The following is a 72089-nucleotide window of genomic DNA, read 5'->3' on the forward strand; positions in this document are numbered from 1 at the left end:
TTTTTTTTGTGTTTTCATCTGTGTCTATTTGCGTGTGCATTTTGGCTGCTACTTAGGACCCGAGCCTTTAACCTCTTTTTACATTTCCTTCTCACGCTTTTTTTCTCTTTCCCTCAATGGTCAATATCTAACGTGTTGTAAAATTGTTGTGAAGCACCTTGGGACATTTTACTACGTTAAAAGTGCTATATAAATAAAAGTTATTATTATTTATTATTATTTGTGGGGAAAAGCAAAACTAGAGGCCATCAATATAAAATAGTCACTAAGAAATCAACTAGGGAATTTTTGAGAACATTTGCAGTACATTTAAAGGAATGGGGCCTAAAATATCATTGCCAATATTGCTGACTACTTATATGATGCAGATTAGAGCTGGAAGAAGGTTTATTCAAGACCATTATGTATCTAATCGGAGAGCTCGCAGACTTATAAGGAGGAGGCCTTACTCCCAATGAGTTTTCAGGGAGAGACACTCAATTCTACACCTGTCTGAGGCACAGTGCATTAGAAGGTTGCGCTTTCGAAAAGAGGTGGTCACAGAGATATGCCAGCTCATAAAGGCAGACCTGCAGCCCACCAGCACCAACAGGACTGCACTGACCATCAAGGACAAGGTGACTGCGGCACTTGCCTTCTATGCCTCCGGCTCCTTTCAGGCATCAGCTGGGGACAGAAGCTGTATCTCGCAGCATGCTACACATTGCTGCATTCGCCAGGTGACTGCTGCACTGTACGCATGCTGCATGGACTTTATAAACTTCCCAATGACAAGCGAGGCACAGAGTGAGAGGGCTGTGGGTTTTGCATGAATTGCTGGATTCCCCAAGGTTCTGGGTGTCATAGACTCTACGCACATTGCCCTGCAAGCATCTTTAGAGGAGCCAGAGGTTTACCAAAAGCGAAATGGATTCCATTCCCTGATCGTGCAGCTCATTGTCAACCACAAGCAAGTAATCATGTCAGTAAATGCCAGCTTTCCAGGGAGTATTCATGATGCGTTGCATGAGAGCACTGTCTCCGACCTGTTTAACCGCCAGCCACAAGGTCACAGCTGGATGCTGGACAAAGGTTACAGCATCGCTACCTGGCTCATGACCGCACTTCAGGAACCCTCAGACAGAGCTAAGCAGCGCTACAATGACAGCCATATAGCCACACGCAATATCATTGAAAAGACAATTGGAGTGCTCAAGCAGTGCTTCCGATGCCTGGACCACTCTGGAGGCAGCCTGCAATACTCCCCTCAGCAGGTCTCTGAGTTCATTGTGGTGTGCTGCATGTTACACAGCTTAGCCATCATGAGGGGACAGGAATTGCCACAGGAGACTGCAGAACCACCTGAGGAAAGAGGGGGGCAGGAGGAGTGGGGGGGGTGAATGAGGACGGGGAGCCTGGCAATGAACCCATGCCACTACCACCTCCAACACCACAGGGGAAGCCTTGTGGAGCTTTTGCCACTGCAAAAGTGTTATGTCAGCAACTCATAAATCAATGCTTTGCTTGAACAGTGAAAGTTATGTTTCACCTTTACCGCCCACTCTATCGTTGAGTTTTACCCTTCATATTCTGAAAGTTAGATGCAGTACAAGAATGGTTATATTTAACAAAATGTTATAAAATGTTGTAAACTTTAAAAAATTTAATAAATAATTTTTTAACTTCAAAGATTTAACATTTTTTGCAACAACAACAATGTAACAACAATAACAAGACAACAACAAGAACTACAACATCAACAGCAAGAACAAAAACAGCAATAAAATATCAGTCCCCACCCTGCACTTCATTTACCTGCCGCCAAGACTCTCCCCGCCTTTCCCACCTTTCGCCTTCCTACTTTTCACCCCCGAACACTTCCCCCCGGTACCTCTACCCTTGCCCCTACCCCTACCCGTGTTGGGACCAGGACGTTGTGCAGCAAGGCATCCAGAGCACCGCTGTTGTCGGGGGATAGATGTTGGCGGTGCCATGTGTGGATCCACTTGAGAAGCTCAGGGTGTAGAAGGCCCGGCTTCTGAGTAGGGAGGCAGTTCCACCTCCCCACCCTCGGGTGCTATCACTCTGGGTGGTGTGACATTTGGGGGTGCAGTGCCAAAATGCGAGACCATTAATTGCCGCAGGGCATCAACAGACTCGCTTACTTCCCTCAAAGCCGCAGCCTGCTCCGACATCTCCGCCGATCGTCGCGCATATAGCGCGGCGATGTTGTCGGGAATTCCTCCCAGGGTCCGGAGGAGCTCTCGACCTCCATCGACGTTCTCCCGAGACAGTCCCACCATGTCAAGGTTTGCGGCAGCCTGTCTGACAGCATGGCCGCTTTGCCGACTCAACCTCCGTGGAGGCGGCGTACGGTATTGTGTGCTCGAGGTGCATTGCGGCACATCACTTAGTCCCGCTGCTTCTGTGGTGGGGAACCCGTGGAAGGTGGATCCTTCCGAGGGAGTGTTGGCCAGAGGTAACATATCCCCTGCTTGTCCCACTAAAAACACAAGGTCCTCCACCTACTTCTCCTACTCCCCCTCCAGTCCCACTGACAACACCCCTCCCGGAACAGCTTCTTCATCATCTATATCTTCAAGATGAAGAACAAACCCCTGATCTTCCTCTCTCTCCTCTTGGTTTCCCCCTCGCACCATGTACCATTGAGGTGTATGTGCCTCTTCAACTGCAAAATAGAAAACAACATATGAGTGGTTCGCAGCAGGGGAGGGGGAAGGTTGATATAAGCTCGGTCACATAGCGCAGGCTTATTGAAGGACCACCAGTACTGCATTATATGTCGTCGACAGACACTACATGAAATTACCCTAACCCTAACCCGATATTACCCTAAGCCAAATTCACATCCACTACATGACATTCTATTGCATGATACAAATATTAAATTACATGACACCTATTGTGTATGTAGGCACCTTTGGTAATGACTCCACGAGGCAGGGTATGGTACTTAAACTGTGTAGACTGTCGTCCTTTATTTGCAGCTCCTCGAGTGAGGTCACCATGCTGTGAGCTCCCTTTTATACTGGGTTACCTGCAGTGTGCAGGTAACCCTTAGGTCTCCAGCAGCAGCACCCTCTGGTGTACAGGTAGGGTGTGTACAGTGTAAAGGTACATTCAGTGTTACAGACATCATATAACAATACAAGCATGCATACATAAATACACTCCCCACTAAGCATTTTTCAAGTCCTTATTGTAATGACCAGGGGAGGTGATCAGTAGTGGGTGTCAGGTGTAATCTCTGTACTTGAGGATGGCCTCATACATTTCCCCCCTTCACATTCAGATCATGTGGGTGCCACTGTTGTGGGATTCCTCAGTGGGGTAGCCATTGCAGCAGTGGGTAGCGTGCATACTCTGTGATGTGGGTAATTGTGTGGTGGTGGGCAGGGCCACAGGACTGTGTGTGCTCCTTGTCCTCCAATTGGGATGAGAGTCTGGTCATTCCAGGGTTTGCCAGGAAAGCTGGAGGGTATTGGCCTCTCGCTCCTGGTGCTGGCCCTCGTGGCCAGGGGGTGTAGGGCTGGTCAGGGGCAGATTGCCAGTGGTGGTGGCTGTGCTGCCCATTGATCACTGTCCCTGTAGTGGGTCTGCTCCCACTGGGTGTGTGTGTGTCCTTACTGGGGCATCACACTAGTTCCAAAGGTCCAAGCTACATGGTCTGGTAGCCAGCTGGACCTGGGGGTCTCCCACGGGAGGATTCCTCCAGCATTTGCATGGTCCCTGTAGAACCCAGTGTCCTTTAACAGTGTTCTACCTGTATACATGACACCATGGCTCTGGTCATACATAGTCGCGTCTACATTCTTGACTGCCTTTACATTGTTAATAACAGCATTTGCATCACTTTTTGGTATCATGGTCTCACCAGACATGGTTACATTAGGCATTTCAAACTCTCTGTCATAATCATCACACATAACAAGCTGGTTCTTAAACTTACTTACACAAGCATTCATTTCATTTTTCACATTAGTTATGCCAGCTAATTCATGGTTACATTATCATACTTGCACCCTTTTAGTGCATTTTTACCTTTAAAGTCCCTGTCATCTTTAAGTTGAAACTGTCCCTTTAAATTTTTTTGGTTACCGGTCTCCTTTAAGGGAGCCTTCCAATCCGATTGGCCGCTTGGTGTCACGTGTCGCTCCTCCAAAGCTGCCCCTCGTGGTCTGGTCGCGGCCATTTTGATTGCAGGTTCTCCTCGTGGTGCAGCCGCCAGTTTCTGGCTCTCCTCCATGTAGGCTGTGGTGGTCTTTTCTTCCTCAGGTCTGGCCATGGATGTCGGGAGCCCACCTTCCTTGATGGTTTTCGCCTCTCGGAGTTCTGCCCCGGCCCGGAAGGAGAAGTTTGGGTTTTCGGTCCTGAAGATTTCGCCGCAGTGTGGTCCTGGAGATTTCACCGCGCAGTCGAGCTGGACAGTGGGATCTCTAGATGTAGCGATGGATCCATGTTCGATGTCGATTGCTGGAGCCCGGAGGCCATTGCGACTACGACTGATTTAGACCGGGTTCATCCAATTCCTTCCCAGCAGCGTGGGACCATCGCTGGCAACAATCCACAGGGGGAGTCTGTTCAACACACCGCCCTGGGAGACCTGGATGTCCACGCTGCCAACGATTTGGATTTTACCTTTGGCATAGGTAAGCTTCTTCGCTTGGACAGCAAACAGTTTTGGTCGAGTGGCAGGATTCATCCAAATTTTTTCAAAGGTTGTTTGGCTCATCACCGACTGGCTCGCCCCTGTGTCGATCTCCATGGAAACTGGGACCCTGTCGATGTCTACTTCCATCGTCCACGGAGAACATTCGGTGGAGCAGGTATCAATTCCATATTCTTCTTCCAGTGATTGAGCAGCTTCATCTTCATCTGTGTCGGAGCCCCTGTGATCAGCCAACTCTTCGGTGACGCGGTGAGTAAAGCTTTTTCTGCACATTCTCTGAAAGTGCCCTTTTTCTTTGCAGCCTTTGCATGTATAATTTCCTCCACAGCGGACTCAGGGTTGCGGGACACAGGGCAGCATTTCTGCCTTTAGAAGTAGCCATGCTGTGCACTGCACTCGTCGGTTTAGAGTCCTGGGTCAGTATTCGCCGGGAGACGTCGGCCGAAACCATGTAAGCCTGGCTCACTTGAATTGCTTTCTGCAGGGTGAATGTGATGTCCACAGAGAGCAATTTGTGTAGGAGGCTCTTGTGGCCGATTCCGATGACAAATATGTCCCTTAGTGCTTCATTAAGGTGGTCTCCAAAATCACACAGTGCAGCTAGTCTTCTTAAATATGCAGCATACTTAGTAATTTCTTGGCCCTCAGGTCGCCGGTAAGCGTAGAACTAGTGTCTGGCTGTGAGGCTGCTTTCTTTGTGTTGTGTATGGAGAAAGAGTCAGACTGAACACTGTGAGCTCAAAGTAAAGTGTGACCTTAGTCTTTTATTGCAGGTCTCCAGAGTGCCTCTCCAACCTGTGAAGCCTCCTTAATACCTGTGCTTCCAAGGGATTATGGGATCCCTTAAGACTCCAGGGGATGAGCCCGCTGGTGGCTGTACGGAGTAAATACAAGTTTACATATATAACAACACTTTCCCCCAAAAGTCAATAGTGCAACTATTTACAATGTGAGCCGATCTGGGGCCCTTCTTGCCCTGTTTGATCATCTCGGTGTGAGAAAGCTGGTGTTATTGAATCATTTGTTGGGCCCTCGATGGGCTGCTGTGCAGCTGGCCTTGCTGGGCTGCCTGGTGTGTTGTGCCCTGCTGAGCTGCTGTGGATGATGGGTTCTGCTTCGTGGTCAACCATGGTGCCGGTTGCCATGTGTATGTTGGGGGATCAAAAAAGGTAGGGTCCAAGGTGGGTTGCTCAGGGTAGTCCGTGAATCTGAGTTTGATTTGGTCCAAGTGTTTCCAGTGAATGAGTCCATTTGAAAGTTTGACCTGAAACACCCTGCTCCCCTCTTTGGCCACAACAGTGCCGGGAAGCCACTTGGCACCTTGTCCATAATTTAATACAAATACAGGATCATTGATTTCAATCTCGCATGCCACATTTACGCTATCATGGTATGCACTTTGTTGTAGCCGTCTGTTCTCTACCTGTTCATGCAGATCAGGGTGAACTAACGAGAGCCTTGTCTTAAGTGCTCTTTTCATGAGTAGCTCAGCAGCTGGGATCCCAATGAGGGAGTGGGGTCTCGTGCGGTAGTTAAGCAGGACTCGGGATAGGCGAGTCTGCAGTGAGCCTTCAGTTACCCTCTTCAAGCCTTGCTTGATAGTTTGCACTGCTCTCTCTTTCTGACGATTGGACGCTGGTTTAAACGGGGCAGATGTGACATGTTTGATCCCGTTACGGGTCATGAATTCTTTGAACTCAGCACTGGTAAAATATGGCCCGTTATCGCTCACCAGGACATCGGGTAGGCCGTGTGTGGCAAACATGGCCCGCGGACTTTCAGTAGTGGCAGCGGATGTGCTAGCCAACATTATCTCACATTCAATCCACTTGGAGTACGCGTCTACAACCACAAGCAACATTTTACCCAAGAACGGGCCTGCATAGTCGACGTGTACACGAGACCATGGTTTGGAGGGTTAAGATCATAAACTTAGCGGCACCTCCCTGGGTACATTGCTTAACTGCGATCATGCATTACATCTGTGAACGCAGTACTCTAAGTCCGCAGCGATACCGGGCCACCACACGTGGGATCTGGCTATCGCTTTCATCATTACGATGCCTGGGTGGGTACTGTGGAGGTCATTGATGAAGGTGTCTCCACCCTTCTTGGGGACCACTACTCGATTGCCCCACAGAAGGCAGTCTGCCTGTATAGACATTTCATCTTTGCGCAACTGGAACGGCTTTATCTCTTCCTGCATTTCCACTGGGACACTGGACCAGCTCCCGTGAAGCACACAGTTTTTGACTAGAGATAATAAGGGGTCCTGGCTTGTCCAGGTTTTGATCTGCCGGGCAGTGATGGGTGATTGCTCACTCCCAAATGCTTCCATAACAGTGGCTAGATCTACGGGCTGCACCATTTCCACCACCGTGGTGGGCAATGGTAGCCTACTGAGAGCATCGGCGCAGTTTTCTGTGCCTGGCCTGTGGCGGATGGCGTAGTTGTATGCGGACAATGTGAGCGCCCATCTCTGGATGTGGGCCGGTGTGTTGATATTTATCCCTTTGCTCTTGGAGAACAGGGATATAAGTTTCCAATTCGAATTTTAGCCCAAACAGGTATTGATGAATTTTCTTTACCCCATAGACACACGCTAGTGCTTCTTTCTCAATTATGCTGTAGGCTATCTCAGCCTTAGACAGACTCGGTGCGTTCTCGATTGCCTCCGTCTTCGCATTGGTGGGCCTGATGCCGTCCGCTGCAATCCTCCTTCCCAGCAACTCCACTTCAGGTGCCAGGAAAACGCACTTCGGGTGTTTTAACCTGAGCCCCACGCGGTTGAGTCGACTAAGAACCTCCTCCAGGTTCTGCAGATGCTCGACTGTATTCCGACCTGTGAACAAGATGTTCTCCTGGAAGACCACGGTGTGCAGGACCGAATTCAGTAAGCTTTCCATGTTTCTCTGAAATATCGCCGCCACCGATCGGATTCCAAACGGGCACCTGTTATAAACGAAAAGACCTTTGTGCGTATTGATGCAGTGAGGGCCTTCGATGATTCCTCCAGTTCCTGCCTCGTGTAGGCTGAAGTCAGATCCAGCTTCGTGAATGTCTTTCCTCCCGCCAGTGTTGCAAAGTGGTTGTCTGCCTTTGGTTGTGGGTATTGGTCCTGCAGGGAGAAACGATTGATAGTTACTTTGTAATCGCCACAGATTCTGACGGTGCAATCTCCCATGAGGACTGGGACGATAGGACTGGCCCACTCGTTGAACTCAATCGGGGAAATGATGCCCTCTCTTTGCAGCCGGTCTAGCTCAATCTCTACCCTTTCTCTCATCATGTACGGTCTTGCCTTGTGATGGATGGGTCGCGCCCCCGGAATTAGGTGGATCTGCACTTTTGCTCCTTGGAATTTCCCGATGCCTGGTTCGAACAGCGAAGGAAATTTGTTTAAGACCTGGGCACACTAAGTGTTGTCAGCGGGCGATCGTGCTCGAACGTCGTCCCAGTTCCAGCGTATCTTTCCCAGCCAGCTCCTGCTGAGCAGTGTGGGACCATCGCCCGGTACCACCCAGAGTGAGGAAGACATCGAAGTGCACAAAATATCTTTTAATATCTCAGAAAACCATCTTAAAAAAATAATTCAAGCCAAATACGATACAACATTTATCCTACCTCCATGAACATGTGCAAGAAGTACATGAATATAAATAATAATTACTCTTGCGGACGCAACAAGGTCATTCCACCGTTTCCGGCACAGCTGGCCTCCCCGGTGGATCTGATCAGCCGTGGACATAACCTCAGCAATTGCCGACCAAATTCTGTGCAATGCAGGTGGTTGGGGCTTTCCACTGCCACCCCTGGACAATTGTCCCCACCGCGCCTCGATCTCCACTACCAGTGCCTCCAGGACATCAATACTAAATTTCTGAGCCCTTTGATGGCCCACCATTCGAAGTTGAAGCTCTAGCCGAGGTTGCTGTGAGGGGTATTGGGGTTGTTGTGAATGTTGGGGTTGCTCCGAATGTTGGGGTTGCTGTGAATGTTGGGGTTGTTCCGAATGTTGGGGTTTCTGTGAATGTTGGGGTTGCTCCGAATGTTGGGGTTCTTCCGAATGTTGGGGTTACTGTGAATGTTGGGATTGTTCCAAATGTTGGGGTTGCTGTGAATGTTGGGGTTACTGTGAATGTTGGGGTTACTCCGAATGTTGGGGTTGCTCCGAATGTTGGGGTTACTGTGAATGTTGGGGTTACCGTGAATGTTGGGGTTGCTCCGAATGTTGGGGTTGCTGTGAATGTTGGGGCTACTCTGAATGTTGGGGTTGCTGTGAATGTTGGGGTTACTGTGAATGTTGGGGTTACTCCGAATGTTGGGGTTAGTCCAATGTTGGGGTTACTGTGAATGTTGTGGTTGCTCCGAATGTTGGGGTTGCTGTGAATGTTGGGGCTACTCTGAATGTTGGGGTTGCTGTGAATGTTGGGGTTGCTCCGAATGTTGGGGTTACTCCGAATGTTAGGTTACTCCGAATTTTGGGGTTACTCCGAATGTTGGGGTTGCTGTGAGTGTTGGGGTTACTCTGAATGTTGGAGTTGCTCCGAATGTTGGGGTTGCTGTGAATGTTGGGGTTACTCTGAATGTTGGAGTTGCTCTGAATGTTGGGGTTGCTGTGAATGTTGGGGTTGCTCCAAATGTTGGGGTTGCTGTGAATGTTGGGGTTACTCCGAATGTTGGGGTTGGTCCGAATGTTGGGGTTGCTGTGAATGTTGGGGTTGCTGTGAGTGTTGGGGTTACTCCAAATGTTGGGTTTACTCCGAATGTTGGGGTTGCTCCGAATGTTGGGGTTGCTGTGAATGTTGGGGTTGCTCCGAATGTTGGGGTTGCTCCGAATGTTGGGGTTACTGTGAATGTTGGGGTTGCTGTGAATGTTGGGGTTGCTCCGAATGTTGGGGTTGCTCCGAATGTTGGGGTTGCTGTGAATGTTGGGGTTGCTGTGAATGTTGGGGTTGCTCCGAATGTTGGTGTTACTCCGAATGTTGGGGTTACTGTGAATGTTGGAGTTGCTCCTAATGTTAGGGTTGCTGTGAATGTTGGGCTTACTGTGAATGTTGGGGTTGCTCCGAATGTTGGGGTTACTGTGAATGTTGGGGTTGCTCCAAATATTGGGGTTGCTGTGAATGTTGGGGTTACTGTGAATGTTGGGGTTACGCCGAATGTTGGGGTTACTGTGAATGTTGGGGTTGCTCCGAATGTTGGGGTTGCTGTGAATGTTGGGGTTACTGTGAATGTTGGGGTTACTCCGAATGTTGGGGTTACTCTAAATGTTGAAGTTACTGTGAATGTTGTGGTTGCTCCGAATGTTGGGGTTGCTGTGAACGTTGGGTTTGCTCCGAATGTTGGGGTTGCTGTGAATGTTGGGGTTACTCTGAATGTTGGGTTTGCTCCGAATGTTGGCATTGCTCCGAATGTTGGGGTTACTCCGAATGTTGTCGTTACTCCGAATGTTGGGGTTGCTGTGAGTGTTGGGGTTGCTCCGAATATTGGGGTTGCTGTGAATGTTGGGGTTACTGTGAATGTTGGGGTTACTCCGAATGTTGGGGTTGCTGTAAGTGTTGGGGTTACTCCGAATGTTGGGTTTGCTCCGAATGTTGGGGTTGCTCCGAATGTTGGGGTTGCTGTGAATGTTGGGGTTACTCCAAATGTTGGGGTTGCTGTGAATGTTGGGGTTGCTCCGAATGTTGGGGTCGCTGTGAGTGTTGGGGTTGCTCCGAATGTTGGGGTTGCTCCGAATGTTGGGGTTGCTGTGAATATTGGGGTTGCTCCGAATGTTGGGGTTACTCCGAATGTTGGGGTTGCTCCGAATGTTGGGGTTGCTGTGAATGTTGCGGTTACTCCGAATGTTGGGGTTGCTCCGAATGTTGGGGTTGCTGTGAATGTTGGGGTCACTTCGAATGTTGGGGTTGCTGTGAATGTTGGGGTCACAGTGAATGTTGGGGTTACTCCGAATGTTGGGGTTGCTCCGAATGTTGGGGTTGCTGTGAATGTTGGGGTTGCTCCGAATGTTGGGGTTACTGTGAATGTTGGGGTTGCTCCAAATATTGGGGTTGCTGTGAATGTTGGGGTTACTGTGAATGTTGGGGTTACGCCGAATGTTGGGGTTACTGTGAATGTTGGGGTTGCTCCAAATGTTGGAGTTACTGTGAATGTTGTGGTTGCTCCGAATGTTGGGGTTGCTGTGAACATTGGGTTTGCTCCGAATGTTGGGGTTGCTGTGAATGTTGGGGTTACTCTGAATGTTGGCATTGCTCCGAATGTTGGCATTGCTCCGAATGTTGGGGTTACTCCGAATGTTGTGGTTACTCCGAATGTTGGGGTTACTCTAAATGTTGGAGTTACATTGAATGTTGTGGTTGCTCCGAATGTTGGGGTTGCTGTGAATGTTGGGGTTACTCTGAATGTTGGGTTTGCTCCAAATGTTGGCATTGCTCCGAATGTTGGGGTTACTCCGAATGTTGTGGTTACTCCGAATGTTGGGGTTGCTGTGAATGTTGGGGTTGCTCCGAATGTTGGGGTTGCTGTGAATGTTGGGGTTACTGTGAATGTTGGGGTTACTCCGAATGTTGGGGTTACTCTAAATGTTGAAGTTACTGTGAATGTTGTGGTTGCTCCGAATGTTGGGGTTGCTGTGAACGTTGGGTTTGCTCCGAATGTTGGGGTTGCTGTGAATGTTGGGGTTACTCTGAATGTTCGGTTTGCTCCGAATGTTGGCATTGCTCCGAATGTTGGGGTTACTCCGAATGTTGTGGTTACTCCGAATGTTGGGGTTGCTGTGAGTGTTGGGGTTGCTCCGAATATTGGGGTTGCTGTGAATGTTGGGGTTACTGTGAATGTTGGGATTACTCCGAATGTTGGGGTTGCTGTGAGTGTTGGGGTTACTCCGAATGTTGGGTTTGCTCCGAATGTTGGGGTTGCTCCGAATGTTGGGGTTGCTGTGAATGTTGGGGTTACTCCAAATGTTGGGGTTGCTGTGAATGTTGGGGTTGCTCCGAATGTTGGGGTCGCTGTGTGTGTTGGGGTTGCTCCGAATGTTGGGGTTGCTCCGAATGTTGGGGTTGCTGTGAATATTGGGGTTGCTCCGAATGTTGGGGTTACTCCGAATGTTGGGGTTGCTCCAAATGTTGGGGTTGCTGTGAATGTTGCGGTTACTCCGAATGTTGGGGTTGCTCCGAATGTTGGGGTTGCTGTGAATGTTGGGGTCACTTCGAATGTTGGGGTTGCTGTGAATGTTGGGGTCACAGTGAATGTTGGGGTTACTCCGAATGTTGGGGTTGCTCCGAATGTTGGGGTTGCTGTGAATGTTGGGGTTGCTCCGAATGTTGGGGTTACTGTGAATGTTGGGGTTGCTCCAAATATTGGGGTTGCTGTGAATGTTGGGGTTACTGTGAATGTTGGGGTTACGCCGAATGTTGGGGTTACTGTGAATGTTGGGGTTGCTCCAAATGTTGGAGTTACTGTGAATGTTGTGGTTGCTCCGAATGTTGGGGTTGCTGTGAACGTTGGGTTTGCTCCGAATGTTGGGGTTGCTGTGAATGTTGGGGTTACTCTGAACGTTGGCATTGCTCCGAATGTTGGCATTGCTCCGAATGTTGGGGTTACTCCGAATGTTGTGGTTACTCCGAATGTTGGGGTTACTCTAAATGTTGGAGTTACATTGAATGTTGTGGTTGCTCCGAATGTTGGGGTTGCTGTGAACGTTGGGTTTGCTCCGAATGTTGTGGTTACTCCGAATGTTGGGGTTGCTGTGAGTGTTGGGGTTGCTCCGAATATTGGGGTTGCTGTGAATGTTGGGGTTACTGTGAATGTTGGGGTTGCTCCGAATGTTGGGGTTGCTGTGAGTGTTGGGGTTACTCCGAATGTTGGGTTTGCTCCGAATGTTGGGGTTGCTCCGAATGTTGGGGTTGCTGTGAATGTTGGGGTTACTCCAAATGTTGGGGTTGCTGTGAATGTTGGGGTTACTCCGAATGTTGGGGTCGCTGTGAGTGTTGGGGTTGCTCCGAATGTTGGGGTTGCTGTGAATGTTGGGGTTGCTCCGAATGTTGGGGTTGCTGTGAATATTGGGGTTGCTCCGAATGTTGGGGTTACTCCGAATGTTGGGGTTGCTCCGAATGTTGGGGTTGCTGTGAATGTTGCGGTTACTCCGAATGTTGGGGTTGCTCCGAATGTTGGGGTTGCTGTGAATGTTGGGGTCACTCCGAATGTTGGGGTTGCTGTGAATGTTGGGGTCACAGTGAATGTTGGGGTTACTCCGAATGTTGGGGTTGCTCCTAATGTTGGGGTTGCTGTGAATGTTGGGGTTGCTCCGAATGTTGGGGTTACTGTGAATGTTGGGGTTGCTCCAAATATTGGGGTTGCTGTGAATGCTGGGGTTACTATGAATGTTGGGGTTACGCCGAATGTTGGGGTTACTGTGAATGTTGGGGTTACTCCAAATGTTGGAGTTACTGTGAATGTTGTGGTTGCTCCGAATGTTGGGGTTGCTGTGAACGTTGGGTTTGCTCCGAATGTTGGGGTTGCTGTGAATGTTGGGGTTACTCTGAATGTTGGCATTGCTCCGAATGTTGGCATTGCTCCGAATGTTGGGGTTACTCCGAATCTTGTGGTTACTCCGAATGTTGGGGTTGCTGTAAGTGTTGGGATTGCTCCGAATATTGGGGTTGCTGTGAATGTTGGGGTTACTGTGAATGTTGGGGTTACTCTGAATGTTGGGGTTGCTGTGAGTGTTGGGGTTATTCCGAATGTTGGGTTTGCTCCGAATGTTGGGGTTGCTCCGAATGTTGGGGTTGCTGTGAATGTTGGGGTTACTCCAAATGTTGGGGTTGCTGTGAATGTTGGGGTTGCTCCGAATGTTGGGGTCGCTGTGAGTGTTGGGGTTGCTCTGAATGTTGGGGTTGCTCCGAATGTTGGGGTTGCTGTGAATGTTGGGGTTGCTCCGAATGTTGGGGTCGCTGTGAATATTGGGGTTGCTCCGAATGTTGGGGTTACTCCGAATGTTGGGGTTGCTCCGAATGTTGGGGTTGCTGTGAATGTTGCGGTTACTCCGAATGTTGGGGTCACTCCGAATGTTGGGGTTGCTGTGAATGTTGGGGTCACTGTGAATGTTGGGGTTACTCCGAATGTTGGGGTTGCTCCGAATGTTGGGGTTGCTGTGAATGTTGGGCTTTCTCCGAATGTTGGGATTACTGTGAATGTTGGGGTTACTCCGAATGTTGGGGTTGCTCCTAATGTTGGAGTTGCTATGAATGTTGGGGTTGCTCTGAATGTTGGGGTTGCTGTGAATGTTGGGGTTGCTCCGAATGTTGGGGTTACTGTGAATGTTGGGGTTACTCCGGGTGTTGGGATTGCTGTGAATGTTGGGGTTGCTGTGAATGTTGGGGTTGCTGTGAGTGTTGGGGCTACTCCAAATGTTGGGTTTACTCCGAATGTTGGGGTTGCTCCGAATGTTGGGGTTGCTGTGAATGTTGGGGTTGCTCCGAATGTTGGGGTTGCTCCGAATGTTGGGGTTACTGTGAATGTTGGGGTTGCTGTGAATGTTGGGGTTGCTCCGAATGTTGGGGTTGCTCCGAATGTTGGGGTTGCTGCGATTGTTGGGGTTTCTGTGAATGTTGGGGTTACTCCGAATGTTGGGGTTGCTGCGATTGTTGGGGTTTCTGTGAATGTTGGGGTTGCTGTGAATGTTGGGCTGCTCCGAATGTTGGGGTTGCTCCGAATGTTGGGGTTGCTGTTAATGTTGGGGTTGTTCCGAATGTTGGGGTTGCTGTGAATGTTGCGGTTGCTCTGAATGTTGGGGTTACTGTGAATGTTGGGGTTGCTCCGAATGTTGGGGTTGCTGTGAATGTTGGGGTTGCTCCGAATGTTGGGGTTGCTGTGAATGTTGGGGTTGCTGTGAATGTTGGGGTTGCTCCGAATGTTGGGGTTGCTGTGAATATTGGGGTTGCTCTGAATGTTGGGGTTGCTGCAATTGTTGGGGGTGCTGTGAATGTTGGGGTTGCTCTGAATGTTGGGGTTGCTGTGAATATTGGGGTTGCTCCGAATGTTGGGGTTGCTGCGATTGTTGGGGTTGCTGTGAATGCTGGGGTTGCTCTGAATGTTGGGGTTGCTGCCATTGTTGGGGTTGCTGTGAATGTTGGGGTTGCTGTGAATGTTGGGGTTGTTCCGAATGTTGGGGTTGCTGTGAATGTTGGGGTTGCTCCGAATGTTGGGGTTGCTCTGAATGTTGGGGTTACTCCGAATGTTGGGGTTGCTCCGAATGTTGGGGTTGCTGTGAATGTTGGGGTTGCTGTGAATGTTGGGGTTGCTCCGAATGTTGGGGTTGCTGTGAATATAGGTTTGCTCCGAATGTTGGGGTTACTCCGAATATTGGGGTTGCTCCGAATATTGGGGTTGCTCTGAATGTTGGGGTTGCTGTGAATGTTGCGGTTACTCCGAATGTTGGGGTTGCTCCGAATGTTGGGGTTGCTGTGAATGTTGCGGTTACTCCGAATGTTGGGGTTGCTGTGAATTTTGGGGTCACTGTGAATGTTGGGGTTACTCTGAATGTTGGGGTTGCTGTGAGTGTTGCGGTTGCTCTGAATGTTGGGGTTACTCCGAATGTTGGAGTTGCTCCGAATGTTGGGGCTGCTGTGAATGTTGGGGTTGCTCCGAATGTTGGGGTTGCTGTGAATATAGGTTTGCTCCGAATGTTGGGGTTACTCCGAATATTGGGGTTGCTCCGAATATTGGGGTTGCTCTGAATGTTGGGGTTGCTGTGAATGTTGCGGTTACTCCGAATGTTGGGGTTGCTCCGAATGTTGGGGTTGCTGTGAATGTTGCGGTTACTCCGAATGTTGGGGTTGCTGTGAATTTTGGGGTCACTGTGAATGTTGGGGTTACTCTGAATGTTGGGGTTGCTGTGAGTGTTGCGGTTGCTCTGAATGTTGGGGTTACTCCGAATGTTGGAGTTGCTCCGAATGTTGGGGCTGCTGTGAATGTTGGGGTTGCTCCGAATGTTGGGGTTGCTGTGAATGTTGGGGTTGCTCCGAATGTTGGGGTTGCTCCGAATGTTGGGGTTGCTGTGAATGTTGGGGTTGCTCCGAATGTTGGTCCAATTGCTGCATATTGAATTTGATATTTGATTTTAATATTCCTTTGTCTCACTCAAGAAAATGGCCTTATCTCTCTCTCTCTCTCAATCCCCCACTCTCTCTGCGCCCCCTGACCCTGTCACCTGATCAGAATCAGCAAGACAGAACTTATCTGAGAAAAGGACTGTAAGACTGAGGGAAGAGAAATAAAAAATGGGATACTCTTGTTAAATAAAAGTTAGTGAGACAAGAGAGAAATAGAGGCATGACAGAGATGTCGCGGGCAAGTATAAAGACAGTGAGAGTGAAAAATTATTTAAACAGAAAACAGAAAACAGAAAGCATCCCTCAAGCAATCAAGGAAACCCAAACAGAGAAACAGTGAAAAAAAACCTGACAGGTTGGCAGCACAGAGACACACAGAGAGCACGCGGGAATTTTGCGCAATGGTGTGGTCTACTGCTCAACGGCTGGAGCTCGCAGTGACTCTCTCTCTCTCTGTGTGAGTCAGACACGGATTCTCCGTCTCAGGAGCCATCGAACACTCCATGCTGCATTTTATTTTTTTGCAGGCTGGCCGAAGGGATGCTACTCGGAAGGGACCGAGTCAGCAAGGGTGCAGTGGAGCAACGCACCTGGCGGCTGGGCTTTGTAAGCACCTGGTGTAGGCGGTGGGGAGGAGATTGGGGGAACTTGGGGGAGTGCACATCAAGCAACGGCCTTGGAGGGAGCACCGGAGGTGGCGGAGAGTGGAGGAGCGGCTGGCCCAAGGTAACACCATGTCGGAGAGAGGAGGAGCGGGCGGGTACTGATGACGCATGTGCAAAAATACCACCCATGTTACTTTCAGTGTTTCACGTTGGAAAATAAGAATGAAATACAGTTAGCCCTACCACCGGTTTTATTTGATGAAAATGGCGTCTTTTGAGTGAGAGTGGTATTTCGGTGGTAAAAAAAACCCTCGATTTTTAAATAGCACCGAAATACCACCGGAAAACCAGAGGTAGGGTTAAATGATAAAATTCCAGCCCATGGGGCTTTATGAAACATTTACAGTTCTGTAAAACAGATTTTTTTCAGCAGTATCCTCAGAGGATCCCTACCAACACTGAACACAAAACACTTTTATTCCATGAACATTCAAGTCATCTATAATGCAAGTATTCAATCAACTAATTTCCAAGGATCTTCCATTGAAACATTCTGGTTAAATTGGCATTGGCCTTGCAGGATGATTGGGTTGGTGTTGGGCTAGCTTTTATAATACTTTACAGAATATTAAATGGGGGAGGTGGTAGGAAGGAATATAGCTGGCTTTTTAATCAATGTATATCTCTCTCTTTTCTATTGAACTGGAAATAAAAGTCAGGCGGGTTCGATCCGATCAAGTGGGCAACCCGCTCCACCAATTTACTGCTCAAGTGGTGAATGTAAAAATTACCCACATCTTCCTGTCTCGGACAATTCACTTTGCTGTACTATTTTTCTCCCTGCCTTCAAAAACGTCTTAAAATCCTTCTCTTGACTCTGTCTTGAACTTCTCTTATCCCCTTCTTTGTTCCAGCTTAGAGTTCACCTTTTCCACCTTGTTAAGCACTTCAAGAGGTTTTGTTTTAAGGTGAGGAGTGTTACATAATGGTAAGTTGTTGACAGTAACTGTTGGCATACTATTCAACCATGGATAGTACGAGGGAGCGGTTCATGATCTACTGTTATGGATTATCCTGGGCAATGGCCCATCGTTATTCGGCAGGAGTTGGCTCGAGAAAATAAAATGGAATTGGTATGATATCAAAGCTTTGTCATCAGCGGATGATGATTTGTGTGCTCAAGTGCTGAGCAAATTTCCCTCACTGTTTGAACCGGGAATTAGCAGCTTCAAGCGAGCCAAGGTGCAGATTCACCTCGGCCCAGAAGCAAGGCCCATCCATCACAAGGGTGGTCCAGCACATGATGAGAGAAAAGGTCGAGCTCGAATTGGTCAGGCTACAACGCAAGGGGGTCATCTCACCGGTCAAATTTAATGAATGGGCCAGTCCCATTGTTCCAGTGTTAAAGAGCGACGGCACAGTCAGGATTTGTGGAGACTACAAGGTCACGATCAACCGAGTTTCGAAACAAGATCAGTACCCGCTACCGAAAGATGATGACCTGTTTGCAATGCTAGCTGGGGGAAAATCGTTCACCAAATTGGATCTAACGTCAGCCTACATGACACAGGAACTGGTTGAATCATCAAAGAAATTACGTGCATCAAAACGCACAAAAGACTGTTTATTTGCATTCGTTCGGCGGCAGCCATATTTCAGAGAAACATGGAGAGCATATTGAAATCCGTCCCCAGGACCGTGGTATTCCAAGACAACATCCTAGTCACAGGTCGTGACACCGCCGAGCAACTGCACAATCTGGAAGAGGTTCTGCGTCGTCTGGACAAAGTGGAACTCAGGCTGGAAGTGCATTTTCATGGCACCAGAGGTCGAATTCCTTGGTAAAAAGATTACTGCAGATGGAATCAGGACTACAGACGTGAAAACAGAGGCCATCAAAAATGTGCCCAGGCCCCAGAATATGACGGAGCTGCGTTCGTTCCTGGGTCTTCTCAACTACTTTGTAACTTCTTACCCAAATTGAGCACAGAATTAGAGCCTTTGCACAAGCTGCTCAGGAAAGGAGACGACTGGGTGTGGGGTGAACTTCAAGACAGAGCCTTTGAGAAGACTAGAACTCTGCTATGTTCCCACAAGCTATGGTACTGTATGACCCATGCAAGCATCTAGTTTTGACCTGTGATGCATCGTCCTATGGGGTCGGCTGCGTACTCCAGCAAGCCAATGAATCAGGCAAACTACAACCAGTTGCATACGCGTCTTGATGCCTGTCCAAGGCGGAAAGAGTCTAAGGCATGGTAGAGAAAGAGGCTTTAGCATGTGTTTATGGGGTAAAAAAAATGCACCAGTACCTGTTTGGGCTTCGCTTCGAGCTGAAAACCGATCACAAAGGTATCAATACCAATGCGTCGTCCCACATCCAGAGGTGGGCGCTGACATTATCTGCTTATGATTATGTCATTCGCCATAGACCAGGCACTGACAACTGCGCTGATGCATTGAGCCGGTTACCGTTGCCCACACCGGAGGTGGAAACGCCAATATCCGCAGAGCTACTCATGGTCATGGATGCCTTTGAGGGTGAAGGGTCGCCTGTCACTGCTCAACAAGTTAAGACCTGAATCAGCCAGGATCCGACCCTATCGGTTGTAAAACATTGTGTTCTTAACAGGGACTGGTCGACCATCCCCAAGGAAATGGGTGATGAAACCAAACCATACAGCCGTCGCAAAGATGAGCTTTCCATCCAGTCCGACTGTTTACTTTGGGGTAATCATGTTGTAATGCCCAAGAAAGGCAGGGCGAGATTTGTACGGGAGTTACATAGTACGCATCCTGGTATTGTCATGATGAAGGCCATTGCCAGGTCCCATGTTTGGTGGCCTGGCATCGACTCAGACTTAGAGTCATCAGTGCAACACTTGCATGCAGTTAGGCAATGCCCCAAAGGAAGCTCTGCTCAGTCTGTGGTCATGGCCATCCAAACCGTGATCTAGAATCCACATCGACTTTGTGGGCCCCTTCCTCGGTAAAACGTTTTTTTGTGGTGATGGATGCATACTCCAAATGGATAGAATGCGTGATCATGTCATCCAGCACTTCCACTGCCACCATTGAGAACCTGAGAGCCATGTTTGCCACACATGGTCTGCCAGACATCGTTGTCAGCGACAATGGACCGTGTTTCATGAGTCTGGAGTTTCAAGAGTTCATGAAATGCAACAGCATAAAACATATGAGGTCAGCCCCGTTCAAACCCGCGTCTAATGGTCAAGCGGAGCGGGCAGTTCAAACCATCAAGTGGAGCCTGAAACGCGTAACTCACGGTTCCTTGCAGACACGCCTGTCACGCATAATGCTCAGTTACAGGACAAGGCCACACACGCTCACCGGGGTTCCGCTTGCGAACTATTGATGAAGAGAGGCCTCAAAACCAGGCTCTCTCTAGTCTATCCTGACCTTAACGATCATGTCGAAACCTGATGCCTACGCCAGCAGTGTCACGCGATATATCTGTAAATGACCCACTGTATGTACTTAACCATGGTCAAGGGTCCAAGTGGCTCCCGGGCAATGTTACGGATAAGGAGGGTAACCGGGTGTATATGGCTAAGCTCAAGAATGGGCAGATGTGCAGGAAACACTTTGATCAAATCAAGCTAAGACACACTGACGAACCTGAATAGTTGGAAGAAGACACCGCGAGCTTAGATGACCAACCAACTCACATCCAGCCATCAAAAGAACCCACTGTGGTTAATGCCCAGCCCCAAGTTGTGAGAGACTTGGAAAGCACTTGGATTGTACTGAGATGGTCAACCAGGGAGGGAAGGGCTCCGGACCATCTGAACTTGTAATATGGACTTGTGCCAAAAACTGGGGGGGAATGATGTAATGTATGTACATAAGGTCTGCCCACCACCAGGGGGCACTACCGCTGGAGGTCCTAGGGTCATAGGTACATTCGTGCTGGGCCCGGTATATAACCTGAACTTCACCTTTGTATCTTCACTTCTGGAAGCCATTAAAGACTGACCAGGTTATACCTAGTCACTGGCTCACAGTACGGAGTTCATTGTATCATTTCATACACTACAGTATTAAAGCCAATTTCTGATCCTGTTGCAACCCCATATCAATAGGCATTCAATTTCTAACAAGGGCTGCTGGATCGTGATCAGGAACTGATAACCGGGTAATTTTTGCACTCTCTAGCCCAAGAGTACTGAGGGCTGATTGAAATCTTCCAATTGCTGCCCAGCTGAGATTAGCTAACTCAGCAATGACATGGAACCAACCCTGGTCTTCATGGCTTAGTACTATACAGGGTAGTGACTTTCCCCACTACCACATCGGCAGAGCTTTTTTATATAATCTTTAAAGGAAACTTTATTTGGTTTATAACAATCAATTCTGTCTCAATGTTACTTTAATTTCAGATCTTGTGAGGTTAGGTGAACTGTGAGGGTGAGGCAGGTGTCACTTCCGAATGCTCTCTAAAACCAGTTGTGGTACTATGATAATAACCATTGTTGTTCAGCTTCTCCTGGGTTTTTGAGTTGCTGATTTTTTTTTAGTGTTGATTATTTAATAAAGTACATGTTTTGGACGTTTTTAATCGGGTTTCTCCAAAACAATCTACTGTTTGGAAGAAATGGTGAAATGTTAGCATGTTCTCTTCCCTCATACCCAAAGGGGAAACCATTCTGATTCACATCAGCTGCAGAGCCTTCAGCCAGTGACCATTACCGCCACCACCCCCACCCCCCCGCCCCCTTTACCCCACCCCCAAAGTTACCTGCAGAAATATTATTTCGAAAAGCCAGACTTGGAGAATCCACAAGTAAGGGGGAATCACGTAGCTGTATATTTCAGAAGTCATGAGACTTTGCATTTTGGAAGGGGAAGGGGCATCATGCTATAGATTCCTAATCTACACATGGAACCGGATAGAAAACTGGCATCAAGGAGCAAAGAAGTGGTAAAATTAGGCTGCTCAGTTAAATCATCAGATGTTATTTACAGGTAAACAAATACACTTGTGGTTCTATTCACCACAACGAGCAAACGTAAGGGATGGTTGATCTCACTACATGTCGGATACAGATATAAATAATTAAGTACAAGATGGTATTTGCTGAAAATTTACATGACTTGCAATGAGCAATAGGGAAAACTTTATAGACATTGTGAAGGATTTTTATAGTTGATCTTTAAAAAATAAAACTCTGCAGCCCCGATTTAAAGTCAGTGTGGGGAACGGGCAGGCAGGGGGCCGAGGCTGGAGTAAACCAGCAGCATTGGTCCCAGGACATTGTAACTGCTTTCCCACTTAAGCGTTTGTTTAAAATAGCAGTCGGGCCCCAATGATGTCTTCCGATGCCTGATCTGCAATTTAAGGAATGTGTCTAGCAATTTCTGGCGGGTGTCCTTCTCACCTATTCATAAGAGCAGGTTAAAATTTGTCAATTTTTGGTGTGGGGGGCACCAGCAGGTTAGTCCCATGGGCGATTTTAACTGCTCACCTGCCCAGTTTTTGCCAGGCATGCAGGAGTAAAACACTCCCTTCTGATTTTTGTTCATTTCTGCCCAACACTGGGGCCAATTTTACTATCCCATTCCTGCTGACATCCGAACTGATGGGGACTTTGAAATGGGTGGCTCAGGTGCCATTTGAAACAGGTGGGTCCTTCATTCGCTCATGCACATTGGGGTCCTATGGCACCTGTAAAGTCCTTACTCTACAGTATGAAACCACACGAGGCACATTCTGGGGACAAGGTCACTCTGTGACCTGAACTCTTTATTCACAGGACTCCAAAGACAGTGACCCTGCGTGGGACCTCCCTTTTTATACCTGAGTGATCAAGTAAGGAGTGTCTCCCACAAGTTCACCCCTTGTGGTCAAGGTGTGCATCTAGGTTGAGTGTATACAGTAATACAGTGGTGTTACATTGTGGTTACATACATGACAACACCTCCCCCCACAAAGTCTTATTGGAATCATAGGTTTAGTCTTTCAGGTGGTCCACGCTCCCTCGTGGAGCGCCGTAGTTGGGGCTCTGGTTGTTGGACACTGACGTGAGTGTCTGTCACCTCTGGTGATTCCAGCCTGTCCGGGCTGACCGCAGGGACTGTGCATTCTTCAGAATGCTCTTGTTGCTCTTTCACTGTCGGTGCGGTGAGCTCCATCTCATGGTTATCTTCAGGTTCCTCCGTGTCGATGCTGAACCTTTTTTTTACTTGGTTCAGATGCTTACGGCATATCTGACCATTGTTGAGTTTTACCACGATGGCCCTATTCCCCTCTTTGTCAATTACAGTGCCCTCAAGCCATTTGGGCCCCATGGCGTGATCGAGGACGAATACAGGATCATTTATTTCTATACATCTCCCCCTCGCATTACGTTCATGGTACTCGTTTTGTGACTTGCGCTTGCCCTCAACTATGTCGGTCAGGACTGGGTGAATGAGGAACAATCGAGTTTTGAGTGTCCGTTTCATTAGTAGCTCTGCGGGCAGGAACCCCGTGAGCGAGTGCGGTCAGGATCTATAGGCCAGCAGGAGACACGATAGGCAGCATTGTAGGGAGGGCCCTTGAATCCTGAGCATACCTTGCTTAATGATTTGGACCACGCGTTCCGCCTGGCCATTGGAGACTGGCTTGAATGGCGCAGTCCTGACGTGGTTGATGCCATTGCCCGACATAAACTCTCAGAATTCGTAGCTTGTGAAACATGGGCCATTATCACTAACCAGGATGCCCGGCAAGCCATGGGTTGCAAAGATCGCACGTAGGCTTTCCATGGTGGTGGATGACGTGCATGAATTCAGAATGATGCACTCGATCCATTTCGAGTACGCATCTACCACAATAAGGAACATCTTACCCATGAACGGGCCCGCGTAGTCAACATGAATGCGTGACCATGGCCTAGTGGGCTAGGGTCACGGGCTGAGCGGGGCCTCCCTGGGGGCATTATCCAGCTGGGCACACGTCGTGCACCTGCGAACACAGTGTTCCAGGCCTGAATCAATTCCAGGCCACCAAACGTGTGACCGGGCAATGGCCTTCATCAGCACAATGCCTGGGTGCTCGCTGTGGAGTTCCCTGATGAAGGCCTCCCTGCCCTGCTGGGGCATAACTACCCAGCTGCCCCATAGTAGGCAATCGGCTTGAATGGAGAGCTCATCCATCCGTCTGTGGAATGGTCTGACCTCCTCAGGGCATGCTCCGTGTGCGGGCGCCCAATCCCCAGTCAGGACACATTTCTCAATCAGGGATAGGAGGGGATCTCTGTTTGTCCAGATTTTGATCTGGCGGGCTGTGATGGGGGAGCCTGTGCTGTCAAAGGCATCGACAGCCATGACCATCTCGGCGCTTTGCTCCGCTGCCCCCTCAGTGGTGGCCAGTGGAAGCCTGCTGAGCGCGTCAGCGCAATTTTCAGTGCCGGGCCGGTGCCGGATGGAGTAGTCATAAGCAGCCAGCGTGAGAGCCCATCGCTGTATGCGAGCTGATGCGTTGGCATTGGCAGCCTTGCTGTCTGACAACAAGAATGTTAATGGCTTGTGGTCCATCTCTAATTCAAACTTCCTACCAAATAGGTACTGATGCATTTTTTTTACACCATAGACACATGCAAGCGCTTCTTTCTCGACCATGCCATATCCCCATTCTGTTTGGGAGAGCGACCTGGAGGCATAAGCCACAGGTTGTAGCTGACCCTCAGCATTGCCCTGCTGCAACACGCACCCAACCCCATAGGACGATGCATCATATGTCAGAACCAAGTTTTTACAGGGGTCATACAGGTTCAACAACTTGTTTGAACAAAGTAGGTTTCGCGCCCGATCAAAAGCCTGTTCCTGACAGTCCCCCCAAAACCAATCGCAACCTTTACGCAGGAGCACATGTATCGGCTCCAACAACGTGCTCAAGTTTGGCACAAAGTTCCCGAAATAATTCAACAGTCCCAGGAATGAACGCAACTCCGATGTGTTGCAGGGCCCGGGTGCTCGTCGAATCGCCTCTGTTTTGGATTCGGTGGGCCGAATCCCATCTGCAGCAACTCCCGTACCCAGAAACTCAACCTCAGGAGCTAAGAACATGCATTTCGACTTCTTGAGTCGCAGGCCTACCCGGTCCAATCAGCGTAGCACCTCCTCCAGGTTGTGGAGGTGTTCCTCGGTGTCACAACCCGTGATGAGGATGTCGTCCTGGAATACGATCATTCCAGGAATGGATTTAAGCAGGCTTTCCATGTTTCGTTGAAAAATCGCGGCCGCTGATCGAATGCCAAACGGGCACCTGTTATAAACGAACAGTCCCTTGTGCGTGTTGATGGTGGTCAGTAGTTTAGATTTGTCAGCCTGTTCCTAGGTCAAATAGGCTGAAGTGAGGTCCAACTTGGTGAACAGCTTGCCGCCTGCCAGCGTGGCGAAGAGGTCCTCCGTTCTCGGGAGCGGGTATTGATCTTGTAGGGACACCCGATTGATGGTGGCCTTGTAGTCGCCACAGATCCTGACAGAGCCATCCGCTTTTAGGATGGGAACGATGGGGCTCGCCCAGTTGCTGAATTCAACAGGCAAGATGATGCCCTCTCTCAACAGCCGGTCCAGTTCGCTCTCGATCTTTTCCCGCATCATATACGGCACCACTCTGGCTTTGTGCTGCACTGGCCTGGCGTCCGGGGTGATGTGTATCACTACTTTAGTGCCTTTGAAAGTCCCGACCGCAGGTTGGGATAGTGAATCGAATTGTTGTAGGACTTGTGAGCATGAACTTCGCTCCACAGATGACATCGCGTGAACATCCTCCCATTTCCAGTTCATCTCGGCTAACCAGCTCCTCCCCCACAGTGCGGGACCATTGCCTGGGACAATCCAAAGTGGTAACCGATTCACTAACCCATTGTGTGTGACAGCCAACATTGCACTGCCTAGCACCGGAATGATTTCTTTCGTGTGAGCCTGTAATTGTGTCTCAATACGTGCTAATTTAGGTCTACTGGCTTTAAGTGGCCATAGCTTCTCAAATTGCTGAACGCCCATGAGTGACTGGCTGGCCCCAGTTTCCAGCTCCATGCGTACAGGGATACCGTTTAATAAAACGCTCATCATCATTGGTGACGTTTTGGTGTATGAACTGTGAATATTCGCCACATGGACCCACTGCACCTCGGCGTCCATCGATTTGCCCCAAAGGTCATCCTGCCTCAAAGAATCCTCTTCTGGCCCATCCGCCTCATATATTAGTATGGTTGCAGGCTTCCTGCACATTCGAGCTAAGTGGCCACTGAGATTGCAGTTCCTGCAGACAAACTGTTGAAATCTGCAGGATCTAGCTGAGTGTTTTCCCCCATTCCTAGCCCTGATGCTTGAGAGGTATGAGCAGCTGGCTGGCATCATGGAAATGATTCCTGGCCGTGGAATCTGGTCAGGCCATGGGCCAATTCCATCAGACAGGCTTTTAACACCTGCCTCCCACCCAATGGAATCGGACATGAGTGAACACCATTATTGGTGTTGCTAGTTTTGAATCTGGATTCCATGCAGCGAGGCACTCAATGGATGGGTCACTGCAATAACCTAGATTTTTTTGTAATGTCAAGAAGATTTATGAAGTTGTTTAAAATATGAAATTGCATCAACTGCAATGACTCAGTGGATAGTTGCACTACCTGTTGTATTGCAGTGCAGGGAAATCCCAAGTTCAATCTCTAAAAAAAAGAAAGACTTGCATTTATATAGCGCCTTTCACGGCCAGTGGACGTCTCAAAGCTCTTTACTGCCAATGAAGTACTTTTGGAGCATAGTTACTGTTGAAATGTAGGAATACTGTGTTAGCTGACCTCAGTTGGGCCGTACTGAGGACATAATATTTGGCTACAGTTTTCTGCAGCTGGTTGCTGCAAAAATCAACCAGAGTCCCGACTCCTGATCACTCTTCACTGACTTCTGTTGGAAAGTGCACAGGTAAATGTTTGGTGAAGGCAGAATGAGGCTTTGGTATGATATCGCTCCGTCCCATAGTCAGATAACCTGCTGATCCCCACTGCTCAGATTCCATCTTGAAATGGGCTTGAGGTGAAGTACTGCAGTCTTTCTCCAAGGTAAAAATAAAATGGTATTTTATTGTAAAAATGTAATCATAGTCATTTTCTAATTCAAAAAATCTAGCTTTGTATTTTTAACCCTACAAATATGACATTGTTTTTACCTCAATCTAGTGATAATATTTTGTAGCATTAATCTGTAAATTAATGTTTTTGCTTCCACTCTAAAAGTCAGTTCTCAGGTGACTGTACAGTCCAATATGGGAATTACAGTCTCTGTCACAGGTGGGACAGACAGTTGTTGAAGGAAAGGGTGGGTGGGGACTCTGGTTTGTCGCACACTCTTTCCGCTGCCCGCGCTTGTTTTCTGCATGTTCTCGGCGACAAGACTTGAGGTGCTCAGTGCCTTCCCGGATGCTCTTCCTCCACTTAGGGCGATCTTGGGCCAGGGATTCCCAGGTGCCGGTGGGGATGTTGCATTTTATCAAGGAGGCTTTGAGGGTGTCCTTGAAATGTTTCATCTGCCCACCTGGGGCTCGCTTGCCGTGTAGGAATTCCAAATAGAGCGCTTGCTTTGGGGGTCTCGTGTCGGGCATGTGGACGATGTGGCCCGTCCAACAATTTCAATTCTCTTAATGTTATTCATGGCCAGGAATCACATAGTTTTAGCCATTTGATAATTATATATCTTCATGAAAATTATTGTGTTTCGTGGTGTTCATTCAGAAGAAACAGTGCCATCTAGCCGTAATAAGCAACCTTTACTTTGTGATAGATTGAAGTCGATTTGCTATACGCTCTTGTAGATGTTATCCTGTATTTTTATTGATTTGGATGGTGAGTATAATTATTTTATTTGTAAATAACTTTTATACTTATTTAAATGGCCAGGTTTGTAAAATCAGTCATAAACTTACCCTCGTCTGTGGTATGTGGAGAAAAAGGGCAGTTTTTCTAAACTGAACTCTATCCGTTCAAAACACCTGATAGCCAGGAAATTTCTTGCAGCTGGGGAAAGGTGGCAGGAAGCTGCATTGAATGTAACTCTTGTGCCCTTAAAATGTTTACAGGTTTTAAAAATTAACACCAAGCACCTAGTTTGCATAATTGTTTGAGTTTAAAGAAGTGCTTCAGAGGCCACTCCTTGTGTTCATGTTTTAAACTGATGCAGATAAATTTAAGTCAGTTGTTTTTATTTGAATTATAAGCAACACAGAGGGTGAATTCAAAAACATAGAATTCAAATTACACCGCACTTGTACTTTATTACAACTGTACACATTGGAGGAATGGATGTGATACTTGAGTCGTTGGCAGTTTGTAATAATTCCCAACAGAACTTGGAACATAATAATTCTAGTGTCTAACCTTCCCTAAAATACAAAGGCAAGGTAATTTAAATGTAATAACTGTAACTATTATTTATTCCATGGCCCAGAATTTCCGGCCTCCCCAGGTCCGTACTGAGTGTCTATAAACCCGGGGAGCCATCGCAAAAGCCGGTTTTCAGCGCACAATGCGCATGCGCTGAAATCCAGCTTTTCCGATCTGTCAAGCTCCAGCTTGACAGATCATCTGCATATCGGGAGCGAGGACATTTGCAAGGGCAAGATTGCGGTATTTGCCCATATCTTGCCCAGCAAATGTCCTCAAAACTCTTGCACCTGATGAAAGCAGGAGCATAGCCTACTTTTGTAGGCGTAAGAGTCTTAAAACACACTTAAAACATAAAAATAAAATTAAAAATACAAATTTTATTTTTAAAAACCTTGTCCACTACATTAAATTTATTTTAAACCATAATTTAAAAAAACGTTTTAAAAACGCGGAAATTATTTTTTGCTCTAAGATATTTATTAACTTTAATTTCAATTGATTTTAATTATGTGAGGTGCATTTTTTATTTTTTATTTGGTGTTATTGTGTTTGTTTTTTTTCTCTCAATTGATAGCAATGAGAACTCGTAGATACGGAGTTCCCATTGCTATTAATTGAAAATACGGTACCCGATTGGTTGAGCAGTCACATGTGACTGCACCTTCTACGTGGGAACCTCAAGGATGGGATCGCGCTTCGCAGCGCGGGAAGAGAATGCCTCCACACTGGAATCCGGGGCACCTCCGGGACCACCAGGTAATTTCGTTAAAATTCTCCGGTTGGAGGCAATTGCCCGCGGGAACCCTCTGACCGGAATTTCAGGGCCCTTATATTGGCTATTGACATAATGCAAAGTTCAACGACATTATTGTTGTGCTTAAGGTCTCTGTGCTTTGCAGTTGGGTGTTGGTTGCATTATAGTAATTCTGACCTTTAAGAGAAAGAATGTTTATTTCATTTCAAGTAGAAATTGAATTCAGTTCTCTCGCAGAGACGTCGTTTGAATTAAAATTGAAACTTAACATTTCAATTTGACCAATTTAAATGAATTTTCGATAGATTGGCACATTTTGTCCCATTAAGAAATAATTCTGCACACATACATTTCGATAACGTGCCATTTTCTATCTGTTCCATACATATGTGTGGTCATTTTGGTAGTTACGCAACAAAGGTTTATGGACCACTATCATGGGTTTATGTATCATCATATACGTATTGTAACTGTGAGACAGTGACTGTGAGGTAGGTCTCTATGAAATCTGCTACCAATCTTCCTGTTGGAGGCTCATTCACATTTTAAGACTCATTTTCTTAAGATCAAAGCATCGCGATACAATTGTTTATCGTGTTGCACAAAAGGACAAGCTTGGGAATTGCGGCGGAGAAGGTTCTGTGTGTCTGCATGATGCAAAAGAGTGTCATGTTGCAAGTACGATCCACACGGTACAAACTCTGCACAATTAGCATGTCAGTTCAGAACTATGTCATGCTCCACAAACTCTGCTATCTGCAGAGCCATTATGATGAGGGGTGAAACGTGAAAGGGAATTGAAAGGGACAGAATGAAGCTGGAAAAAGGCAACATTGTGATGAAATTTATTAGGAATTAGAAAGGTTAATGGGGAGAGTGGTTAAGTTGGATTAGAGGCAGAACAGCTTAGGAATTAGAAAATGAAATTGGACCAATCCTTTGCTGAGACAGTATCAATGCCTATAGAGGTCAAAATTGTGATAGTTTGTGGTTAAAAGGGGATCAACAAAAGTATGCGAGGACAGAGCATGACTGTTACCCTGGATGACCAAAACATATATGTAGTGTTGAGAAAGTAGAGTGTGAAATGTGGAGCAGAGAGTTTAATAGGTAGCCAGACCAGTAATGATCAATAATTGAGATTGTTTTCAGGATAGAGAGATCTAATACATGAGTGTTAGGTCACACCAGAATAGGGCAGGCAATGTGGGAGTCCAGTATTAGTCTGCACAATTCGTGGCTCTTCAATTGGCTCCAAAGCATGAACTCAGAGTTCTCACCTCAGACAAGCACTATATTTAAGTGAGAGGGAAAATCAACTGGAGAAACTGATTGTTTTCACTGCTAGAATCTGGAAAAGGATTGGCCATCCTAGTAGTGTTTGCACTGTCAATTGAGATTACTTGGGGAGATTTGGAACACTCCCATTTCTGATCAGGAACAAAGCTTTGGTTTAAGTAGGAAGGTTTCAAAAGATAACCTTGAATATTTTTACACAAATCTAAGGAGCATTAGGAATAAACTTTTGAAATTAGGAGCATACATAGCCGGTGAATATATTGACTTGATTGACATCACAGAATATGAAGGAGCTAAGAAAGTATAGAATGTGTAGCTGGCAGTAGACAGGCATTATTGTAAAGAAATGATGGAACAGCTTTACTGAGGGTGGACGTAACATCGGAAGGGGAGACGGCAGAAGCAATCCGCCTTGACATTAGTAAAAAAGGAAGGCAACAAAATAATAACAAATATTAAGGCCCCGAAATTGCGTACCGCCCCGTTTGGGGGTGGTAACAGCTGGAAGGTGGGAGTTCTTGCAGCAGGCACAGAAGTCCCGCCCCGCAACCTATATTCAGCTTACTGCCCCCGAGAGCAAATGGAGCCCAAAATATCGCACTCTACTTGCTCAGTGGGGTGGGAGTGGGGCAGAAAGACTCCGCAAAGGGCGCAGCGCTATGGGGACGCGTAACACTGCCGCGTAGACAGTGCCCTCCCCTTCATTAAAGGAGAAGGCCAAGCTGCCGACTCTGCAGGTAGGAAACAGGGCCATCCCTGATCCACCAGGGAACGGGGTGGCGTGGCAGCAGCCTGGCATTCAAGCGGAGTGCAAGTTTGTGGCACGGACTCCGCATTAGAGGACAAAGAAGGCCATTTTCTTTATTACATTCCCCACCTTCCCTTTAAATATCGCCCCACAAGAGGCCTACAGCCCACATTGCCCAAGGCAGCTCCAGGGGGGCGCTACTGAATTTTCGCTCTGGGGCAAAAACGGGTCGCTGCACAAGGTGATGATGTCTTCATCGCTGGTGCAATGGAGCAGGGTGCTACCGGTTACTGCCACCGCTAAACTCTTTAGGTGTAGGTAGCAGCGCTGCACCCAGGCTAAAAGTCGTTTGCACCCCATTAGCGGCTCGGGGACACTAACGGGAGGCGCAAACACCCTGAATTTCTCTCCCTAAGAATTTAAGGCAGCTGGAAGAGTAGAGATTGTGGGAGCTCACTCCCAAGAGGAGGTTGGGTTGGGTGAAGCAGGAGAATTCCTCGCTAGTATCCGAACATTGCTCATTTTTCTTCCTCCTTGGTCCACACGTTAGTTCGGCAAGTTGATCATTTCATCCATCATTGGGCGGCATGGAATTTAGGCCCCTATTCTTTAAAATGGACACATTGGAGATGCATTTATGTTATGAGGAGAAACTTATTTTCATTGGTGAAACACTAAACGGTATAGCTGGAAAAGGGTGCTGATTTATAATTAAGAAGTTTAGGCGAGACTGGATATTAATTAAAGCTTGCATTTGTTACAGAGTAGTGGATACAAGAACAGAGCTCCTGCAAAGCAGCCGATAATGCAGTGGTTAACTACTTCAAAAGGCAGCTCGATAAATATTTGACTGGAAATGAAAGCTGGAGCTGAATGGAGATGTGAGGATGGCCCATTATTCTGGGGCTTTACTCAATTATTTTGGGGGATTTGTGAATATTTACACAGAACTTTCCCTCAGGAAATTAAATGGGTGGGTAATGTTTATGACAGAATAGATTATAGATAATATGAGTTCAGAGCAAAGTAGATTGTAGATAGTCTGTGGGAGGAATGGACCAATGGGTCAAATGCCCTTTCGTTGCACCATCCCTTCTCATTTCAAAATAAGGTACAATCTGTTTAATTTCACCTTTTATGCCTTACCGGATCTTATCTATTGTTATTAGAAAGCTAGGCATACAAGTTATATCTTGTAATACATAACAAAACCATATATTACAACTGATATTTTGTTTCATAGAGTAAACATGTTGCTTTAGCAGAATCTATATAAAAAAATTAATGCTCAAGAGATTATTTGATGCGACCATTAGAGTTATTGTGGCACGGACTTTTGTATTTCTTTATAGACAAAAAATAAATCAGACAGGTCAAATAGTGCAGATCTAATCTTACTGTAGGCTGAAAACATAGTAGCTCTCCCTGCCACTGGGGTATAGGCAAGCATACGGTGACCCTGCTGTGAACCAGAGAGGAAGAGGGATCACCAGCAGGTGCAGTCTGACAGAACTCAATGTCGCATTCAAGTTTATTCTTTGTACAATTCTGAGAACCACAGGATTGTGTTTTTAATCGAATACCCCAGGGTTTTCCCCTGCATTCTCACAATTACCTGAACAAGAAAAGGGGAATTCTTCTTCGACATGGCAACTTCGGTCAAGGGCAGTTCAGATTAAAGCCATGATTGGCACAGGTTGCAGACTAGAAAAGCCAGAAAAATCAAAAATCAAACCGTCCTGTTTAATAGAAACAAATTGCTCTCCACTTCACAGTGACACAGATAGCAACCCATTTGTGTCTCCTGCTCTTTGTTAAGAACAACAGAAAGGAAATGTACTCGTCCTGGGAAGGATAAAGTTCTGGCTTTTTGTTACACTTAGTTATCTTACTCTGAGCAACAACCACAGCAGTTAAGTAGTTGAGGTACCTTGTACGTTTGTTTGATTAAAGGTCTGTAACACTGGCCAGAGCAGAAACAGCTCAGCTGCATGTAATAGAGATGAATGAAAGATTTGTTAGTGATCAGTCAGCAAAACACAGCAGCATTGTTTTTTTGCTGAACAGACCTTGAATGGATGCTTGTGAGTAGTCTGCCACTTAGCGTGGAAATAGCAGGACTTTAAAAAAGTATCTTTGCTTGAATCCGTGAAGTTCTAGCAAGGTATTTTTGATCGAGGTTGGAAGAGATAAATAAAAGTTTGATTTAATTAAAGAAAAATGAACAGATGCACTTTGTAATAGGAGCTGGTTTGCTTGTGCATACTGTAGTGCTAACCTTTCACCTATATATTGTAAAGGTTAGAGTTGATGATGTTTGAACATTGCAAACACATCTCACTTTTGACACAAATACAAGAAGTCTAGATAGAAAAATAGATGCACTAAATTATGACTTTTTTTTCCCAAAAGGAAACTGCAATTTAGGGCAGGGATTTTGGATATATTCAGTGTTAGGCATGGATGGTATAGTGCCAACCCTAAAAATTGACCCCCTGATCAAAACATGTTCAAGATACAGTAGTTAAATTAGGAGCAATTTTGTGCCGTTGACATTAACTGAATATAGAAATGAACTACTGATATACTGAGAGTTACATTATCCATGGATTAAGCTTGAACTGCACTTTATGTCTAGATTTTTAGAAGTACACTAGAACTATAACAAATATCTGAAGTCGTACGGCATGTCTCTGCTTACCATATAACATTCAGCAAAAGAGTACATTTTGCTTGTGCTTAAATGGTGAAGTAAAGATAAATACAGTAGCTGAATCCTACCAAAAACATTCAGCGATGTGGTTTAATATCCAGCACTCATAGTTTGTGATGAAGACAATCCCTGGCCTATGTTTTCTATTCAGTAAATTTATAGATGACAGGACAGTATTTCTTACCGTGTCTCTAATAAGATTGAACTACTATTGAATTAATTAAAATCTCATTCCATTTGCTCATTTATTTTAAAACATTAATTAATCTTTTTTATACATAATGGAATGTTGTTTGTGATGTAACACACTCCTTTAGAGTTATTTCTGAAACCTTCATTGGGTGTTAAGCACTTTGGGGTGTCTTGGAACCATGGCAAGATCCTGATCTTCCAGAAATGTGAACGCACACATAAGCTGGGAGCTCCAAAGTCTTCCTTTATATACATGTAATTACAGACCTGTACATCAACAAGCCTACACAGAAAGCAAAGGCCCGATAATAACCCAGAGTGGGTTCTGAGCGGGGGTGGTGGGGGGGCGATAGCGGGATCAAATCTGGCCGAGGTTTTGGCTTGTCGGAATGTCCGATCTCAACAACATGCCGATCTATTTATAACTTTACTTACGGGTTTCACGTCTCTAATGCACATCAATGGGCGTGGTGCCCAACCACATGACACAATCGCAACTCGATTATTTAAAGGGCCAATTCAGAGATGGCATTTGGAGGAGTTAGGAGTTCATACAAAGCGAGGGAAAGGTTTCCTGATGGATTCAGGACAGTCAAGGGCTGCGCCTCGATTTAACAATGCATCACTTGAGGTACTGCCGGGTGCAATGCAGAATAGGAGAGAGATAATCTTCCCCAGACTGGAGGATGAAACCTACTGCTCTCACCAAGAAGGCGTGGTTGGAGGTTGCTTAGGAGGTGAGCAGCAGAAGCATTGTGTCCCATTCCTGGATACAGTGCAAGAATCCCTTTAATGATTGAACCAGATCAGCAAAGGTGAGTCCAATTGCTGATTCACCTACATATTGTGGTGTACAACAACCCCCACCCCTTAGTCTGTCTTGTCAAACGTACTCCATTACATCAGTCCTCATTTACATTTCAAGAGCACCCACCATTCACTTTCTATACACTTCCTCACCTCCTCATTTATCCATCCAGCACTGCCACTCACTCCAATCATTAAGCAACCTGCCTATTAGTCAGCCTCACTGAATGCACTGCTTCCATCAGATGAACGCATGCCTTACAGTCACTCATAGGTCTGTTCTTTCCCTTGTTGCAGGAATCATCATCAGATGATGAGTGATGAGCGCTTTCTTTGTCCTCTACCTCTAATCCTCACAGAATGTCATGCAGAGCGCAGCACCCCACGGTCATTCTGTAGACCCTGGTTTGCGAGTACTGAAGGGCACCTCTAGACCTATCTAGGCACCTGAAGTGCATCTTCAGAATGATGTTGGCGTGCTCAATGATACATCTGGTGGTCATGCTGCTGTTGTTGTACCACTCTTGGGTTTCATTGGTGGGATTTCTCACAGGTATTGTGAGCCAAGATTGAAGGGGGTATCCTTTGTCTCCTGAGAGCCATTCCTTCTGACTACTTGTGGGTATGAACAGGTCGGGGATGTTGGATAGCTGTAGGATGAGAGCATCTTGGCAGCTCCCATGGAATTTGGCGCACAGCTGCATAAACCTTTCCTTGTGGTTGCACACCAGTTGCAAACTGATGGATTGAAATCCCTTGCAGTTCATGAATACACCTGGTTAATCTGGTGGTCCTTAGATTGTGAGGTGTGTGCAATCAATGGCACCTTGTACCCCTGGGAAGCCAACCACAGATGTGACTCCGAGTGCCCACTCATTCTGGCTATTGTCACCACAGGGGAAGTTGACATAAGTCAACAAATGCCCTGGCAAACAGCACATCCACCACCTGCCTTATGCATTCATGTGCAGCCGGCTGGGAGATCCTCGATATGTCTCCGGTGGCGCCCTCGAAGGTGCCAGTGGCAAAAAGATTGAGGGCAGTGATGCCTTTCACAGTGACAGGCTATGCATAGCCCCCACCAGGTCCAAAAGGGAGCAACTCTTCTTCCATGAGGCTACAGATGACTGCAACCACTTGACATGACAATCAGAGCCTGCGGAAGCACTGCTCTTCAGTGAGTTCAAAGAAGCTGAGCCTCTGTTCACGCTGTTACGTGGTTAGTGCCTCCTGCGATCTCGAGCTCTCATTTGCTCCCCTCTCTGCTGCTCCCCTCTTTATGTTCCTCGTCCGAAGTCCCAGCTAAAGCGGGCATGGCACCACGCACCCTCTGCTGTGCATGTAAACCCCTCCACACTTTACCAGCATGGCTGTCACCACAAGAACTCTCAGCAAACCGTTACCAGTGGGAACTGATGAAGCAGCTCTGAGCAATGAGACTTTATACATATCGGTGCACCTGACCTTTAACCAGAAGTGTCGCTCAATCTTGCCTCCGGTTTACTGACAAGTTTCCCTAAGTCCTGCGAAGCCCGTGCAGGAGGCGTTAAACTCAAATTCCAGTCAAAATGTGAGGAAAATACTTTCATTTACATGTGATAATGACGAACCCGCCTCTCGACATTGGGTTACTCGGCCACCCCCAAACCCACCTTAAAACTGCAAGTGGGCGGGTTGGAGGCAGGTTATTGTCAGATTTAACATTCATGATATTTTAACCTACCCCCCACTGCCCCCACCCACCCTCACATTTTGACTGGAATTTGAGTTTAACGCCTCCTGCACGGGCTTCGCAGGACTCAGGGAAACTCGTCAGTAAACCGGAGGCAAGATTGAGCGACACTTCCAGTTAAAGGTCGGGTGCACCAATATGTATAAAGTCTCATTGCTCACAACTGCTTCATCAGTTCCCGTCTCCTCACCCCCCCCCCCCCAATTTTAACACCCCTCAGCGGGCAGGAAAGGGTCTGGGGCATGGGGTTAAATCAGTAAAAATATGAAACCTGACCCCCAACCCGCTGTGAACGAGCTTACTAAAAAGTTTAACCACGGCGGATTTGGGGGTGCCTGAGTAACCCACCCTGGAGAGGCGGCTCTGTGATTACCGTGTTTAAGTGAGTTTCCATTCCTCCGATTACGGCAGCTATTTAAATCTAATGCTGACCGGCCGGTTTTCCCAGGGCTTGGGAAACCTGGCAGGTAAAGGGAGCTGCCAGATCGAGCAGGTCGGTGCTTTTCTAGCAATGCTTGTGGGCTAAGAGGTGATTTATACATTCTGTAATGATGGTTGAGGGAAGTGGTCCACGTTCCTATCATGGCTCAGAAAACCATGGGAGCATGATCCCAGCAATTACAACAGCATCGTGCCCATTGTTGAACTCCACCGCTAACCCCACCAAAGCTGCTGAATTTGTCAGAATCACCAGCGGAATTTGTGCTGCCCTGGGGGTGGGTGAGGGCTGGGCAGGTGGGAGAGGAATGTTAGGTTTCATTCCCCGCCCTGCGAAAGCTGCAGATTATGGCCTGAGCAGCCCCTTGTGTCAGAGGGGCCACTTTTAGCATTTTCTAAAATATTCCTTCCCTGTGATTTTTAGGATTCACCTCATGATTTCAGGGCTGTGTTTTCCTGGTGGGGCCTCACTACTTCCCACCAGGAGGCCAGTTTGCCTTATGTCACTTGGTGTACCAGCCTCAAAACTGAGGGGCTCCTTTGAGGCTGAAGGAGCGGGACCTCCTGACATATGGAGTCCCTGCCTTGGGCCTCACCCCTCTACATCAATGGTCTTATTTGGAGTGGACAGCCCTTAAACAAGGCCACAACTAGTATTGTGCAGATGAGTAATGCCTGTGTGTGCAAGTCTGGGATCATGGTGGGGTCTGCTGGAAAGGATGAGCAATTTTGGGGCCCATGTCTACTATTCACAATGCAAACAGTAGTTTTATTATGCACCTGCTTCTTTTCCGTTTATTTCTGCTTTACAAAACACAACCTCAAGATTTTGGTCTCTGGGAACTTGTTTAATGCAGTTGCTATTTAACTAGTTATAGCCTGGAAATAACACTGCATTAAAAGAACACAAGAACATAAGAATCAGGAGCAGGAGTAGGCCATACGGCCCCTCAAGCCTGCTCTGCCATTCAATGAGATCATGGCTGAACTTTTATATCAACTGCACTTTCCTGTACTGTCCCCATATCCCTTGATTCCCTTGGGGCCCAAACTTGGTGGCAGCTAAGTTCCGCCCAAGTGCCACCCAAAGGACCGCTGAGAGACCTGATGGTACTTTGGGCGGGAGTTTCGTTGTAAAGTCCTGGAAAGACCGCCCGGCAACAAAAAACGACTTACGCCGTGATTCTGGGCGGCAGCGGGCGGGAGCTCCCAATCTTGGCGGCAAATGCAATCCTCAGCAAAGTACCACCGAGGATTGAATCGGGGCCCAGGGAGGGGGGGGAACACATAAAAATAAACATTTACACGGGAAAAAAAACACTGGAAAACTTTCAGGGGACCCCATCAACCTGAATCGCAGTAAAAAAAAAAATAATTAAAGAGGTTTACTAACCTTTTTTTTGCAGGTCTTCATACTTGCCGTTGAGGTTAGACCTGCTTCCACGCGGCGGTCCTTTCCCCTGCTGCCGCTGACTCTCGCCCGGAGCAAACTGGCAGCTCGGCAGGTGGGAGGACACTTACGCGCGTTGCACACTAGCGGACGTCAGCAGGCGGTTCCCAGCGCTCTTCCCTCCCCGCCGGCGAGAGGCCTCCACGAAACTGGCACTGATGGGAGACCACCCAGAAAGCTCAGTGGCAGTCAGCAGCAGCAGGCAGCAGTGGCCGGTGAGTCCACCAAGTTCGGGGCCTTAGTGCCCAAGAATCTATCAATCTTAGCCTTAAATATACTCAACCACTCAGCATCCACAGTCCTCTGGGGTAGAGAATTCCTAACATCCACAACCCTCTGAGTGAAGACATTTCTCCTCATTTCATTCTTAAATGTCCGACCCCTTATCCTGAGCTATGACTAGTTCTCGACTCTCCAGCCAAGGGACATAGCCTCTCAGCATCTACCCTGTCAATCCCTCTAAGAATTTTATACATTTCAATGAGATTTCAATATTCTCATATTTGTTGATAGTACTGTACCCTAATTTGATTTTAAATGGATTAATATCTCCAGTAAAAGAGTGGACAAACAAATTTGACATGAGCACAATAAGCATTTGTATGACAATAATGCATAGCATAGTTTCCAGGTTTATATGTGCTGATTTATTTAATCTGTAACAGATCAAAATAAATTTATAATCCCAGTTTGTCTGTACATTAATCAGCACGTTATACAAACATTGTCACGTTTTCCTTTCAAAAAGTAAAACATGAAAAAAATTAGTTAATAAAGGCCTTCAAATCTTTAATTGCAAAAAGAGTAAATTTCAATGCTGGAAATCTAAAAGCAAAGCATATTTTCACAAATTTAAAAATGGCATTAAGACAAAAGGTGATTAATATACTAATTGGGAATTGCTCCTCCCATAGACTAAACAATAAGTGATTCATTAGTATGTCTGAGTGCTGCAAAACCCTTTGACCTCTGTCAGTCTATGAGAAGGATAGGCTTTTTGACACAGAGAGGGAGGTTTTTAAGAACAGAACACAGACACATGCACGTGTAGGAATATAGCAAAGGAGAGGGAACTGCAGGGATAGTGGGTCTGCTTTAGACTGCAAGATTGATGCAGAGGGATTATTCTGTTAAATTAAATATGATGACCCACATAAATGGAAGTAGCATCATGTGTTCTTTATTTTGTACCATTATCTATGGCAAGGTCTGATTCATAGGAGAATCCATCACTTGTTTTAAATACCCAATTAAACCAGATTGACTAACGTGACTGATTTAAATATGGGACTCTGATCCTACCTATTCCTCTGTATATTGTGGAAAAAAACAGTTTACGATTCAAACCAAACTTTGCCTCAGCTAATGTTAACTTGGTCTGCCTTCGGAGAGATTGATAACGAATTTTGTGCAAAAGACACAAATATTCGTTTGAGATCGCAAGGGGATGTTATTGTTACTTCCCAGGGTTAAACTATTGTACAAATAGATATAGGACAGTGTGAATCAACTCCCATCAACTGCATTAAACATGAATGCAGAAAGGGTAGAAGCGATACTGCCCATTATATATCCTCTCCGATATTCCGTTCCATTGACTTCAATGGACTTCAATGGAACGGAATATTGGGCCGAGTATATAATAGGCGGCAGATGAGATAGCACCCATTTTGTTTCCTCACCCAAGTTGAATTTCTCCCATAAGATGCCCAGACTGCTTACAGCAGCAACTGATGCCACTGAACCCTGGAAGGTATCTACAGAAAAGTCTTAATTCATAACAAAATCCATCACTTACTTTAAATATCTATGTAAAGCAAATTGAATAACGTGGCTGATGCTGTCTGTTGTACCTTGAAATGACCTGTAGGCAGAGAAGTTAAGAGGTATTTTGACATTCAGATCCACTGTCTGTTATGTGCCTCTCGAGGACTTTGGCTGCAGATCACTTTTCAGCATGCAACATCACTCGGTGACAGCCTCCCTTGTGAATTGCAGCATGTGCAAGTGTTGCACCTTTGACCTACTGAGGTATGTGTGCCTCACTCTGGAAATGTAGATGTGAGGCTAGTGCATGGGCTCAGAAGATGTCTGGTGCAATTTACCTCGCCGATCTGTTTGATCAACTTCTTCTGAAAAACACAAATACAGGGAGGGGAATTCTCATGGGAAACACTGTGCTACTATTAATGAGCTTGGGTAAAAATGATAGTGACCTAACAGTGGGCACAAAGGTACTTCAACAGCTAAGTGACAAAAAGAAACAGAAAAAAAACAGAGTAAATTCTCCTTACAGTCTTCAGGCAGTGCTCTTTAAAAGCACTTCCATCAACACCTAGCGATGTGATAGATGAAATAGCGCTATCCCAGTGGGAATCCTGGGAAATTGCATGACGGGCATTAATACATCATTTGGGACTCATTTACATTTACCTATTGAAACTGTCAAACTGCCAGATACCATTGTAAGATTACAATCACCAAGAGAACTGCAATGGTTCAGAGAGAAGGCACATCACCACCTTCTCAGCGACAATATTCGAAGACATGGTTTTAAATTCCACATGAATGCTAACGACACTTAGCTCTACCTCCATCACCTCTCTCGACAGCCCCATCCTCCCCCACTGTCTCTGTGTTGTCAGCCTGCTTGTTCAGCATCTAAACTTGGCAGAGACGTAATTTCTTTGAGTTAAACATTGGAAAGACCAAAGCCATCACCTTTGGCCCTCACCACAAACTCTGTACCCTTACCATTTATTCCATCTTCCTCTGCAGCTGCTGTTTCAGTGAAGCCAACTGTTCACAACCTTAACATCCGATGTGATCCCAAGCTAAGCGTCTGACTGCATATCCTCTTCATCACAAAGGTGCCTATTTCCAGCTCCATAATATTGCCTGTCTCCACCCTTGCTTCAGCCCATTTGCTGACAAAATATTCATCCATGCCTTTGTCACCTCCAGACTCGATTATTCTGGTTGGCCTCCAGTAAACTTCGGCTGATAAAAAAACTCACTCACTCATCACCCCTGTACTCGCTGACTTACTTTGGCTCATGGTTCCCAAAACCACCAATTTAAAATTCTCATCCTTGTGTTCAAATCCCTTCATGGCCTCACCCCTTCCATACTCTGTAACCTCTCCAGCCCTGCAACCTCCTGAGAACTCTGCATAATTCCAATTGTGGCCTCTTGTGCCTCTCCCATCTCCTTCGTCCCACCATTGATGACCATGCACCCAAAGCTCTGGAATTCCCTCCCTAAACCTCTCTACTTCTGTTTCCTTCTTTAAAACTCTATAAAACCTACCTCTTTGATCCAGCTTTTGTCACTCTTCCTAATATCGCCTTCTTTGGCTCGTTGTGAATTTTTGTCTGCAGCTTGGGACATTTTTTATGTTAAATTCGCTATATAAATGAAAATTGTTGTTATTTAGTTTTTGATAGGTTTCTGTACTCAGCAATTGTACGACATCTTTACCTAAAGATGGAATTCAAGACTCGTGCAATTTCTTTCCTGGTAATGTTCATTCTACATTTCCCTATTAGGTATATCAGGGATCCATTATATAGCTTTAGCTAAGCTTACTCCTTTAGAGATAGGGAACAACTATTGTGTATTTTTGAGTGAGACTAGATTGCACAAAGATCCACATCTAGCTGAAACATAACATCGACGTGGCCATTAATCTTCATCTACACAAAATACTTATTTGGAATTGTTTTTTTCATATCTCCACTGATCTAATTTTATATGTATATTCATAATCTTACTCATCTGCATCTATGATGCATAGTTATCTCATTTCCTGTTTTTTTGTCTTACATTTCACAGTAAAATGAGTTTTAAACCACATTTATTCCATGTTTCTTTGAAATCTGCACATTGATTCTTTCCTTGGGGTATTGCTGGATGATTAATATTCACTGGATCTCCTACTAGGTTGTTTATTTTTAGAATCATAGAAATTTATGGCACAGAAGGAGGCCATTCAGCCCATCGTGTCTGTGCCGGCCAAAAACGAGCTATCCAGCCTAATCCCACATTCTAGCTCTTGGTCCATAGCTTTGCATGCTATGGCACTTCAACTGCATATCCAAGTACTTTTTAAATGCTATGAGGGTTTCTGCCTCTACCACCCTTAATGCAGTGAGATCCAAACCCCCACCACCCTCTGGGTGAAAAATGTTCTCCCCTCTAATCCTTCTATCAATTACTTTAAATCTATGCCCCCTGGTTATTGACCCCTCTGCTAAGGGAAATAGGTCATAGAAACATAGAAAATAGGTGCAGAAGTAGGCCATTCGGCCCTTCGAGCCTGCAGCGCCATTCAATGAGTTCATGGCTGAACATGCAACTTCAGTACCCCATTCCTGTTTTCTCACCATACCCCTTGATCCCCCTAGTAGTAAGGACTATATCTAACTCCTTTTTGAATATATTTAATAAATTGGCCTCAACAACTTTCTGTGGTAGAGAATTCCACAGGTTCACCACTCTCTGGGTGAAGAAGTTTCTCCTCATCTCGGTCCTAAATGGCTTACCCCTTATCCTTAGACTGTAACCCCTGGTTTTGGACTTCCCCAACATTGGGAACATTCTTCCTGCATGTAACCTGTCTAAACCCATCAGAATTTTAAACGTTTCTGTGAGATCCCCTCTCATTCTTCTGAACTCCAGTGAATACGAGCCCAGTTGATCCAGTCTTTCTTGATATGTCAGTCCCGTCATCCCGGAGATCAGTCTGGTGAACCTTCGCTGCACTCTCTCAATAGCAAGAATGTCCTTCCTCAAGTTAGGAGACCAAAACTGTACACAATACTCCAGGTGTGGCCTCACCAAGGCCCTGTACAACTGTAGTAACACCTCCCTGCCCCTGTACTCAAATCCCCTCACTATAAAGGCCAACATGCCATTTGCTTTCTTAACTGCCTGCTGAATCTGCATGCCAACCTTCAATGACTGATGTACCATGACACCCAAGTCTCCTTGCACCTCCCCTTTTCCTAATCTGTCACCATTCAGATAATAGTCTGTCTCTCTGTTTTTACCACCAAAGTGGATAACCTCACATTTATCCACATTATATTTCATCTGCCATGCATTTGCCCACTCACCTAACCTATCCAAGGCACTCTGCAGCCTCATTGCATCCTCCTCGCAGCTCACACTGCCACCCAACTTAGTGTCATCCGCAAATTTGGAGATACTACATTTAATCTCCTCGTCTAAATCATTAATGTACAATGTAAACAGCTGGGGCCCCAGCACAGAACCTTGCGGTACCCCACTAGTCACTGCCTGCCATTCTGAAAAGTACCCATTTACTCCTACTCTTTGCTTCCTGTCTGCCAACCAGTTCTTAATCCACGTCAGCACACTACCCCCAATCCCATGTGCTTTAACTTTGCACATTAATCTCTTGTGTGGGACCTTGTCGAAAGCCTTCTGAAAGTCCAAATACACCACATCAACTGGTTCTCCCTTGTCCACTCTACTGGAAACATCCTCAAAAAATTCCAGAAGATTTGTCCTTCCTATCCACTCTATCCAGGCCTCTCATAATTTTATACACCTTAATCAAGTCTCCCCTCAGCCTCCTCTGTTCCATAGAAAACAACCCCAGCCTTTCCAACCTTTCCTCATAGCTAAAATTCTCCAGTCCTGGCAACATCTTCATAAATCTCCTTTGTACTCTCTCTCGTGCAATCACATCTTTCCTGTAATGTGGTGACCAGAACAGTATGCAGTTCGCTAACTGTGACCTAACTAGTGTTTTATAAAGTTCAAGCATAACCTCCCTGCTCTTATAGTCTATGCCTTGGTTGATAAAGGAAAGTATCCCGTATGCCTTCTTAACCATCTTATCTACCTGTCCTGCTACCTTCAGGGATCTGTGGACATCCACTCCAAGGTCTCTCTATTTCTCTACTCTTCTCAGTATCCTACCATTTATTGCATAATCCATTATCTTATTAGCCCTCGCCAAATGCATTACCTCACACTTCTCCAGATTAAATTCCATTTGGCACTTTTCCGCCCACCTGACCAGTCCATTGATATCTTCCTGTAGTCGACTGCTTTCTTCTTCATATCAACCACACAGCCAATTTTTGTATCATCTGCAAACTTCTTAATTATGCCCACTACATTGAAGTTTAAATTATTGATATATATACCACAAAAAGCAAGGGACCTAGTACTGAGCCCTGCAGAACCCCACAGGAAACAGCCTTCCCATCACAAAAACACTTCCTGTCATAGCGTTTTTGCTCAATAGACAGTTTAATCATTAATGGATAGCTTCGGACCCCATTCCTTGGCTGCAGGGCCCATTTGTTGCTGGCTTTCTGGCCCATACTTTGCTGCCGTGGCTTCTCATTTCCAGGCTTCATCATTGCTCTTTGGTCCCAAACGTCACTGCTTCTTGACTTTGCTGCTGCTGAGGGAACAAATCAAGGCTGGACTCAATGGTGAATGCAGAGCTCCCACCAATATGAACATAGGTAGAAATCCCAATTCTGATATCATTGCAAACATTGTTTAAAAAACTAATTTATAAGACATGCAGAAGCCTTGGGGTGGTAGCTATATGAACAAAGTATTACTGCTTTAATTTTTCAATGAATGATACTAGTATTGGGGGTTCACTGTATATTCACATTGCAAGGAAGGGTACTACACCTGCTGCTGCTTTCTAGCCCCCAGCAAACCCTGCCTCCCCATTCCCCAGGTTCCATCCTGGCCTTGATCCTTTTGAACCAAGTCTCGTTCAGCCCCAAAAGGCCCTAACATTCTTGTCTGTGCTCTACTGGCCTTGACATCTCTGGTCACCAATTCCCAGCTCCATCAGAATGGCTAATTATGTTATACCATGTGTACAGATTCTCCTTAAATAGATGTGTGTATTCCAAATCTTAAATTCATCAGTTCCTCATAATCATCTGTGAAAAACTCAGTTAGTATGTTGAGCCATTGAACTTTTTCAAATATTTAAGAATGAACATTTCACTACGAGTGCCAGCTGCAGTGCACTGTTGTCCTGATTGATGTTAGTAATAATGTTTTTTTTAATTGTTTATTTTTTGTCCTTGTTCTTTGACTTTTGTTACTTTCCACAAAAAAGCCTTTCCATGGTGCAGTGAACTAACAATTTTTTTTTTGGGGAGGGGGGTTACAAAATCCACTGTTTAGATCTAATTTGGTGTTAGGTTCAAGGTAAATTGAGGGTTAAAGCTTCAGATTCTGAAATAGGGTCAAGGTTTAAGTTATAGGTTAAAAGTCTGGATTCAGCATAAGGAGATGGGATTACAGTTTTAGTGTTGGGGTAATTATTGAGCCAATGGCTGAGGATTTAAAGTTTGTTTTAGCATTGTCGTGACATAAATGTCAAAGTCTTAATGTATAGGTAGACTTAAAGTAAATTGGATCAGATTAAATTGGATTGTAAGGATGTGCTTAAATGTTTGGTCCATAAAAAAGATATATATTTAGTCTCAATGTAATACATTAATAATTAGGGCTAATAGCTAATTTAGGGCAATGATTAAGATATTTTCAAGCAATCCCTAAAATAAAACCCTTCTGGAAAGCTTTGTATTTTTTCTATGACAGCCTATTTAAAAGTGTCCGTTGCATTTTTCACTGATCTCTCTGAGTAATGCACACTCTTACCTGGATTAAATAGGGCCTGCAGTGATCGGAATCTCCCCTGTATGACACCGAGTAAATAGGCAGTAATCCTCATCTTAAGCCCCTCAGCTCTACAGATCAGCCTATAGTAACCGATACTCCTGTGACTGTTACAGAATCTTATTGTGTTACCTTTAGAATTACCCTCTTCTTCCTGTTTGCATCATGGAATGTCAGTGAAAACCGCCCTGCCGTTTAAAACTTCTTTTTATGAAAAGCTGTCTGAAGAAAGCATTTGATTTCAATAATGCAATAGTGTTCATTGTAGAACTGACTCTTCAGTTAAACATATTGTCAAACCGTGACTGTGTTAACCGCTGCCTAGGTATCTGCAATATATACTAAGCCCGACCAGTTTAGTCTTGTGACCTTGTGCTTTTTAATATTATTATCTTGATTAACTCTGTCAGCGACCATTCCCTTACCCGTGCCCTATGCACCATTCCACAACAAAGTTGTATAATAGATGTTTATAATGACCATTTGTGAGCAATAGTCTGATATCTTTAGTTCTGGATAAGAAATGCAAATCGGGCTCATTACTAGATTCATGCAAATGAGAGAAGAACCCATGGATTTAAAAAAATGACCATGGATGTTTATGACCTCTGCAAATTTCCAGGAAACAGAGTGATCACTTATATGCATTACCTGCACAGTTATCAAAAGATTTTCTCCGTAATTCGTTATAATTTCAACCATGATAATTAGAGGCATGTTATGATAGGTCAAAGTGCTGAGATTTACATGTGGATCATTATTATTGTATTTATGTGGTAACTACTAGTAATAAGGAAACTCGCAGAGGTGTCTCAACATGTTCCAAATTTCAGGCTCTATGTATACTACATCTGTAGCAGTGGTGCAGCGAGATTTTGTTTTGCACTGATACGAATGTTTTGCAGTGTAAATCCACAGTTAAGGCCAAGAATGATTCTAGGGTGAAGCAGAACATGATTTTATCCTCCAGGGAGTTGTATTTCACTCAGGAGTCAGGTCGGGCCCTGATTCTGGATTTATACTACAACTTTAGCATTGGTGCAAATGGAAATCTCTTCACAGCAATCTGACTGCTACACAGAATTATATAGGAATTACAAAATGGAAACAGGCCATTTGGCCCAACTACTCCGTGCTGGTGTTAACCCTCCACATGAGCAGTAGTCCCACCCTGTTCCCATATCCTTTCATTCCCCTTTCCTTCAACCATCTATCTATCCTATGCTTAAATGTTGTACAGTGCCTCTGCTTCAATCACTAACTCTGGTAGTGCATTTCCACAGCCTCAAAACACTCTGTTTTAAATCTCTTACATTAATCTTTTATATATGTCCCTTTATTCTAAACCCATCAATAACTGTAAAGCATTTGTTTCTATCTAGTCTGTCCCATCCCTTGATAATTTTAAATATCACGATCAAATCACAAATGAATCTCCTCTGAACTAACAAAAGCAGCCACAGTTTTTCAACTCATCATATTTGTATTTCCTCATATCAGACAGCAACTTAGTGAACTTGTACTATATCCTCTCTACTGCCTCAGCATCCTTCCTTTAGTGCGGAGCCCAAAACTGTACACAGTACTCCACTATAGTTGGACTAAGGTTTTACATAGATTCACCATTGCATCTTGACTTTTATATGTTATACTTCTTGCCATAAAATCCAGTATTCCGTTTGCTTTTATATGGCCTTTTCCACTTGAGGTGCTGCTTTTAATGTCTTCTGAATCTGAACCCCCAAGTGAGAGTAGATATGTGCCAGAGGATTGGAGAGTTGCCAATGTAAATGCTATTTTCAAAAAAGGAGGCAGAGTTAACTCAAATAATTACAGAACAGTTAGTTTAATATCTGTGGTGGGGAAAAGATTGGAATCTTTAATTAAAGATGAAATTGCTGAAAATCTAGATGAAGAAAAAGTAACTAGAAGCAGCTAACATGGATTTCAGAAAGGAAAAAAAACCTGATAGAGTTCTTTGAGGAAGTAACAATAATGGCAGATGGGGGAAATGCAGTGGATGTGATGTACATGGGCTTTGACAAGGTACCATAGAGGAGACCACGGGAGAAGATTAAGCAGTATGAAATTAGGGAGAGTCTAGCAAATTGGATTAAAAACTGGTTACAATGAAGGAAACAGAGAGTAGGGGTTAAGGGCAATTTCTCAGAGGGGTTGGAATTGGGTAGCGGTGCCCCACAGGTTTCTGTTCACTATGTACATCAATAATTTGGATATAGGACTAGAGGGAATGGTGTCCAAAAATTTGCTGATATTACCAGAATTGGAGGCATAGTAACTAATTCTGAAGACTAAAGAAAGCTTCAAGAAGATATTGCTAAAATGATGGAATAGGCAAAAAAATGACAGATGGAATTCAATGTCAGGAAATATTAGGTAGTACATTTTGGTAATAATTATACATTGAAAGGGGAATAGCTGGACATTGGGATTTGAAACCTAAAATATAAGCTCTGGGGCCTCTACTGTTCCTGACTCCATTTCCCTCAGGTTCCTTGGATCAATCTCACTAATATTGTAGGGTAAATGCATCCCAGTCTTCATGTAATAATATTTGGCTTTTTATGTTTGTTTACAAACAAAAACATTCAATGGTAGATTATCAACTTCCACCCACAATGAACATGAAGTCAGCAGAGCAGTAGTCATGCTCGCCCCAAGTCTATGTCGGGAGCCTTGAATCAATTTCGGGTTTGGGTTCATTTGAAGGTAGCCAACAAGCTGCGGGCACAGAACAGGCATGGGAAGGTGGGGGAAGTGGCCAGCTCCTACACTGAGCCGGTTGGCAGGCTAGGCCTAGGATTGGATAAGCCAATCCAGCGAGGCACGAGCGGGCCGCACTATTTTTTTGGAAGCCAGGCCAGCCCCTCCTCCCATAAAAATAAAAAGCTTCGGGGCCTTCTGTGGAGCAGACACCGTGGTCCCTTTTAAGGACAGCTGGCTAGGCTGCTCGCTGCCTGGTACAAATGGGCAGAGCCTGCTTCAAAAATTGCAATCGGGGTCCTACAATGACATTGGACCCTGATTGTCATATTTAACTAACCTCCTGCCCAAAATAGGTGGACATGCTGTTCATCCATTTACAGGCCAGCCAGGAAACTGCATTAGGTAGGTCTTGGGCATCCATGAGGTAACCCAAGAGACAAGAGGCAAGGTGCCACCCCCACCCCCATCCCCCTCGAATTTTAATTGCTGGCCATCTGTTTTTCTGATGAGAAATAGATGGCTAGCATTTAATATCATCCGTCTGAACCAATATTCTGTTATTTTGTATGTCCTGTTGTTTGCTCTCAACTGTCGTGGTGAGTGGTGGGTGGTATCCAAGTAATGCCATTTATGTCTGTAACCACTGCATAAAAAAGCTACAGGTAAATTGTGTGTGTGTGTCTGGAGCTGTTGGGAATATAATACCTGGAAATCTAAGCATCAAGTGCAGCTCTCTTTTCTCTGTACGTGTCCTGTTCGATGATGCACCTGCTTTCTCTGGCAATGTTTCTAGGCTGACAAGGGTCTCTGAATCTTATACTTTCCATTGTAAAGGTGAGAATAAATCCGTCTTCCTATTGATATAGTTGTGGCGATGAAGGAGGAAGCGTCAGTGTTCCCTAGCAACTTAGGAAGGATTTTCAGCTTCACAAATACCTTAAATTTATTGGCTTTGAAACTGAACCCAATAACAATCAAACATTTGTCATTGAGAAGGGGGAAACTGGATTACACAAGTGAATATAATGCTGTTGAGTCCTTTTCTTAAATCACAAGGATGGCTGGTATGGGAAATAGAAATATCATCCTGTTGCTGTGTCAAAAATATGGCTGAATCAGAGGGAACTTTATTCTGCATCTCATTTTGATATACCTGACCTGGAAGTGCTTGATGCTGACGTGGATGTTTAGAACATTCCTCAGGATTGACAGCCCATGCCGTGATAAGCACAACAAATCACCTTCTCACCTCCAAAAGCATTCTTCCTCCCTTTCTCTCTGCAAGTCTCTGTGCACCATGCACCATCCCTGGCTGACAACAGTTTTCACGCCATTGTTGATGCTACCCTACAACAAACTGAGGAAGTGATTGAAGGCAACCTGGCATGCTTTGCTCTCAAATTTTCTTTCCTGCACTTGAGGAAGGGCATGGCCTCCATTGTGCATCTTTCACTGACCGTGAGAACTTAGTGTGTGAGCCATTGTAGTCATAAACCCACATCCTAACTTCACAATGCTGCACTGCTCCATGATAATGCCTGAGAGCCATTTGCTTTTAAGTCAATTGTGATAAAAATGGATGCTTTCCACAAAATAAAGTCCTTGCGCATATTTCATAAGTTGGAATATTTCCATGCAAAGTATTTTGATGGATCTTTTAGACTAATTACTGCCAAAGGTTTTCTTTTATATTAGTTTTAATCATTCCTGGGATGTGGGCATCGCTGACAAGACCAGCATTTATTGTCCATCCCTAATTGCCCTCGAGAAAGTGGTGGTGAGTCGCCTTCTTGAATCATTGCAGTCCATGTGATGCGTACAACTGAGTGGCTTGCTAGGCCATTTCAGAGGGCAGTTAACAGTCAACCATGTAATGTATGCATCTGTGAATATGCTCACAGGTTTGTAGAGGGGTTGATTGCTCAGGAATCCGTACCTCCACGACCGCGGTTTTAGGTGGCAGGCGGACGAGAGGGCTGTGTCTGGCAAGGTGACCAGGGTCAGGGACTGGCTCGCTGGCAGAGGAGCAGGCTGGATGGCGCCAGACGAGCTGGCACGGTGCCTATCCTGGGCTGACATCTGGCGTGCGGCCATTGCCATCGAGTCGCTAAAAACAGTACTGGGCCCTGACTCCGTTAGGTGTGACGAGGAGGCTCAAGCACGTGGAGAGATCCCCTCCGAACTGACCCCTGTACGGATGGAATTCCTCATCGGCGCCAAGCCCCGAAACCTCCCTCGGGAGCCGGCGCCTCACAACTTGAACCTCCTCCGAGAAATCCCCTCCGTGCTTTTCAGTTCTGTGCAGAGGGGATTTCTGTATGAGCTGCTCTTGCACACTCTCCACGTTGCCATCCTTGTCTGCCGTCTGGACATGCCAGGGCGCACTATCTTGCCGTCCAGAGGAGGCAGGGGTCCCCAATAGAATGCTCTCTACGTGGGTGTCCTCCTCTTATTTATTGGGGACTTGGCCTGGAGGGTGTTGCACGGAGCAGTCCCATGCAATAAGTTCTTAAGTCGGTTCACGGGCTCCCAGGCCGCCTGTAATTTCTGCGGTCTAGAAGAGTCTGTGTTCCAAGTATATATTGAATTTGCGAGGTTGCAGCCCCTCTTCCAATATTTGAAGGGGCTGCTCCTCAAATTCTAGTTGCACATCAGTCCCACATTCCTGATCTTTGGGCACCCTGTGTGGAGGGAGCGGGCAGGTCGGACGGCCTCCTCGTAGGACTGCTCCTGGGCATGGCCAAGGGGGCCATCAGCTGATCCAGGCAGCGGGTGGTCAAGGGGTCATTCAGCCCGACTACCTGCCTCTCTTCCGCAGTTACATCCGAGCCAGGGTGTCCCTGGAGATGGAGCACGCGGTGTCCACCGGTACGCTTGCGGCCTTCCGCGAAAGGTGGGCGCCGGAGGGATTGGCGTGCATCATCACCCCGGCAATCAAATTTTTATTTGAACCATGTCCAAAGTTTAATTTGTTTAAGTTTGTCAGTTTTACCCCCCTTTTAGCCAGGGAGCACTTGTATAATTTGTGATTTTAGTGCCCTCAAAAAAAAAACAAGGGGGCACATGAAAAGTTTTTGGAGTGTGACCCCTCCTTTAATCAGGGGGCACTTGATTACTGATACAACACAAAATAGTTGTAGAGCTGTTGAGTTATGAGTGGCTTAGCCAGACACATGACGTTCACAAGACTCAATAAAACCCCAGCCAGTTGGATTCAGGGGATCCACGATGAGGTAGGTGGTTGTGAGCCTGGTGGATGAACTGTTAATTTGTAGTGTGTTTGTTAAACCAATAAATAACCAGCTTGTTCTAAATCGCAACGTGCTGCTATGAATTCTTAAGCAAAGAACCATAAAGCAAATACATCACAAAGAGTCTCAAGTCACATATAGTCCAGACCAGCAGATTTCCTTCCCTAAAGGCCATTAGATAGGTCTTTACAATAATCTGATAGTTTTATTACTGATAATAACTTTTTATTCAATTAACTGAATTTAAATTTCCCAGCTGCTATTGTGGGATTTGAACTTGCATTTCTAGATTACTAGTCCAGTAACATAACCACTAAGCTACCGTTGCCAGTTATATGGAGTTTATGCTTATGTGACAGTAACCGCCAGAAGTCAGTATTTGAATAACAAAGCCCTGAGGCATATGGCTTCAAAATGCTACATAAATGAGTTGAAGGGAAAGTCCATTTAATATGTCATCGGAGCATCAATTAAAAGTGGAATGAGTTCTGCCAGTCCTTTGAAAGTTCTATTAGATGGGATCATTTTCAGAAAAAAGTCAACTTTATTTTGCAGCAGGTTTCTGTACTGTTCAAGTATGGTGTCCAGCTCAGAAGGCATGACAGACTGTGTGATCTATTCTGCTGTTTCTTTCGCTAAAAAAAAGAATATTGAGGCACAAGAGCTTAGTAAGGAAAAGAAAAATGTTTCAATTACAAATAAAAGACAAACGAATAAAGAGACTTTGGATTACAAAGTTTGGGAATTGTCTGAGTTTGACAGTAAAAAATAAACTAGTTAATATTTCAATGTAAGGTCTGTTGTATGCAATTTAATATTATAGTAATCACTACTGCCATTTACAGGCTTTAAGATGAAAAACAACCAGCTTGAAACTTTGTGAAAAGCATGAGTTATATTCAGAGTGAATCTGTATACTACATTTTTCATGGTATTAATGTTATTTATTCAGGCCTATTACATTAGAAAGTACTTTATTACAGCACACACTAGACTTGACAACTCCATAGCATGGTATGTCATTGTCATCTTTTGCACCCTTTCTCTTGAACTGACAGGATGTCTATCCACCTAACAAACCCTTAGGCCATCATTTCTCTGTACTGCAGTCAAGAGCAAGCCATTAGTGAAACTATCACTGCATGTAGAGAGGGAGGCATGAAGTTACACTAGTCATAACAGTCAGTAAAAAGTTTGCTCCGATTCTCAAAATTATGCATAATAATATGATCATGTTTCAGAGATTTCTGTTTGGCAGCTGCTTAAAGGGGAACTCAATCCAATGAAATTATATATTTCAATAATTTATCCACAAACACAATCTTGTGCCAAGTGTCCTGAACACTGACTGCTATAGTCAGAAGATATACAATTTGTAATATTGCACCTGGTCAGCTCCCCTCCTTCCATTTTCCTGGCTCATTCTGGGTAATGTAGACTGCTTACAATGAGCCTGTGATTTTACTTTAGAATTCTGGCTCATAATATAAACAAAATGCTGTTTCTTATGTTGGAACTGTAATATTAGACTCTTGGTTAATTAATTTCAATCATATTGGGAAAACTGGTGTAATATATTTGCTTCATGAGTTCTTTGCTTAAGAATTCATAGCAACGCATTGCTATTAAGAACTAAAATAAAAACAGGAAATGCTGGAAATCTTAACAGGTCAGGCAGCATCTGTGGAGAGAAACAGAGTTAATGTTTCAGGTCTGTGACAAGTGTCTCTCCACAGATGCTGCCTGACCTGCTGAGATTTCCAGCATTTTCTGTTTTTATTCCAGATTCCAACATCCGCAGTATTTTGTTTCTGCTATTAAGAACTAGTTGGTTTATTAACAAAGGTTTAACAATAACACTGCACATTACCAGTTCATCCACTAGGCTCACAACTGCATATCTCATTGTGGATAGCCTAGACCCAACTGACTGGGGTTTTATTGAGTCTTGTAAACATCGCGTGACTGGCTCAGCCACTCACACTGCAACAGCTCTACAACTATTTTTGGTATAACTTAAAATCAAGTGCCCCCTTTTGACAAGGGCACTAGAACCCATTAATTTAGAAATTAACTGGGAACTTTACCAATCAAATTAAAATTCTGTTCCCGGGGTAGATGATGCACTCCAGTCCTACCTGTGCCACCTCTCGCGGAAGGCCGCATCCCCAATAAATAAAAGGAGGAGTCCCGCATAGAGAGCCCTCCATTGAGGACTCCTGCCTCACCCGGATGGCAAGATGGTGCACCATGGCGTGTCCGGATGGCAGACGAGAATGGCAAAAAGGAGAGTGTGTAAGAGCAATCCGTACAGGAATTCCCCCTGCGCAGAACTGAAAGGCATGGAGAGGATTTCCCGGAGGCGGCTCAAGTTGTGAAACGCCGGCTCCCGAGGAAGGTTTCGGGGCTTGGCGCCAATGAGGAATTCCGTCCAGAAGGGGGTCAGTTCACATGGGATACAACAGCTCTGCAACTATTTTTGGATAACATGAAATCAAGTGCCCACTTTTGTAAGGGTACCAAAACCCACAGATTAATAATGCAACTTTGTCAATTCAAATAAAAATTTGGTTGCTGGGGGTGATAATGCACACCAGTCCCTCTCTCACGGAAGGCTGTGAGCGTACCGGTGGACACCATGGCAACAGCTCTACAACTATTTTAAGTAGAAATTTAAATTAAGTACCCCCTTATTAAGGGGGAACTAGAACTGACAAATTAACAAATAAAACTATTTGAACTTTAAACTGACAAATTAAAATTTGGTTGCCGGGGATGATGATGTTCTGTAAGTATGCTCTACAAACCTGTGAGCATACTCGCAGGTGAATACATTACAACCGGATAAATCTTTAATCTAGTCTATCTACATTTAGCTCCCATAATGTCAGCTGAACTTGTGTCTTCAAGATACTAGTTTCTTTTGCTGACAAACGATGGAACAATGGCTCCTTCTGGAACTTCTTAATGCAGAGATATCCAGAAAGCCAAACATTGCAACGAGTAGTGTTTGCCTCCAACAATTATTTTAATTGTTAATTTCTATGGGGTCATTTTTCCCCAGTGATTTGCACCATTTTTTGGAGCAGGCTGCTCTTTTTGGCCTAAGTTGAAAAACCAGAGTTTCCACAATCAATTTGCACCAGTGTAACTCAGTTAGTTCCGATTTTTTTAGGTCAGTTTCTTTTTCAGCGAAAGGGGGCGGAACCAGTCACCTGTGCAAATTCTGGTCATTTATGGAAGTTTGGCCAGCTGAGAGTTATTCCAGTTCTGCTTAGGCCTCTCCAGAAAACCCTTGCGGAGAGTTAAATAAATTGGTGCAAGTAAGGAAATCGGCGCAGCAGGTGCCCGGACACACACTAAAAGAATTGAAAAACACATAGCAGCAACTTATCTCCAACCCCGCCCGAAGGCTGTCTGGTCTGCGAGAGAGAGAGAGAGAGATCTGGGAATTGCAGAATGGAACCGGGGACTGAGATTTGGACCGGACCGGCAAGCCCTTCGGACGGGGTTGGAGGTAAGTTGCTGTTATGTGTTTTTCAATTCTTTTAATGTGTTGGGAGCTGGCTTTTCTTCACTTTGCAGCCTCAGCTCGCATTGTGTCCCTGGTTACCATGACAGCCCAATCTTTTTGCTGCAGATCAAGGCTCCATCCCCAAAACTAAAGGACAGGTTAGGCCACGTCAAAATGAAGAAATCCAACGGAGGAAACTTAGAACATTTTTTTTGGCGTATTTGGGCCCCAAAGAATCTGGCGTAACTCTTCAGGTACGCCAAAAAAAAGCTTCGGGGAAAATTGAGCCCTATATTTTGGTGAGAACACATATACACAGCATTCAAATTTGACAAAGCTCTATCTAGTGTATGTTTTGTCTGTCACATTTCCTGGGTCACATTTTGCCATGTGCAGTTGTACCTAATTGCCTCAAGTTTCATATTCATAAAACAGCAACAAATCATAACTGAACAGGTCGGGATTAACCAATTAAAAGTAAGAAAAAGGAAATGGAAAGGAAAATCGTGCTGGGTGTACAATGGGCGGTTGATCTTTTACCGCCAGTTTTCTGGATCTGCCTAATTACTCCCATATTGCCACTGCCTCACCATCACTTGGTCAATACTCTGGAATTCCCTATCTAACATCATTGTAGGAGCACCATCGTCAGAAGCGGTTAAAGGAGAAGGCCCACCACCACCTTCTCGGGGCAACTAGGGGTGGGCAATAAATGTGGTCATGTCAGTGTTGCCACATCCAAGAGCAAATTTAAAAACTGAAAAATATATGCCTCACAGCTATAATATAATTTTCCCATTATTTTACGAAACTTAAAGGTATAAGTACAAGCACAGGCACGATGGGCTGAATGGGCTCCTTCTGTGTTGTAAGATTCTAAGGGCCTAAACTTGGTCAAAGCCAAGGCCCACCAATGGCCACCGAGAGACCAGGCGGTACTTTGCCAGGAAGATTCCTCTAAAAGAGATGGCAGTACTGCCCTGCGGCCAAATAATGGCTTACGCCATCAATGTTGGCGGCAGTGGGCGGGAGCTCCCAATCCCGACGACAAATGCGATCCTCGGAAAAGTGCCGCCGAGGATTGAGTCGGGCCCAGGGGTGGGGGGAGGGGTGCAGGGTGGGGAGGAAGACCTTAAAATTAAAAAAAAAACACTAGAACACCTTCAGGGGACCCCATACAGATAAATTGCTGGAAAAGAAAAATTAAAAGATGTTCACTAGCTCGGCGGGCGGAAGGACAGTTACGCGACTTGGCTGCCAGGGGCCGTCAGTGGGTGGTTCCTAGCGGTCCTCCCCTCCCGTCGGCTGCAGACCTGGAGGAATCTGTCACCGACGGGAGACCGCCGAAAAAACTCGGCGGCAACCGGTGGCAAGGCCACCAATTTCAGGCCCTAAATAACTTTGTTCAACCTTTCCCAAAACCTCCTGTTTTCGGTTATTTATATAACATAGTTTTGGTTCACTCGATGGATTTGCTGTATTTATTAATATGCAAGTATTTTAATTTTTTTATTCTTGTCTCCTCCCTCACTAAAACCTCTCCCCTCAGTTACTTACACGATTAGAAAGGGTTTCTTCCACTCTCGTTCTTCCCACGGTGTAGTACTGCACCAGAGAGGTTTGTCACACCATCAAGGCTGTGATGATTAGCACTTTGAATTGTTGTTCATTCTTCTTAGGCAGTCCCTCAGAGTTGAGGATGACTTGCTTCCACACTAAAAATGAGTACTCAGGTGTCTGAAGAGTCCGATGCGGGACCTACATTCTGTCACAGGTGGGGCTGACAGTGGTTGAAGGGACGTTGGTTGAAGGGGCCGGTGCTTGGATCGTTGTACGCACCTTCCGCTGTTTGTGCTTGGCTTCCACTTACTCCCGGCGAAGAGACTCGAGGTGTTCAGCGCCTTCCTGGATGCTTCTCCTCCACTTTGAGCGGTCTTGGGCCAGGGATTCCCAGGTGTCGGTGGGGATGTTGCACTTTATCAAGGAGACCTTGAGGGTGTCCTGGAAGCATTTCCTCTGCCCACCTGGGGCTTGCTTGCCATGTTGGTGTTCCAAGTAGGGTGCTCGTTTTGGGAGTCTCGTATCGGGTAATGCGGACAATGTGGCCCGTCCTTTGGAGCTGATTGAGCGTGGTCAATGCTTCGATGCTGGGGATGTTGGCCTGAGCGAGAACACTGATGTTGGTGTGCCTAATCTGCCAATGGATTTGTAGGATCTTGCGAAGGCAGCGTTGATGGTACTTCTCCAGTGCTTTGAGGTGCCTGCTATACATAGTCCATGTCTTTGAAGTACAAAGAAGAGTGAGTATCACGATTGTTCTGTAGACCATGAGCTTGGTACCGGGTTTGAGGTCCTAGTCTTCAAACACTTCCTCAGGTGACCGAAGGCTGCACTGGTACACTGAAGGCGGGTTTGGACTTAGTCTTTGACATCTACCCTTGTTGACAATAGGCTCCCGAGGTATGGAAAATAGTTCACGTTGTCCAAGGCCGCGTCGTGGATTTTGATAATCGGTGGGCAGTGCTGTGTGGCGGGTGCAGGTTGGTAGTGGACCTTTGCCTTTGGGATGTTTAGTGTGAGGCCTTTGCTCTTGTATGCTTCTGTAAAGGTGTTGATGATGGTTTGGAGTTTGGCCTCCGAGTGTGCGCAGACGCAAGCGTCATTTGCATACTGTAATTCAAAGACAGAGGATGGGACGACCTTGGATCTGGACTGGAGGCGACAAAGGTTGAACAGTTTCCCATTTGTTCTGTAGATGAGCTCCACTCCAGCGGGGAGCTTACTGAGGGCGAGAAGGAGCATTGCAGCAAGGAAGATCGCGAAGAGTGTTGGTGCGATGACACAGGTCCGTACGTGAATTGGGTCTGTGGTGGATCCATTGGTCAGGACCACGGCTTGCATGTCGTTGTGAAGCAGGTGAACGATAGTGACAAACTTTTGAGGGCAGCCGAACTTGAGGAGGACGCTCCATAATCCCTCATAGTTGACAGTGTCGAAGGCCTTTCTGAGGTCATAGAAGGCCATTGTGGTGCCGGCCTGACTGACTCAGACTGCAGTGTTAGAGCTCAGCAGCAAATTGTGTTGTAAACGCCACCCCCCCCGCCCCAGCACCTTCCCACCTCTGCACAACCACCCATCCGCAGCGCCAGAAATAAATCCTCATCCCAAACAACATCTTTAGTTCAGAACTTTTATTTAATAGCTTAAACTCAGAAAATTAAGTCTTTTCATTTTGGATGTTTTAACCCACCACTTTTGCCTCATGGTGACATAGGTTGTTCCGATGCACACTGGGTATTAAAGTTCCTTAGGACAGGGGTGAAAACTACAAATCCCACAATGTGTAGCTCTCATGCATAGTTTGTCAACAGGAGCTAGAATACTGTGAAAAAATTGGAAAAATTGTCTCTTTACTTTTGATAATTTTTCTTGTAGATCTGCTGCCTATTTATACTGCAACGTGTGGTGCACTCTCGGTACTGTAGCTCAACAAGAGAGGGCAGAAAACTACAACTGCTATGATGCATGTCCCACTTCCTTTTTCTTTCTCTCTCACATGTAAACAGACAGGAATTCACAGAGTATGTCAGCAGAAGCTAGAATTTCCTGTCTCAGCTGTAACACTATCCATAGGAATGGGGTCGGTTTCCACATGTATGCTGATAATCATTTTCCATTTTTCAGACATCTCTATTTCGAAAATGATCATGATATATAGGGTTTCTAACGATCATAGATGTGCCATTTCTGCTTCCTGACTGTACAAACAACAGATGGTGCTCTCATTTATTTCAGAAGATAATGAAATATATTTCAATTTTAAATTAAACTTTGCAGACATGTTATGAGTACAAGGATTGTAGCATCAGGGCTCCATATATTGCTACTCTGTTCCTGCAATTGCTTTAAAAGTTGTGTCGCTCTTCTGTCACAAAGGGTTCGGAATTGATTCTTGCTCAGCAGTGTGAGCAGGGAGCCATGTTTCACTGCTTCCTCACTTGCTGTGAAATTGGGAAGGTCCAGCTCATACACATGAGCCCTAACACCAGTGATAAGCTTGATGATTGAAAAGAGATGAAGAAATAATGAGCTCTTCCCAAACATTAAATTGGGAATAGTGGGGTGTTTGTCAGGGTTTATTTTTAATATTTAAAATTATCTTTTTTGGTGGGACTTAGTAATAGCTGCATTTTATGCGTTCAAATACCTATCTTTATCAATTCAAAAACATCTTTTGCAAGTGGTCTCACTCATAGCACATTAATGCATATTTGCTTGTTGTACTTCCATCAGTGTTGGATGTAGTATAAATGACTCAATAGAAAGTAGCATTTGCATTCATATAACATCTTATCACATCTCACAGAAACATGCTAAAGCATTACACATATAATAAATGACTTTGAAGTTATTTCACCTGCAATGACTTCTCTTCCCACTCTCGCACCATTACCACTGGTGTCCTCCAAGGATCTATCCTTGGCCCCCCTCCTATGTCTCAGCCACATGCTGCCCCTCAGCGACATCATCCAAAAAAAAACTGACTGCACCCAATTCTACCTCACTACCACCTCTCTCGACCCTGTCACTGTCTCTAATTTATCACATTGCTTGTCCAACATCCAATACTCGATGAGCAGAAATTTCCTCCAACTAAATATTGAGAAGATCGAAGCCTTGTCTTCAGTCCTCGCAACAAACTCAGTTTTTCAGCCATCAATTCCATCCCTCTCCCTGGCATCTGTGTGAGGCTGAACCACACTGTTCGCAACCTTGGTGCCATATTTGACCCTGTAATGAGCTTCCGACCACATATCCATCCCATCACTAAGACCGTATATTTCCACCTATATAATATTGCTCGACTTCACCCCTATCTCAGCTCATCTGCTGAAACCGTCAACTATGCCTTTATTAGCTGTAGACTTGATTGTTCCAATGCACTCTTAACTGGTCTTCTACTTTCTACCCTCCGTAAACCTGAGGTCATCCAAAACTCTGCCACCCGTGTCCTAACTTGCACCAAGTCCTGTTCACTCATCACTCCTGTGCTCGCTGACCTATATTGGCTTCCGGTTAAGCAATGCCTCAATTTTAAAATTCTCATCCTTGTTTTCAAATTCTTCCATGGCCTTGTCCCTCCCTATCACTGTAACCTCCTCCAGCCCTTCAACCCTCTGAGATATTGACATTATAGACTATGATGACCTTATATGTGGCTTCTTTTATAATTCTATCATAGATGGATTTCTTTTATAATTCGTCAATCAACTAACATTCTTAGGGGCTGAAATTGCCGTTTTTAAAGGCCCGTTAAAAGGCAGTTAAGAAACGGCAATGGGCCTGTCCGCCCGGGGGCAGGCGGAGGGAGCAACACGTCCGCAATTGTCCCCGGGTCGGGGATGGCAGAAACGGGTTTTCCACTGCACCTCGTGTTTCCCCCCCCGTTTCCGCCCATTGTCGGCCGTGCGCCGACCCCTTACCGATCGGCGGTGACCCCTTTTCCGCCCCACGGGGGGAAATTGCAGCACTGCGACCACCATTTTGTTTTAATTGTCGGATGACTCTGCAGTCAGCCTGACAGTGATGCCTGCCCTCCCTGGTGGCTCAGTGGGTGCCAGGAAGGCCTTGCTAGGGCTTGCAGCATCCCTCCCCTTTAATTGAAGGGGAGGGACATTGCTGTGCGTCAGCGCGATGCGATATGTCCGCGTCGCGCTGATGTCATCACCGCCGCGCTGACAGGTGATGATGGACACTACCCCGCTCCCTACGCAAACCCACCCCTACTTTGCCTCAAACTGCGCCCCAAAGCGCAGTGACAAAGTTAAAGTGCCGAATTTTCCACCTCTTCTCTCCGACTCCCGCTGGGTGGTGAGATTCTAAATATGGGGCAGAGGGCATTTCGCCCCCCCCCCCCTAAGATTTAATGTTAACTCTCGTATATTTCTTTGTAACTCCCTAAAGTTGTTTTTCAGTTAGATTTGGTTTTGATTTAAATTTGGCAAATAATGACATGACATTAAATCATGTCTGGGATTTTAACCTCACTTCCACACTAATATGAGTTCCCAGGTGACTGATGAGACCAACGTGGGATCTACAGTTTCTGTTACAGGTGGGGCCGATGGTGGTTGGAGGGACGGGTGGGTGGGGTGCTTGATTGGTCGTACACTCCTTCCGTTGTTTGTACAGGTTGAACCTCTCTTATCCGGGACTCCCTTATCCGGCACCACCCCTCGTCCGGCACCATTCCTGGCCACCGGGTGGCACATGCGCAGAACTCAGACCCCCCCCACCAGGACCCCCTCCCCCGCCCCCCCCGGGTTTCCCATTTGCTTTTTAGGTACAACGGTGATACCTTTCCTTTATGATTTAATTAAATCATTCACCTAAACAGAAAATCAATCTACTTACTAGAAAGAAAGTGATCAGCAGCAGCAGAAGCCCCCTCAACCTAGAACACCTCGGGGCCCGCTTGGCCCGTCGACACCTCGGGACCCGACAGCCCACCAGCATCTCGAGGTTCGCTGGGCCTGCCGACTCTTTGGGACCCGACAGCCCGCCGACGCCTCGGGGTCTGCTCGATCCGCTGACACCTCGGGGTCTGCTCGATCCGCTGACACCTTGGGGTCTGCTCGACCCGCTGACACCTCGGGGCCCGACAGCTCGCTGACGCCTAGGGGCTCGCTCGGCCCTCCGACACCTTGGGGCCCACTCGATCCGCCGATGCCTCGGGGCCCAACAGCCCGCCCATTGGGGCCACCGACCTCCTCCCCCCCCCTACGTCGGATGACCTCCTCACCCCACCACCCCCCTGCACCCCTCGGGCTGATGACCTCCCCTCATCCAGCAGATTCCCTCATATGGCACAAGCCAAGTCCCGAGAGTGTCGGATAAGGGATGTAGAACCTATTCTTGGCTTCCACGTTATACCGGCAAAGAGACTCGAACTGTTCTAGACTATGAAAGTAAACTAGCACGAAATATAAAAACAGATAGCAAGAGTTTCTACAAGTATATAAAAAGGTAAAGAGTGGCTAAAGTAAATGTCGGTCCCTGAGAGGACGAGACCGGGGAATTAGTGATGGGGAACATGGAGATGGCAGAAACTCTGAACAAATATTTTGTATCACTCTTTCCGGTAGAGGACACTAACAATATCTCACCAGTGGATAGTCAAGGGGCTATAGGGAGGGAGGAACTTAACACGATCACAATCACTAAGGAAGTGGTACTCAGTAAGATAATGGAACTAAAAGCGGATAAATCCCCTGGACCTGATGGCTTGCATCCTAGGGTCTTAAGAGAAATAGCGGCAAGGATAGTCGATGCATTGGTTGTAATTTACCAAAATTCCCTGGATTCTGCGGAGGTCCCAGCAGATTGGAAAACTGCAAATGTAACGCCCCTATTTAAAAAAGGAGGCAGACAAAAAGCAAGAAACTGTAGACCAGTTAGCCTAATATCTGTGGTTGGGAAAATGTTGGAGTCCATTATTTAAGAAGCAGTAGCAGGGTATTTGGAGAAACATAATTCAGTCAGGCAGAGTCAGCATAAATTTATGAAGGGGAAGTCATGTTTGACAAATTTTCTGGAATTCTTTGAGGATGTAACGAACAGGGTGGATAAAGGGGAACCAGTGGATGTGGTGTATTTGGACTTCCAGAAGGCATTTGAAAAGGTGCCACATAAAAGGTTACTGCACAAGATAAAAGTTCACGGAGTTAGGGGTAATATATTAGCATGGATAGAGGATTGGCTAACAAACAGAAAACAGAGAGTCGGGATAAATGGTTCATTCTCGGGTTGGCAATCAGTAACTAGTGGGATGCCACAGGGATCAGTGCTGGGACCCCAACTATTTATAATCTATATTAATGACTTGGAAGAAGGGACCGAGTGTAACGTAGCCAAGTTTGCTGACGATACAAAGATGGGAGGAAAAGCAATGTGTGCGGAGGACATAAAAAACCTGCAAAAGGACATAGACAGGCTAAGTGATTGGGCAAAAATTTGGCAGATGGCGTATAATGTTGGTAATTGTGAGGTTATGCACTTTGGCAGAAAAAAAATCAAAGAGCAAGTTATTATATAAATGGAGAAAAATGCAAAGTGCTGCAGTACAGCGAGACCTAGGGGTCCTGGTGCATGAAAACACAAAAGGTTAGTATGTAGGTACCGCAAGTGATCAGGAAGGCCACTGGAATATTAGCCTTTATTGCAAAGGGGATGGAGTATAAAAGCAGGGAAATCTTATTACAGTTATACAGAGTATTGGTGAGGCCACACTTGGAATACTGCATGCAGTTTTGGTTTCCATATTTAAGAAACGATATACTTGCTTTAGAAGCAATTCAGAGAAGGTTCACTAGGTTGATTCTGGAGATGAGGGGTTTGACTTATGAGGAAAGGTTGAGTAGTTTGGGCCTCTACTCATTGGAATTCAGAAGAAAGAGAGGTGATCTTATCGAAATGTATAAGATTATGAGAGGGCTTGACAAGATGGATGGAGAGAGGATGTTTCCACAGATAGGAGAGACTAGAACTAGGGGGCATAGAAACATAGAAAATAGGTGCAGGAGTAGGCCATTCGGCCCTTCGAGCTTGCACCACCATTCAATAAGATCATGGCTGATCATTCACCTCAGTACCCCTTTCCTTTTCTCTCTCCATACCCCTTGATCCCTTTAGCCATAAGGGCTATATCTAACTCCCTCTTGAATATATCCAATGAACTAGCATCAACAACTCTCTGCGGTAGGGAATTCCACAGGTTAACAACTCTCTGGGTGAAGAAGTTTTTCCTCATCTCAGTCTTACCCCTTAACCTTAGACTATGTCCCCTGGTTCTGGACTTCCCCAATATCGGGAACATTCTTCCTGCATCTAACCTGTCCAGTCCCGTCAGAATTTTATATGTTTCTATGAGATCCCCTCTCATCCTTCTAAACTCCAGTGAATACAGACCCAGTCGATCCAGTCTCTCCTCATATGTCAGTCCCGGGAATCAGTCTGGTGAACCTTCACTGCACTCCCTCAATAGCAAGAACATCCTTCCTCACATTAGGAGACCAAAACTGAACACAATATTCCAGGTGAGGCCTCACTAAGGCCCTGTACAACTGCAGTAAGACCTCCCTGCTCCTATACTCAAAGCCCCTAGCTATGAAGGCCAACATACCATTTGCCTTCTTCACCGCCTGCTGAACCTACATGCCAACTTTCAATCACTGATGTATCATGACACCCAGGTCTCGCTGCACCTCCCCTTTTCCTAATCTGCCACCAATCAGATAATATTCTGCCTTCGTGTTTTTGCCACCAAAGTGGATAACCTCACATTTATCCACATTATACTGCATCTGCCACGCGTTTGCCCACTCACCTAACCTGTCCAAGTCACCCTGCAGCCTTTTAGTGTCCTCCTCACAGCTCACACTGCCACCCAGCTTAGTGTCATCTACAAACTTGGAGATATTACACTCAATTCCCTCATTAATGTATATTGTAAATAGCTGGGGTCCCAGCACTGAGTCCTGCGGGACCCTACTAGTCACTGCCTGCCATTCTGAAAATAACCCGTTTATCCCGACTCTCTGCTTCCTGTCTGCCAACCAGTTCTCTATCCACGTCAGTACATTACCCCCAATACCATGTGCTTTAACTTTGTACACCAATCTCTTGTGTGGGACCTTGTCAAAAGCCTTTTGAAAGTCCAAATACACCACATCCACTGGTTCTCCCTTGTCCATTCTACCAGTTACATCCTCAAAAGATTCTAGAAGATTTGTCAAGCAGGATTTCCCTTTCATAAATCCATGCTGACTTGGACCGATCCTGTCACTGCTTTCCAAATGTGCTACTATTTCATCTTTAATAATTGATTCCAACATTTTCCCCACTACTGATGTCAGGCTAACCTGTGTATAATTACCCATTTTCTCTCTCCCTCATTTCTTAAAAAGTGATGTTACATTAGATACCCTCCCGTGCATAGGAACTGATCCAGAGTCGATAGATTGTTGGAAAATGATCACCAATGCATTCTCTATTTCTAGGGCTACCTCCTTAAGTACTCTGGGATGCAGACTATCAGGCCCCAGGGATTTATCGGCCTTCAATCCCATCAATTTCCCTAACACAATTTCCCGCCTAATAAGGATTTCTTTCAGTTCCTCCTTCTCACTTAGAATCTTAGAATAATCTTAGAATAAGGGGCCAGCCATTTAAAACTGAGATGAGGAGGAATTTCTTCTCTCTGAGGGTTGTAAATCTGTTGAATTCGCTGCCTCAGAGAGCTGTGGAAGCTGGGTCATTGAATAAATTTAAGACAGAGATAGACAGTTTCTTAACCGATAAGTGGATAAGGAGTTATGGGGAGTGGGCAGAGATTGGATCAGCCATGGTCTTATTGAATGGCGGAGCAGGCTTGAGTGGCCATACGGCCTACTCCTGCTCCTATTTCTTATGTTCTTATGTTCGGCGCCGCCTCTTATGTTTCTCCTCCACTTGAAGCATCTTGGGCCAGGGATTCCCAAGAGTCGGTGGGGATGTTACATTTTTTCGAGGAGGCTTTGAGGGTGTCGTGGAGGTGATTTCTCTGCCCTCCTGGGGCTCGCCTGCCGAGACATAGGGTATTGGGCATGCGGACAATGTGACCCGTCCATCGGAGCTGATCGAGCAAGGTCAATGCCTCGATGCTGGGGATATTGGCCTGAGTGAGAACACTGACGTTGGTGCTCCTATCCTGCCAATGGATTTGCAGGATTTTGTGGTTGTACTTCTCCAGTGCTTTAAGGTGCGTACTCTACGTAGGCCTACTGTACATTCTTTCTATAGATACATATGCAACTGATATGTAACTGGCAGACAGCCAAGGCTATAGTATAGTCAAGGCCACTGAGTTGTTTCGGTTAAAGGTTAGCAAGATAAGGGAAGTTGGGAGATTCGAGAAAAACAACAGGAGAGTACGTGCAAAGAAGAATAGCTGAAATGGAGATCCTAGGGGCAACTAGTGAGTGGTCGAATAATGTCAGGTGATCAAGAAAAGCATTATAAGTAGTGGGGTTTTTGCGTGTTCGGCACAGAGGAAGAAGAACACCCTGGTTTCGGCTTAACACCATCCTGGCTCGGAGAGGAGAGGGGGGCTACCCACGCTAACTCTGTCCAGTGGCTAGGTAGTAATGTAATCTGTTTGGTACTGTAAACTACTGCTCAAGACATTGTTGTCATTTGGATCTCTGCTGTATGACAAGCAAAAGACTATTTGCAACCTATTGGTGTCAGGTCTGAATCTATTGTAAACTAGAATAGAAGGGTTAATTGGCTGCATAACCTGAAATCCTTTACAGCACTCCTTAGTTATAGCAGATGCATTTGTTATAATCTACCAAAATTCTCTGGACTCTGGGGAGGTACCAGCGGATTGGAAAGCAGCTAATGTAACTCCTCTGTTTAAAAAAGGGGGCAGGCAAAAGGCAGGTAACTATAGGCCGGTTAGTTTAACATCTGTAGTGGGGAAAATGCTTGAAACTATCATTAAGGAAGAAATAGCGGGACATCTAGATAGGAATAGTGCAATCAAGCAGACGCAACATGGATTCATGAAGGGGAAATCATGTTTAACTTATTTACTGGAATTCTTTGAGGATATAATGAGCATGGTGGATAGAGGTGTACCGATGGATGTGGTGTATTTAGATTTCCAAAAGGCATTCGATAAGGTGCCACACAAAAGGTTACTGCAGAAGATAAAGGTACGCGGAGTCAGAGGAAATGTATTCGCATGGATAGAGAATTGGCTGGTGAACAGAAAGCAGAGAGTCGGGATAAATGGGTCCTTTTCCAGTTGGAAATCAGTGGTTAGTGGTGTGCCACAGGGATCAGTGCTGGGACCACAACTGTTTACAATATACATAGATGACCTAGAGGAAGGGACAGAGTGTAGTGCAACAAAATTTGCAGATGACACTAAGATTAGTGGGAAAGTGGGTTGTGTAGAGGACTCAGAGAGGCTACAAGGAGATTTGGATAGGTTAAGCGAATGGGCTAAGGTTTGGTAGATGGAATACAATGTCGGAAAGTGTGAGGTCATCCACCTTGGGAAAAAAAACAGTAAAAGGGAATATTATTTGAATGGGGAGAAATTACAACATGCTGTGGTGCAGAGGGACCTGGGGGTCCTTGTGCATGAATCCCAAAAGGTTAGTTTGCAGGTGCAGCAGGTAATCAGGAAGGCAAATGGAATGTTGGCCTTCATTGCGAAAGGGATGGAGTACAAAAGCAGGGAGGTGTTGCTGCAACTGTATAAGGTATTGGTAAGGCCGCACCTGGAGTACTGCATGCAGTTTTGGTCACCTTACTTAAGGAAGGATATACTAGCTTTGGAAGGGGTACAGAGACGATTCACTAGGCTGATTCGAGAAATGATGATAGATTGAGTAGACTGGGTCTTTACTCCTTGGAGTTCAGAAGGATGAGGGGTGATCTTATAGAAACATTTAAAATCATGAAAGGGATAGACAAGATAGAGGCAGAGAGGTTGTTTCCATTGGTGGGGGAGACTAGAACTAGGGGGCACAGCCTCAAAATACGGAGGAGCCAATTTAAAACCGAGTTGAGAAAGAATTTCTTCTCCCAGAGGGTTGTGAATCTGTGGAATTCTCTGCCCAAGGAAGCAGTTGAGGCTGGCTCATTGAATGTTTTCAAGTCAAAGATAGATAGATTTTTAAGCAATAAGGGAATTAAGGGTTACGGGGAGAGGGCGGGTAAGTGGAGCTGAGTCCACGACCAGATCAGCCATGATCTTGTTGAATGGCGGAGCAGGCTCGAGGGGCTAGATGGCCTACTCCTGTTCCTAATTCTTATGTTCTCCTCCAATTCTCGATTTTAATCACTCCACCACTGGCGGCTGTACCTTGAGCTCCCTGGGCCCTAAGCTCTGGAATTCCCTTTGTAAACCTCTCCGCCTCTCTACATCTGTCTCCTCCTTCACGATGCTCCTTAAAACCTACTTCCCTCTGTTCTAATATCTCCTTACGTGGCTCGGTGTCAAGTTTTGTTTGATAACGCTTCTGTGAAGCACCTTTGGACATTTTACTATATAAAAAGGCGTTGTATAAATATCCGTTGTTGTTCATGAGTGTACAAACATGATAGTTTGCAAGCAGCTCGATCCGATAATAACAACAGAATGAATTCTGTTATTTTGTGGTGTAGATTGAGGGAGGAAAGCTGGCTACGACACTTGGAGAACTCTCTGCTCTTCTTTGAATAGTGCTAAATGATATTGTTCATCCATCTGAACAGGCAATCAGAGCCTCAGTCTAATGTTTCAATTATTTCTAAAGAAAGAAAGAATTTGCATTTATATAGCATCCTTCACAACCTCAGGAGAACCCAAAGCAGTTTACAGCTATTAAGTATTTTTGAAACGTTGTTAATGTTGTAATTGAGGAAAAGTGGCAACCAGCTTACGCACAGCAAGGTCCCACAAACAGAAAAGAGATAAAAAAAAAGATCTTGCATTTAAATAGCGCCTTTCACAGCCTCAGGACTTCCCAAAGCACTTTACAGTAAATTAAGTACTTTGGCAGTGTAGTCACTATTGTAATGTAGGAAATGCGGCAGCCAATGTGCGCCCAGCAAGCTCCCACAATCATCGATGAAGTAAATGACGAGATCATCTGTTTTAGGTATAGATTAATCGCCACTGTTGGTAATAGAATTGACAATCTACCAAACATTTAGATAAAAATAAATATTAAATTTTTATTTGAATAAAAGCACTAAAGCAATCCTGCTTTCTCACCTGCGTCACTCAAATTTGTGGCTGGCCAAGGGCACTGCCCAGCTGCACACAGAGCCAAATTTCCCAGCCAGCAGACAATTAGACCCCTTCATAATTGTGCCTGTGCATTACTCGGACAGAGGAGCTGGTCTCTGTGGATGCGTTTGGACTCTGTAAAAAAACCGGCAGAAAGCAAGTGTTATGTATGCAATAAAGTTTAAACTGAGTACTGTTTAACTAAGTAAGTTTCAACCTTGGCTCTGCTTTATTTAGCACCATGTGCGTGCTGCTCAGTGACCTCCAACAATGATGCCATCTGGTGGCTACAAACAGAATGTACATACATGACGATACCCCACTCTGAGATCTTATCACAGTCTTTCACAGGTTGAGACGGTCCCTGCTTTGCGCTCCCGAGTTGACTGTCTCAGTTTGATTCCAGCCTTGGTGAGTGTGCTGTTGTAGCTGATGGCTGGATGACTGACTTGTTGGGGGTGGCAGTGACCCTGTCAGGAATTGCAAGTCCATTTTTATTGAACAGGTCCGTGATGGAAATTCCGGGTTCACTGATGACCCTTGAGTCCTCTGAAGACTGCTGATAGGTTGGTTGGTCGTCGATAGTTTCTTCGTCCAACTGTTCTGCCTCGTCTGTGTGCCTCAGCTTTGTCTGATCCATGTGTTTCCTGCAAGTTTGCCCATTCTTGAGCTTAAAAACGAATACTCTGTTGCCCTCCTTGGCCATGACCGCACCAGCGATCCATTTGGGACCCTGATCATAGTTCAACACATATACAGGATCATTAACAGAAATCTCGCGTGACACAGTTGCGCGATCGTGGTACCTTTGTTGACTTTGTCTTCTGTATTCAACATGATTATTTAAATCCGGGTGTACCAGAGATAGCTTGGTCTTAAGATGTCTTTTCATCATGAGTTCAGCAGGCGAGACCCCTGTGAGTGTGTGGGGTTTTGTCCTGTAACTCAGCAGTATGCAGGACAAGTGGGTCTACAGTGACCCTTGGGTTACTCTCCTCATGCTTTACTTGATAATTTGTACTGTACATTTAGCTTGCCCGTTGGATGCAGGCTTGAACAGTGCTGACCTTACATGTTTTATGCCATTAAGTTTCACAAACTCCTGAAACTCCCCCCTGGTGAAGCACGACCCATTGTCGCTCACCACTATGTCAGGCAGACCATGTGTCGCGAACATGGCATTGAGATTCTCTATGGTTGCTGTGGACGTGCTGGATGACATGATTATGCATTCTATCCACTTTAAATAAGCGTCCACCACCACTAAAAACCTCTTGCCCAGGAAGGGACCTGCAAAATCTACATGGATCCTGGACTAAGGTTTGGATGGCCACAACCACAAGCTTAGCGGCGATTCCGCTGGTGCTTTGCTGAGCTGCATGCAAGTGTTGCACTGATGTATGCATGCTTCCAGCTCAGAATCAACTCCTGGCTACCATACATGGGACCTGGCGATTGCCTTCATCACCACTATACCGATGTGTGCTGTGTAACTCACGCACAAACTTCTCTCTCCCTTTCTTGGGCATTACAACGCGATTGCCCTACAATATGCAATCTGCTTGAATAGACAGTTCGTCCTTGTGACGAATGTACTGTTTGGTCTCCTCGCACATTTGCTTAGGTATGGCAGACCAATCCCCTTTGAGGATACAACCCTTTACCACCGATAAAATTGGGTCCTGGCTGGTCCAGGTCTTAACTTGTTGAGCCGTGACAGGTGTTCCTGCACTCTCAAAAGTATCAATGATTAACATTAGATCCGCCGGTTGTGGCGTTTCCACCTCCGGTGTGGGCAACGGCAGATGGCTCAAAGCATCGGCACAATTCTCTGTGCCAGGTCTGTGGCAAATGACATAATCATAGTCAGATAATGTCAGCCCCCACCTTTGGATGCGGGATGAAGTGTTGGTATTGATACCTTTGCTCTCGGAAAACAATGAAATGAGCGGCTTGTGATCTGTCTCTAATTCGAACCTCAGACCGAACAGGTTTGATGCATCTTTTTAACCCCATACACACACGCTAAAGATTCTTTTTCTACCATGCTATAGGCGCTTTCTGCTTTAGACAAACTTTTGGATACATACGCGACAGGTTGAAGTTTCCCCGACTCATTGGCTTGTTGGAGTACGCAACCAATTCCATATGACGATGCGTCACAGGCCAAAACTAAACATTTACATGGGTCATGATGTACCAACAGCTTGTTCGAGCAAAGCAGATTGGTGGCTTTCTCGAAAGCTCTGTCTTGCGATGCGCCCCACACCCAGTTGTTGCTTTTTCTCAATAGCATGTGCAGTGGTTCTCGTAAGGTGCTCAATTTAGATAGGAAGTTACCGAAGTAGTTAAGTAGACCCAGGAACGAATGCAGCTTCGTCACATTCTGCGGCTTGGGTGCATTCTTGATGGCCTTGTTTTTCACGTCAGTAGGTCTGATGCCATCAGCGGCGATTTTCCTCCTGAGGAATTCGACCTCCGGTGCCATGAAGATGCATTTCGACCATTTCAGTCTGAGTCCCACTCTATCCAAACACAGTAGAACCTCTTCCAGGTTGTTCAGGTGTTCCTTGGAGTCATGACCGGTGATCAGGATGTCATCTTGGAACATGACGGTTTTGGAAACGGACTTCAGTAGACTTTCTACATTCCTCTGGAATATTGCTGCAGCCGAGCGAATTCCGAAAGGGCACCTGTGGTAAATAAATAGTCCTTTGTGCATGTTAATGCTTTGTGCATGTTAATGCATGTAAGTCTCTTCGATGTCTCGACCAACTCCTGTGTCATATAGGCCGATGTCAAGTCCAGTTTTGTGAACGACTTCCCTCAGGCTAGCATCGCAAACAAGTCATCAGCCTTTGGTAACGGGTACTGATCTTGTTTCGAAACCCTGTTGATCATAGTCTCCACAGATTCTGACTGTGCCATCACTTTTCAGCACAGGAACAATGGGGCTGGCCCATTCATTAAATTCGACTGGTGATATGATCCCTTCATGCTGGAGTCTGTCCAGTTCAATTTCGACCTTCTCCCTCATCATATACGGCACTGCCCGAGCTTTATGATGGACAGGTCTTGCATCCGAGTCCATGTGGATCTGCACCTTGGCTCCCGTGAAGTTGCCGATACCCGGTTCGAACAGCGAGGGGAACTTGCTCAATACTTG

General features: G+C 45.7%; 1 protein-coding gene across 1 annotated transcript; it reads right to left on the minus strand.

Moving 5' to 3' along the window:
• Positions 1-4507: 4507 nt before the first annotated feature.
• Positions 4508-50433, minus strand: LOC139255799 (sporozoite surface protein 2-like). Its single transcript, XM_070873999.1, has 5 exons — positions 50270-50433; positions 15261-15765; positions 14291-14758; positions 12923-13553; positions 4508-4662 (listed from the first exon to the last, which is right to left on the minus strand). Exons 1-5 carry the CDS (start codon positions 50431-50433, stop codon positions 4508-4510), a joined length of 1923 nt encoding a protein of 640 aa, XP_070730100.1.
• Between the last annotated feature and the right edge of the window lie 21656 nt (positions 50434-72089).

Source organism: Pristiophorus japonicus, chromosome 3, assembly GCF_044704955.1.
Source record: "Pristiophorus japonicus isolate sPriJap1 chromosome 3, sPriJap1.hap1, whole genome shotgun sequence".
Classification (NCBI taxonomy): Eukaryota; Metazoa; Chordata; class Chondrichthyes; family Pristiophoridae; genus Pristiophorus; species Pristiophorus japonicus.

Coding starts and splice junctions, on each gene's coding strand:
- LOC139255799 (XM_070873999.1), bottom strand. CDS start 50,433: ATGGCAATGGCCGCACGCCAGATGTCAGCCCAGGATAGGCACCGTGCC. Junction 15,766..50,269: donor CTAAAACCGCGGTCGTGGAG/GTACGGATTCCT, acceptor TTCAATATGCAG/CAATTGGACCAACATTCGGA. Junction 4,663..12,922: donor GAGCAACCCCAACATTCGGA/GTAACCCCAACA, acceptor TTGCTGTCCAAG/CGAAGAAGCTTACCTATGCC.